Source organism: Macadamia integrifolia, chromosome 8 (assembly GCF_013358625.1).
Source record: "Macadamia integrifolia cultivar HAES 741 chromosome 8, SCU_Mint_v3, whole genome shotgun sequence".
NCBI lineage: Eukaryota > Viridiplantae > Streptophyta > Magnoliopsida > Proteales > Proteaceae > Macadamia > Macadamia integrifolia.
In genome coordinates, this window is record NC_056564.1 from 4,884,336 (window position 1) to 4,949,977 (window position 65,642).

Consider the following 65,642-nt stretch of genomic DNA (forward strand, 5'->3'; position numbering starts at 1 on the left):
TCTAGTATTAAATTATGTGTAGGATAAGCCATATAAGAGAAACTATAAAACGGGGTATTGCGTACATATGGATGTGTTTACTTACAATTAAATGTTCAAATATATTTAGAGATGCTTCATTAGGTTGCCCTGAAATTTCAGGCCAAAATATGACTATTTGATCACCGAAATGGCCAACCAAAATTCACAACAGAAATACACCAAATTTCAATCGAATTTAGACTGAAACCCGAAATTTCAGTCCCCGGTCGAAACCAAAACTCTGAACGTTGCTTTAAAATCGAATGTGAAGCTATAAGGAAATCATACTCTACAAGTCTACAACTGAAATGCTAATCAGTTTCTCATATTCGAGCCATAGAGAATTATGATTGAAATACTATACAACTAATACTTCATCCAGAGTAATAAGTGGTTCATGGTGTGGCTCAAAAGAGCATTTTCCATAGACACTTTATTTTAATTCTCATCATATCTGCTTCAGAGATATTATTTCCTTTTTCTTTTCTTGGAGCTTAAGGTGTGGAGCACTTGAGAAAAGTCATATTATACTATTATAGTCAATAAATCAATTGGAGATTATACATTGGGGTGCAGCTCAGAAGCCCAACTTTAGAAAGGAAATCATCCAAGCAGAGCCTAGAGCAACCCAAGGTCAAATTTACTTAACACAATATTTCCCACTATCTCCGGAAAATCATCAAATACTCAGCTAAAAGTGGATGGTTATTTTGCGTTCCATTGTAGCTTTAGATGTTTGGACCTAGGGAGGATCGAAATGGGAGGTCATAAAGCCATGTGTAAGCATGTAGGGAGTAACAAAAGAGTTATCCAGCTCTCAGAATATGATGCCAAATGTTATGATTTGGCATTTTATCTTACAGAGTTACAGTATTATGGATTGTTGGGTGGAAATTTTTTTCTTTTTTTTTCGTTTGGGTGCTACTTTATGTGACATCCCAGCTATCAAAAGATGGAAGTAGCTTAAAGGCCTCAGATATACATTATGAAGACGGGCTCAGCCAGATTTAGGCAACAGAAATACTAAGGCGGCATCCCTGAACAAAGAGACTTTAGAGAAACGGAAGTTTCAGCGTAAGGTGAAAAAAATGCATGGTGTTCTGCATGAATCTAAATTTGAAGATAACATCCAAATAAAGAACAGAAGACCAAAGAAGAAGGATAACTTACTTTAGTGTAGTTCTTCTTTTCTACCCCATAGCCCTTAACATACAAGTATCCCATCCCGTTGTAAGCAGAGAAGTGCTGTTGTTTGGATGCCAGAGTGAGCCACTCCAGCGCCTTGGTGTAGTTCCTCTCAACTCCAGCTCCCCTTGCATATATCTCTCCAAGAAGCTCCATGGACCTGGGCTCCCCCTTCTCCACAGCCTTCAAGAACCATGACAATGCCTTGGTATGGTCACGCCTCACTCCTCTTAATCCAAAGTAGTAGATAAATCCAATTTTGTACATGGCCGCAGCATTACCCTTAAGCGCCTGATACTCTGTGATTTGGAAGTCCTCATCTTCCTCCCCTCGTAACTTCCGCAATGCCTCCTTGTTTTCCTCAGCTCCATTATGTAATCTAACGTGTTCAATCACAGGGGAGTCTCTGGAAATCAAGAAACTCGAAACCGCTGCTTCCGCTAATTCAGCGTAAAGATTCACAGCCTCCTCATACATCTGCAACCAAGCAGAAAGAGTTAATCTAACCGCAACAAAAAGGGGAAAAATCTCTCTCCTGATAATTAGGGTTTCATACATCCTGTCTGAAGTAAATGTATGCGAGGGCCATTTTAGACTGCATGTTACCACCTACGGCGGCAAAGTGGTGATACACAAAAGCCCTGGCTCCATCCTGCTCTCTCAATCGTCCTGTTCCATACAGAAATCCTAAAGCCGACTGCGCATAAGGGAATCCACCAACCGCAACTGCCCCGATCTCCGAAGCGGCTTCCTCCATTAATCTCGGATCACCAGAGCTTACAGAGGATACCATTTTGTGGATGCCAGAGTAATACAGGTCTTCGTTCTCGCTCTTCGATGTGGAACCAGCCACAGAATCAGGCTCAAAGATGGGACGCCACGAACCAGGATCAAGCTCATCTTCGGACTTGTTATCGGAATCCCTGAACTCGTCCCACTCAGATGATTCATCGTTGGATAACTCGTCTTCAGCGGAAGAAGGAGGATTCTCTTTAAGGTCATCTTTAGAGAGAACGAGGACGTAAGGGCGAGCAGTTACAGAGAAAAAGAAGAGAGCGATTAAGAAAAGAACGAACAGTCGTGTAATCGGTCTTTGTGTGTAGCAATGCATCGTTCTTCGATCTGTACTAGATCTTCGTAAACGCTAGAATTTGGGAGGGGAAGAAGAGAATTGGGAATGAATATAATGGTTCGGATATATTAGTGTTTCTGTCTTCTGAATTGACAATCTCGATGTTGAAGGATTTGTCGTTGTTACGGTTGTGGATCTTGTGGGAGGTCCGACCGGAGTCACTAGACCGTTTAAGGTTCAGCCATTGTGGTACCGAAGCTTACCGTTTTTTTTTTCTTTTTGTTGAAAACTTATAGTGATTAGTGACATTGTTATAGCTTCCACCTCTCAAAATAATAATTCCTTTAATATACGTCATGCTTTTGATCCTTCCACGTCAACAGGTAAGGTATTTCAGAAGCTCAAAGAACAATAAAATAACACCCTCTCAATACGCATCCGATGGCTGAAAGGACTTGAAGGTGAGATTCTGATTCTCTCTAGTTCCTCAAGAGTGTCCAGCTCAAATCAAACAGCTGGCAGCACCCAAGAATATACCCCTAGCTGTTAGATGTGCCTGGGTACACTTAAGAGGATCTAATTCTTTGAGGGTGTGCGTCCGTGTGTTGGGGTGTATAGCTGGATCCTACCACTTGTCGTCTCCAATGGCACTAGAGAGAATCTGATTCCAAAAATCACTACCTAGTGGTGTAGCCACTGCTCCAGTGCAGGAGACAATGAAAGCACAAACAATCGGATATTGAGTTCACATGGGTGGAGCGGTAATTTTGTGTGTCAACGAGGGTTGTGCTTGTTGTAGGATTTAACCGAACACCTTACGACACAAGCTGACGAGAGCCATGAACCACCTGTGTCCCCATTCCGGAAGGTACCCCTCTCTTTCAAGAGGATTCGCGGCATGTCAAGCCATAGTAAGGCTCCACTGTATGTGTAGGCCCCGTCAATTCCTTAGAGTTTTATTCTTGCGAACATACTCCCCAGGCAAGATGTGATACCCTACTTTTTTAAAACCCAGTCTAATTACACGGTTGACCCGGTTTAATCATACATGATCCAAACCGGAGAGGGTTAAGGCGGGTTCCTTATGGACCATGATGGCAAGGGTAATTTTGAACACCGGTTGGCCGGACAAGTCCGAGTCAGTGCTAGAGGAGACGAGTGTACCCAAGTCGTGTACATGCACATATCATAATGCCATGTAAGGATAAAGCAGGTATGTAGTCGTATCCTAAAGCGTATACGTATAATATACATTATGCCGAGAGTGAGATTTGTGCCGAGAGTCGAATTCCATCAAAATCCCACTTGTTGACCAATTTTCGGCCCTCGGGTGGGCGGTCACAGGTGGGCGCATCCGCCCACCTGAGTGACCCACCCATGTGTTACTAATGGTTTTTCGGAAGTATAAATAGCTATTATTATGTTTTTCATATCTCATTTATTACACTGAATAGTTGATGAGAAAAGTTAAGAGGAGAGAGAAAAGAATGGAGAAAAGAGAACGAAGAAGAAGAAAGGGGAAGGAAGAGGAAGAAAAAATGAATTTAAGCGGCGCCAAGGTTTGATCTTCCCATTCCGAAACCGGGAGAGTGATCTCTAACACGAGATCTACGTTTAGAGGTGAGCAAAGGCTATGTTCTTAAACTTTCGCCAAACCCAAGTAAAACCCTTGATTTGGGTAGAGTTTCTTGAGGTCTTGTAGATTCCCCTTGAGATGATGAATCTAAGGTTTAATAGATATGTTATGTGTTGATTTTGAAGGATTTGAAGAAGTTTTTCCATGGTTGGAGGAGCATTGGTGATTTGAAGTGATTTTAGAGTTTTTGAAAGAGTTATTGAGCAAAGAAGGTAAGATGGCTTCCATTCCTTAAATCTAACCTAGATCTAGGTTAGAACCATCTTATGAGACCATGAATGTGTGGAGAATGGGTTTGGAAAAGCTCCATTTGATTCCGCAAAGATTGGGGAAGGTTTCGGGGAAAATAGCATTTTCCCGCCAAGACCGGTGGGCCAAATGGCCCACCTGAGGGCACCCACCTGAGAGGACAGGGCCTCGGGGCCAACCAACACCGACGGGCCAACTGGTTGGTCAACCTGCCCACCAGTCCTAGCAGGCCCTCGGCCTCCACCGGTGGGCCCTTATCGACGGGCGGACCTGCCTGCCGGTCATGACTGGTGGGTCAAGACAGGTGGGCTGTCCGACCCACCGGAGAGGCTCCCATCATGATTTTTACCTCTGAATGGACCCAAAATGGATGTGCGACCTTCTTTTAGGATTCTAAACATGATTTTATCATCAAATATTATTAGTTTTGACCCCAAAGTGGTGAAATGCTAACCCCATTCACTTATGATAGGTTCACCAAAACTTACGCTTCTCGTACTGGATCTCACCCGTACTGGGCGTGAGTCTTTGTACACTACAGGTAAGTGGGGAGAGGACGTTTGGCCTTATTTTAAGGCTTGTTTGGCATTTATTAAATTGTATTTAGACTAGCCATGTCATCATGCAAATTATATGTAGCTTAGCCATCCTCATATTTTTATGCTATGCATGTTGTGTTTATTTTCTCAATGTCAATTGGTGATGTGCTTATGTGATGAATGTTGACATCATTGTGCATAATGCATTAATAGACTAGATGTCGTAGTCGGCTTGGAAACGAGTGCATTGGTGGCCTGTGGAATGAGACGCGGAGGCACTATGCAATCGTACTATGTCATATAAGAGCATGCGGTGTAGGATTATCATCTTCCCGTGCTACGACCCTTCCCAACAAGGGTTGAGGTGTTGGGTTATCATTTGGGGGGAAGCAGTGGTCGCGGTTGTTGGGTCACTGTGACGGTTAGACATACGCCCGGCTGGTCCTTAGGACAGTCGACAACCCTAGTGGTATATTCAAGAAGGCCAATCGTGCTGCTTTTAAATTGTTGGAATCAGCACCTTTATTTCCTGTCATTTACTTTTATATTGAGAGGCGGTGGTTGGCATGCTTTACTATTTCGAGTACTCACGGTGGGCCCTTTCCGACAGCCCTATGGGTGTATCGCGGGATAGAGTTCGCGGCTCGTATCCGGAGTATACGCACACTGTGGTTGTAGTAGCACTAAACCTAAGACTTAGTAATATTGTTTAGGTGGATGTGATTAAAAATGAATTGCATAGCATATAGTGCATATGGTTGTGATTGTTGTGTGGACTGTTGTGTGGTCCTCCTTTTCACTTACTGAGCTAGTGAGCTCATCCCACGTGTGTACCTCTTTTAGACGATTTTGCAGGTCACCAGCCTGAGTGGAATTCTCCGAGGAGGATTGGTGGGTCCCCAAGGACTATATTGCACGTGCGAGGGTTGTGCTGTGGGACCACAACAGTGACTCCATACAGGGTTATTTTTTTATTCTTTTGATGATCCCTTTTGTGTACTTGATATGTAAATTGTATTCTTCTTGTGTAAATATCATGCTTGCGGGCCCACATGTACTTAACTATGTACTACAATTTGGGTATCAAGTATAATGAGGATATTTATAGGTAATTTAAGTCTTCCACTGAACTGTTGAACATTTTCTTAGTCGTGTATATTCTGTGGTTGGATACTGTATCAGATGATCCTAGCAGGTTTGGGTTAACCGGAGTTAACCCTGTCACCGGTCCGATTCTGTGTGAACCAGGTGTGACAACGGTGGTATCAGAGCGTAATGCTCTATTCACTCACAACATACCATATAGACCCCATAGAATCTATAATAGGAAATGGGATTGGGTAAATGTAAAAACTTTAAGGAGTTAAAAGCCAAAGGAATGAAGTAATAATAATAGTTGCATTTAGTCAACGCATTTCATGGCATGTATGAGAGAAAGTTACTTGGAAACAATAAAAGATTAGTTAATTGATGTCATAACCCATCGAGTACGAATTTAACGAAATTTCGGTAGCATAACGGCGCAAAACGAGATTTCCAAAAATTTTTGATACAAACACCTGATAAACAACATATATATAGATCAATGATCATAATTAACAAATGACACCACAATTAAACTACACAAGTTATCAAACATACAAAAAAAAAAAAACTAGCACAAGCCACCAACAAAACATAACGCCCCACAAGTAAGTCCAATGACAGATAAAGTACAAAGAATGAGAAAAGAAAGAAATATATAATAAGATCAGCAACACGGAAATAGGTGAGAAGCTGGTGTAGACGGACGAGCTAAGCCCTCAAAGATCATCGTCATCGTCCAATACTATTACTCCGTTCCTCTGAGGTCTCGAGTTAACGTTGAGTCGATGGTCGTAGTAGTCAAACCTCAAGTTCACCAGTTGTACATCCCTCCGAAGTTGGGAAAAATCTGCTGAAATGGCATTGGCCGTTGTATCCAAGTCCTGGCCCAATCTGAGGAAGGAACTCTCTAAGGTAGCCTGCCTCTCTAGGATGTTTTCCTCCCTAGAAGCACTCTCATCCAGTCTTCTTAGCAACTGATCTTGCCCATCTTTCAAGGCCCTCATAGCAGACATCATGCCCTCAAAATCATAGGCACCACTCTCAGGTGGTGGGGCTCTGTACTATGGGCCTGCAGTTCTCGTGAAGCCCGGATCAGCACCTCTCGAGTCAAGAGGCTCCTCATCGAGGATATCCTCGTCCATAAAATCCTCCTCCTCACACCAAGGAACATAGTCCTCATCCTCTTCACTAGACTCCTCCTCCATGGGAATGTCCTCCCTATGGGCAGTCCTCCTATCCCTGCCTCTCTGAGCCCCTGCTCTCTGAGGTACATCCATGAGAGTGTGGAGACCCATCCTTAATAGATTCCCTCTATCAAACTTATCTGCTAGAATCTTTCCCTCCTCATCACTCAGATCCACCCCAAAGAACTCAAAGATCCTAGTGAGGATCCTACCATATGAAAACCCTCCATCCTCGGGGTGTGAGGTATGGTGCTCCATCGTCTTGAGGATGACGTAAGGCAAGCACTAGTGCTCGGCACCTCCCTCTAAGGCCGTATAAATGCAGAAGGCTGCCATGAGCCCACCTGGTTCCGGTGACCTCCTCTGGGGAGCAAGTTGAACTAGACCAAACGGGCAAACACATGAACCTTTGGGTAAAATGACGTCTCGGAATCCAGACGCTCCCTGCTGCTAGAGATTGTCTCATTGATGTGGTCCTGCGTCTCCAAACTCAAGAATGGGCCCACGGGCTTACTCCTTGGAGGACTGTAGAAATGTTGTCCAACTGAGGAGATGTCTAAGATGCTAGCCAGGGTATCCACAGTCAACTGAATGTCCACCCCCTTCACCATGTTGGTTATCGCATACTCTCCATACTGGTAAGAGACCTCCAAGTTGGAGTAGAATCTACGAACCAGTTGCTCATAGCGCGGATGGTCTATGTGGAGGATAGACTGCCAACCCAGAGCTGTGAACCTCTTCTGAAGCTGAACCTTGTGGAAGTCGCCAACTACCACAGTCTTCTCCATCATAATAGACCTCTTCAGGAAGGCCTTCCAGTTGGTTGCTGCCTCTGAACAGCGGAAGAGTTCCTCATCATAGTCGGAAGGATCAATAGGGGCAGGTCCAGGTCACCTTGTGCGAGGGGCTGGGGAACTAGTCCCAACACTTTTTCGTTTGGAAGCGGTGGTCTTACGCCAAGCGGAAGAGGATGCGGGTTCCTTGCCTTTGCGAGAAGACATCTTGGCAAGAAAAGAGGAGAAAAAATGGTGAGTAAGGAAGAGGAATAACAAAGGGAATAAATAGAATGGGTGACCAATAACAGGAAGCCCCAAAACCCAAGTCTTGCAAATCAAAAATGTGACAAGCGAGGAATGATAGAAAGTCTATGGATGGAATGCATGGCCAGTGACAAGATAGAAATTATGACAAAACAGAAAGCATGGCAAAATAGAAATGTGACAAAATGTGACAAGTGAGGAATGATAGCAAGTCTATGGATGAAATGCATGGCCAGTGACAAGATAGAAATTATGGCAAAACAGAAATGTGACAAAAGGCATATAAAGCATGGCAAGTAAGGAATGATAGAAAAAAAAAAACCCCAATTCTCAATGTGCAAGGTCAATCTAAGAAAAATGAAAAGTCTCACAATAGAGTAAAGCTTGAAGCTTACATGTTCATGGATGAAATGCCATCATTCTACAATCTAGAATATGCAAAAACATCTACTATTATGATATTGAGGTGAAAGGAATCCACAAGTATGAAGGGATGGAAAGAGAATCAAAGAAACCCAACACAAAGAGATGGATTTTTATGGGAAGAGATGGGATTTCAAGCATACATGACTTTCCATGATCTCTACAACATTTCAAGTACAAATCAAACATAAGGAATTGCATTGAGTAGTTAGTTGGGGAGAAAAGGGTGGAGAAAGAAGAAAGCCCCAAATGAGAGACAATTTAGGGCACGGTTGGGTTTTCTCTCATAAATGGAGAAGTAAAGCCTAAAACTAGAAATAAATCACGAAGAAAATACCACATTCACATGAAATCACTGTTCTATGGAAAGAAACACGGAAAAGAATCAAGATTGAGGATTACACATGGATTCTACCTCCAAAGCACACGTTCTAAGAAGAAAAAATGGGGAAGAGACTTACTTGAGAGTAGAGGAGTTGAATCTTCCTAAAACCGTCGGATCGTTGAGTGAGATCGCGAGTGGAAGCATCAAGGAGCTCTCAAAAATCGCCTGAGAGAGAGAGGGAGGAAGAAATGGGAGAAACATATGAAACAGGGCTTAAAAGCCCTGTTCACATTTCCACCTCGGGTCGGACCGACGGGCCGACCGGTGGGCCAACCTGCCTGCCGGTGACAGCCCGCCGATTGAAAAAAAAAAAGTGGGGGTATTATTATTATTATTATTATTATTATTATTATTATTCTTATAATAATATACCTGTGAAAAAAAAAAGGGGGGGTGTGTGGATAGCACCAAATGGTCGAGTGGGACCATCATCCGACTTGTTGAAGCACTAGCATCGTATTTTCAGGATTAATCTATGGCTAGTTGCAAAACCTTCATACACTATAATACCCTGTGCGTTGGCATATGATTATGTGCCGATATAAATTCTAAGGTGCTTAACCAATGTTGTGTATGGTATGTTCCAGGTGCAAGGATACGATGGTACGTACTAGATTCGGTACCAATGCACGAGGTACCTTGCGTGGTCCTCGTCCGGTCGGTCGACCATCGAATCCCAGGAAGTCCCGCTCTGTGGGGCAAACCCCACTTCCACAACCCCCAGAGACCTTTGGTCAGGGTGTGGCACAAGGGGACCCACCTATGACTACACTTCCGAACCCTCCACCGGTCATTACTCCGGGGGATGTTACTACCATAATCCAGCAGTCACAACAGGCTTTCCTACAACAAATGCTTCAGCAGCAGCAAGCATTTATGGCTGCTATACATCAACAGCTAGACCTTTCACAAACGGGTCAACCTCCCCATATACTTACTCCACAGGACCCGCCTGTAGGGTCTGGTACGGGGCCACAAGTGGGAGGTACACCTCCAATTCTGCCATTCAGGGTTCCTCCATATGTGGTGCCCCCTCCATACCCTTACTATCCGGCATATGCTCCCAATTACCCACCGACGAATAATACGTCAAAGGTAGTGGAGTCATTCAAGAGGAACTTACCACCTGTATTCTCTAAGGTGGGAAGTGACCCACTAGAGCCGGACCAGTGGATTCAAGAGCTGGAGAAGATATTTGAGATGATTGAGTGCACTGAGGCACAGAAACTTATTTGTGTGGGGTTGCAACTCAAAAGGGAGGCCAACTCTTGGTGGCAAGCCTCTAAGCCCATATTGTTGGCCGCACATCCGGAACCCACCTGGGAACAGTTCAAGGAGTTGTTCTTGGGAAATCATTACCCACGTAGTTTCAGAGATCGTAAGGAGATGGAATTTATGGCCTTAACTCAAGGGAGTAAGACTATCCTTGAGTATCAGCAGCAGTTTGAGAGCTTGTTCCATTTTTCCCCTAAGCATATGAGGTCAGCTGAAGAAAAGGCTGCAAGATTTCTGAAGGGGTTAAAGGCATCCATTGAGTCAGTACTTGAGGTCTTAGATTTGACAGACTATGGCCAGATTGTGTAGAAGGCTAAGACCATGGAAGATAAGCAGAAGGGAGAATAGTCCCTCACACTTGGATTGTGGAAGACGTCAAATCCATTTATGGACATGGGCAACTCCTCTAAGGCATACCGTGGGTCGTACAATTCTGGGCCTATATATAGACAGCCCTATAGGCCATCTGGCTACCCTCCTCGACCAGCTAGTGGTTCGAGCTCTACATCTTTTCACCCGAACACTAGTACGGTGCCTACAGGCCCAAGGCCGCCCCGACCTCCATCTATAGTGGGTCAAGTGTAGAGGGGGCCCGCCCTAGTTTCGGCGTCATAGATCCGTTGCTTTAACTGCCATTCCTATGGGCACTATGCTAAAGACTGTCGGGTCAGACCAGCCTTGCCCTCCAGTCAGCCCTCTGTATACCGACCTCCCTTAACTCGGGGGAATCAACCACAGGGAAGGATGTATGCCCTATCAGCTGAGGAAGCTAAGGCCAGCACGGAGGTGGTAGCAGGTACATTTTAAATTTAAGAAATTCTTTATGTTATCTATTGATGACCTGCTGTACTTAAATGCATTGTTACACTAGGTGTCCTATCTATATCGGGCATACCAGCCTATGTCTTATTCGATTCAGGAGCTACACATTCATTCGTATCTAAGAAATTTGCTAAGAAACTTGGTATGCCACCTAAGACCTTAGACCATGGGATGATTGTTAGTATGCCTACTGATAAAGTTACACAGTTTGTATGGACCGTGCCCAGTGGAAATCAGTGGGAAGAAATTAGATGCACAACTCATTAAGTTCAATATGCAGAATTTTGACGTTATACTGGGCATGGATTGGTTATCGGCCCATCGGGCTAATGTGATGTGTGCTGAAAAATTAATCAGGGTGACAGATGAGGAAGGAAAAGAATTGGTATACCGAGCAGATAAAATGAAACGGGTGAGAAAGGTCCTCGTCTCTGCCCTTCAAGCGGTAAAGTTGTTGGAAAGTGGATGTCAGGGTTATTTAGCATCTGTACTTGATGTGGATGCAAATGTTGCACCTCTAGAAGAGGTAAAAGTGGTTAAAGAATTTTCCGACATCTTTCCAGATGATCTGATGCATCTACCGCCTGATAGAGAGTTGGAGTTTGCTATAGACTTGATTCCTGGAGCAGCTCCAGTGTCTAAAGCTCCATACAGGACGGCACTAGCCGAATTGAAGGAGTTGCAGATGCAGTTGCAAGAATTATTGGAGAAGGGGTTTATTCGCCCAAGTGTTTCACCTTGAGGTGCCCTAGTATTGTTTGTCAAAAAGAAGGATGGCAGCTTGCGTATGTGCATCGATTACCGGGAATTGAATAAGCTAACCATTAAGAACCGGTATCCATTGCCACGCATTGATGACCAATTTGACCAACTACAAGGTGCAAGGGTATTTTCAAAGATAGACCTTAAATCAGGCTATTATCAGCTCAAGATAAAGAGCGGCGATATACCCAAGACAGCATTCAGGACTCAGTATGGGCACTATGAGTTCCTAGTGTTATCTTTTGGGTTAACCAATGCACCGGCAGCATCCATGGATTTAATGAATCGAGTATTTCGCGATGTCCTCGATAAATGGATAATTATTTTTATTGATGACATCTTGATCTACTCTAAGACAGAAGAGGAGCACACTCAACATTTGAGAATGGTGTTACAGAGGTTGAGAGAACAATAATTGTTTGCCAAATACAGCAAATGTGAATTTTGGCTTGAGCAAGTTGCATTCCTAGGACACGTAGTGTCTAAGGCCGGAATCAAGGTGGATCCTGATAAGGTGAAATCAGTAGTAGAATGGGAAAGCCCTAAAAATGTCACTGAAATTACAAGCTTCTAGGGTTTAGCTGGGTACTACCGGCGCTTCATTGAGAATTTTGCTCGGATCTCAGCACCAATGACTAAGTTAAACAAAAAGGGTGTGAAATTTGAATGGGTAGAGGAATGTGAGAAGAGTTTTCAGGAATTGAAGAAAAAATTGGTGTCACAGGTGGAATGACAGTTTATACTGATGCTTCTAAGGTGGGGTTGGGTTGTGTTCTCATGCAACACGGTAAGGTGATAGCGTATGCATCCCGACAACTAAAGGAATATGAGAAGAACTACCCCACTCATGACTTGGAACTAGTTGCAGTCATTTTTACCCTAAAGATTTGGCGACATTATTTGTATGGGGAGAAGTGCGAAATATACAGTGACCACAAGAGCCTTAAGTACTTTTTCACCCAAAGAGATTTGAACATGAGGCAGAGGAGATGGCTTGAACTCATGAAGGATTATGACTGTGACATTCAGTGTCATCCTGGCAAGGCTAATGTTGTGGTAGATGCGTTGAGTCGGAAGGCACAGACTGTGTCACTCTCATGCATAGCAGTCAGCCCACCACTCATACAAGAGGCGACGCTAATGGATGAAGCTCTCTTATATGAAGGAGCAACCTTAGAGTTTGAACGTCAACCAGAAAACCTTAAATGGTTGACTGTATTCTTGGCGGCTCTACAGGTGCATCCGACTATTAGGCAAGAGGTGATAATGAAACAACCTTTGGATCCTGAATTGCAGCGGATCAGAGTTAAGGTTCAAGATCAAACGATGAACGACCCTAATTTTGTTTTAGCCAGTGATGGGACATTGATGTTTCGAGGCAGATTGTGTGTACCCAATGATTTGGATATACAAGACAAGATAGTGCGAGAAGCACACAGCTCTGAGTACTCACTTCACCCAGGAAGTACAAAGATACATAAAGACCTCAAACAAAATTACTGGTGGCCAAGCATGAAAATCACAATAGCCCTATATGTAGCGACTTGTCTTACATGCCAGAAAGTAAAAGCTGAGAGGCATCGACCTTATGGTACTCTTCAACCACTCCCAGTACCAGACTAGAAATGGGATAGGATTATAATGGACTTTGTCACCAGGCTACCATGTACACCTAAGGGGATGGATACGACATGGGTGATAGTTGATCGGCTTACTAAGACTGCTCACTTCATACCCATCAAGACCAAGTTCTCTATGGTCAGGTTAGCACAACTTTATATGGATAATATAGTGCGCTTGCATGGAGTGCTAGTGAGCATTGTGTCAGATAGGGACCCAAGGTTCACTTCCAGATTTTGGAAAAGCTTCCAGCGTGCCTTGGGATCACAATTGAATTTGAGTACTGCTTTCCACCCATAGATTGATGGTCAGTCGGAGCGAACCATACAGATATTGGAAGACATGCTCAGGGCATGTGCAATGGAAATGTGTGGTAGTTGGGAAGAATATATACCCCTTATGGAGTTTGCCTATAACAACAGTTACCAAGCTACAATTGGGATGGCTCCCTATGAGGCATTATATGGTAGGAAGTGTAGGACTCCTCTGTATTGGAATGAGGTAGGCGAACGTCGAATGTTAGGACCTGAAATGATACAGATGACTTGTGACAAGGTCGATGTTATTCGGGAAAGGATTAAAGCAGTCAGTCACGTCAAAAGAGCTATGCAGACAACCGCAGGAAAGACATTGAGTTTCAGGCAGGAGAAAAGGTGTTCCTCAAGATCTCTCCTACTAAAGAGTTGCAAAGATTCCATAGAAATGGTAAGTTGAGCCTGAGATACATTGGCCCATTTGAGATCTTAGCTCAGGTCGGCTCAGTAGCCTACATGCTTGCTCTGCCACCTTCACTCGGGAATGCTCATAACGTATTTCATGTATCCATGCTGAAGCGATACGTTCATGATCCATCTCATGTATTACCCGTGGAACCAGAATATCTAGAAGCTGATATGACCTATACAGAGCAGCCAACTGAAATCTTGGACTGAAAGGTGAAAACCCTTCGCAACCGCTCCATTTCCTTCGTAAAGGTGTGATGGGCTAATCATTCACTTGAAGAAGCATCTTGGGAGAAAGAGGATGAAATCCAAGCCAAGTACCCTCATCTTTTTGAACCAGGTACGCCAATTTCAAGGACAAAATTTTCAGAAAGGGGGGGTAAATGTGATACCCTACTTTTTTAAAACCCGGTCTAATTACACGGTTGACCCGGTTTAACCATGCAGGACCCGAACCAAAGAGGGTTAAGGTGGGTTCCTTATGGACCATGATGGCAAGGGTAACTTTGAACACCGATTGGCCGGACAAGTCCGAGTCAGTGCCAGAGGAGACGGGTGTACCCAAGCCGTGTACATGCACATATCATAAGTCCATATACGGATAAAGTAGGTATGTAGTCATATCCTAAAGTATATACGTATAATATACCTTATGCCGAGAGTGAGATTTGTGCCGAGAGTCGAATTCCATCAAAATCTCACTTGTTGGCCAATTTTCGGCCCTCAGGTGGGCGGTCACAGGTGGGCATATCCGCCCACCTGAGTGACCCACCCATGTGTTACTAATGGTTTTCCGGAAATATAAATAGCTATTATTATGTTTTTCATATCTCATTTATTACACTGAATAGTTGGTGAGAAAAAGTTAAGAGGAGAGAGAAAAGAAGGGAGAAAAGAGAATGAAGAAGAAGAAAGGGGAAGGAAGAGGAAGAAGAAATGGATTTAAGCGACGTCAATGTTTGATCTTCCCATTTTGACGTCGGGGAGAGTGATCTCCAACACGAGATCTACGTTTAGAGGTGAGCAAAGGTTATGTTCTTAAACTTTCACCAAACCCAAGTAAAACCCTTGATTTGGGTAGAGTTTCTTGAGGTCTTGTAGATTCCCCTTGAGATGATGAATCTAAGGTTTAATAGATGGGTTATGTGTTGATTTTGAAGGATTTGAAGAAGTGTTTCCACGGTTGGAGGAGCATTGGTGATTTGAAGTGATTTTGGGGTTTTTAAAAGAGTTCTTGAGCAAAGAAGGTAAGATGGCTTCCATTCCTTAAATCTAACCTAGATCTAGGTTAGAACCATCCTATGAGACCTTGAATGTGTGGAGAATGGGTTTGGAAAAGCCCCATTTGATTCTCCAAAGGTTGAGAAAGGTTTCAGGGAAAATGGCATTTTCCCGCCAAGACCGGTGGGCCAAATGGCTCGCCTGAGGGCACCCACCTGAGAGGACAGGGCCTCGGGGCCAACCGACGAGCTCTACCGATGGGCCGACTGACAGGCCAACCTACCCATCGGTCCTAGTAGGCCCTCGACCTCCATCGGTGGACCAACCTGCCCTCCGATCATGATCGGTGGGTCAAGATAGGTGGGCTGTCCGACCCACCCTAGAGGCTCCCATCATGATTTTTACGTCCGAATGGACCCAAAACGGACGTGTGACCTTCTTTTAGGATTTTAAACATGATTATCATCAAATATTATCAGTTTTGACCCCAAAGTGGTGAAATGCTAACCCCATTCACTTATGATAGGTTCACCAAAACTTACGCTTCTCCCACCTGATCTCACCCGTACCGGGCGTGAGTCTTTGTACACTACAGGTAAGTGGGGAGAGGACATTTGGCATTATTTTAAGGCTTGTTTGGCATTCATTAAATTGTATTTAGACTAGCCATGTCATTATGCAAATTATATGTAGCTTAGCCATCCTCATATTTTTATGCCATACGTGTTGTGTTTATTTTCTCAATGTCAAATGGTGATGTGCTTATGTGATGAATGTTGACATCATTATGCATAATGCATTAATAGACTAGATGTTGTAGTCGGCTTGGAAACGAGTGCATTGGTGGCCCGTGGAATGGGACGCGGAGGCACTATGCAATTGTACTATATCATATAGGAGCATGCGGTGTAGGATTATCATCTTCCCGTGCTACGACCCTTCCCAACAGGGGTTGAGGTGTTGGGTTACCATTTGGGGTGAAGCAGTGATCGCGGTTGTCGGGTCACTGTGGCGGTTAGACATACGCCCGACTAGTCATTAGGACAGTCGGCAATCCTGGTGGTATATTCAAGAGGGCCAATCGTACTACTTTTAAATTGCTGGAGTCAGCACCTTTATTTTCTATCATTTAATTTTATGTTGAGAGTTGGTGGTCGGCATGCTTTACTTTTCTGAGTACTCACGGTGGACCTTCTCCGACAGCCCTATGGGCGTATCACGGGATGGAGTTCGCGGCTCGTACCCGGAGTATATGCCACTATGGTTGTAGTAGCACTAAACCCAAGACTTAGTAATATTGTTTAGGTGGATGTGATTAAAAATGAATTGCATAGCATATAGTGTTGTAACCCGACAGTCACTAAAGGAGGGGGTGAATCAGTGAGTCCAATTCCGATCCCCAAAAAACTTGTCTGATGTCTGGTCAAGAAAAACCTTATATACCTGTCCCTGTTTACACACAGTCATATGCACACTCAGCCTCTTGTAGGCACTTCCAAGTATGCACACCCATTCCACATTCCACGCACTTCAATATCAAATGCAAACAACAAACACCCACAACACAGGGTTTTTACGAGGTTCGGCAATTTGCCTACATCCCCGGAGTAGTGCCTGTAAAGGCTTCGTACCTACTCAATACACTACTTTTGACTGCACCCACACCCAATTTTCTCAAGCCGAAGCTGAGATGGCACTCGTAGTGCCGATACAATGTGTAGCACCCACGGGAGCACCCACTCCCGGTGCTTAGCACCCACTAAGCACACAATAAATAATACAATTAAATTGAGTTTATATCAATGCCCTACAGTCAAGCTCTGCCTAGCATATGCATCCACAACTAGCTAGCATGCTTACAGTTCATCCACAACTAACCTAGCATGTATACATTCATCCACAACTAACCCTAACATACATACATACATGTAATGTAAAATCCAAGGTTAGAGAATCTCACAACCGATTGCCTGGGATGACTGGAAACTTGTACTGACAAGTTTGGTGCTCACACCTTCTCTCTCCTTGGCTTCTTGCTCTTCAAAGTAAACACATCCTTGTTTTCTTCTCTTCTTCCTTGGCTTTGAGTTAATGTACCATTAACACACTTCAACCACCTCTTTTACCTCCTTTAATGGCCTAAGAACATTTATCATCAAGAATGTATGTTCATTCAAGGACCAACAAAGAGGGGGAAGCTTCTCCTACCAAAACCGTAGCCTTCTTTCACTCAAAACCCATTTTTCTTTCTTCCATGATGTAGGGCTTGAAAAAACAAAGAAGTTGCAACTTGGTTCACCCAAATCCGACTTAAAATGAGAGAGATATGACCTTTTGAAGTTGGAGCAATGAGATAGCCTGAAATGGAATCTTCGTAGGGGTGGCGTAGGCTATACCGGCGGCACACGCAACAGGGGCGAAATCTGACCGTAGATCTCATATAAAAGATCTTATAATCTAAGCCGTTCGATTAAACCAACGGACAACAGATCCAAACCGTTAGATTTGAATCTCGATGACGTCATTATGACGTAGGCGCTGACATCGTCAGAAGTGTTGTCGATCTATGATTGGTTGCTTTTCCGGATTTTAAGGGAGCTTGTCTCCCACTCACAAAAGTGAATGGGATTATTGACCGTTGGATCCGAATCCACCATGTTGGCTTTAATATGATTTCATGAGATCATTAAGATTGGAATCTTCTTTATATCTTCTATACACGCGCGAAACACACTAACATACTTTGATAAGGTGTAGCGCCAGTGTATCAAGAGTTATGTATCTAACCAATCAAATCCTACGCGCAAGCATCTATCTCGTCCATATCACACCAAAATCTCAGCAGCCTTTGGATGGGCATCAAGCCTTCGTGGTCGAATCTTGACCATCCATTTCACTTCCCTTTACTCCTCTTTATTACAATCAAGCCCCTGCCTCTATATGTTTCAGTGCTTAAAGACCCCTTTCAACTCAGACCTTCAAAATCTTTAAATTACACAAAAGCCCTTCAAATTTAAAAAAATAAATTCTGAAAAATCCACCCAACACCGAGAGCAACTGATGGATTTTCGGTTTGGATTTTCGAACCGACTTTACGGAAACACTTATAACTTTTTCATATGATATCCGATCGATATGAAACAAAGTGCGTTGGAATTGTAACTAGATGCTCTACGACTTTTCAGAAGACTCAATCATCTGAATCATCCATGTAAAAAGACCAAAATGCCCCTACACCTTTCCAATGACGTATCTTTCTCATACGGAATCGGAATGCGATGAAATCAGAACCGTTGGAAAGATTGTATTTTTGTCGTATTGTTACATGTAGAACACTTACTTTAAAAAATTCATCTTCAATGCCGAAACTACCCTCGACTGCCACAAATGCCGTAACTTCTTCATACGGTATCGGAATGTGACGAAATCAAATGCACTGGACTAGGTAAATTACAATCTATCTTTTTTATGAAGAACCGATCTTCCAAAAATGTCATTTTCACTACCGAAAATGTCCTCGATCGTAAATAGGTTAATTTTGCCAGTTTTGACCCAGAAACCCGCACCACCTATTAATGATGTGTTAAACCACTCCATGCATACCAAGCTGCTCTGTTATCTCATCGGTGACACTGGACACTGCCATGTCATCATTTTCATCCATGTCACCCAAACTGGCCACGTCATCACTGCCACGTGGCTGAGTTGCCAACAAGGACAACCATAAACAACATATAGTGCATATGGTTGTGATTATTGTGTGGACTGTTGTGTGGTCCTCCTTTTCACTTACTGAGCTAGTGAGCTCACCCCACGTGTGTACCTCTTTTAGACGATTTTACAGGTCACCAGCCTGAGGATCAAGGGTCGGGCCCTACAGTGGAATTCCTCGAGGAGGATTAGTGGGTCCCCAAGGACTATATTGCACGTGCGAGGGTTGTGCTGTGGGACCACAATAGTGACTCCATACATGGTTACTTTTTTATTCTTTTGATGATCCCTTTTGTGTACTTGATATGTAAATTGTATTCTTTTGTGTAAATATCATGCCTGCGGGCCCACATGTACTTAATTATGTACTACAATTTGGGTATCAAGTCTAATGAGGATATTTATAGGTAATTTAAGTCTTCCGCTGAACTGTTGAACATTTTCTTAGTTGTGTGTATGCTGTGGTTGGATACTGTATCAGATGATCCTAGCAGGTTTGGGTTAACCGGAGTTAACCCTGTCACCAGTCCGGTTCTGTGTGAACGGGGTGTGACACAAGATACTTAATGTGTTAGCTACAGCGCTGCATAGGTTGATATGCACATCGCTTAATATCAATCGTTTATGGCTCTCCCCAGGCGAGATACTTAACATGTTAGTTACAGATCTGCAAAGGTTGATATGCACATTGCCTAGTATTCATCATTTACGGTTAGGACTATTGATGTATCTAATCCATGTACATGGGCGTAGGTGCAAAAGCCATGCTACCAGATAACTTTCTTTTTCCCAAAACTAAAATAAGGATGGGCTATGGCCTGGTTCTTTTTCCCAACTTGATTTGACTCCTGGTCATGCATGAGTCCGAACAAGGTTCATTGTGGAGGTTTTATGCCACAACCAAAAATTACACAATTTAGAATCTTTGGCATTGAACCTACAGTTCAAATATAAGGTTTTTCAGAGCTAGGTCGGAATGAACAAAATTGACTAATTAATCCCGATTCTGATTATTGCCAATTTATGTAATCTATTTAAAAATTGACCATGAATGAATGTGTCCTAATTCACAACCATAAAAGGGGCTCCCTTGACTGCCCCCTTATTATTCTGATACATAATCGGATGATGTGGTGATTTTGATGATTCAATATTGGATAGTGTTCAATGTTTGGAATGATTATGTATCAAAATTTAAATTCAAATTCAAATTTAATCAAGGGGCAAAATTTTCTATCCGAAAGTAGCCTCTTTGCTATAGACACAAGGAGCGCACAATTATCATTGTGTCCCTCCTGTGGGGTGTGCCCCTGCATTTGGGCCCACGTGCTACTCTCGGATAGAAAACACTTGCCGTTTAATTAAATACCCTCCTATATATGTCTATTGGATTTGAGTCACTTAAATCAATTATCGATTTGATCATATGAGTTAATGAGAAAGAATATAGTTTTTCTTTTTTGAGAAGAAAGAATATAGTTAATGGAACAAAGAAGCGTATACCTATGCCAATACACAACAGGTGTGAAAAAGACTACGCTACCCTACACTGAAGATGCTCATGCACATCCTCTCATTGGGCATGGGCACTGATGTATACATGCACTATTGGGTAGTATTCTATTACCCATAGTTAATATAGTAAATCAAACTACAATATACTTTTAGTAATTCAGGACACAATATTTGCCTCACCTGCAAACATCCAAAGTATAATATGCTCTTCTAAGTAATATACACAATTTTGTCAAGTCATAATACAAATTAACTAACAATTTGAGTAATCGAATCCTAATTGCTCATGTATTAGCTTAACTTTTATGGCCAATGTTTTTTGTTTGTTAGAGGCCCCTGTGCCTATACACAGGGGCGTGCACCTCTAGGAGGATACAATGGTCATTGTGTATCCCCTGTGTCTGTAGCATAAGGGTTCCCGCTACTGCGAGGCCTGAGAGGGGCAAGTTGTATGCAACCTTACTCCCTACTTTGCAGAAGAGGCTGTTTCCAGGTTTTGAACCTGTATCAACATGTTGCAATAGTGCAACTTAACTATTGTGCCACAAGCTCACCCACTACATATCCCATATCTCTTTACCAAAAAATAATAATAATAAAATAAAATAAAAATATTCCATATCCCCCATACCACGAATACCAACTTAAAATTTGTGAATTTAACCATATCATTAGAAAACATTATAAACTTACCTAACAGGACCTCATAAAACTTTGTGCATAAATGTAATGAATTAAAAAAAAAATAAAAAATAAAAAAAGAAATGCAAATACAATTTCATTATTAAAATGTTTTAGTTTATTGTATGATGTCTTGTTGTTGTTGAAATCGTTTGAAAATAGGTACATGTATATGATGGCTAGATCATCTAAAGTTAAGGGGGAAAACATGATATGGTGTCATTAGTTGTATACTAATCTATAATTGGTTTATAAGTAATATATGCTATATTTCAATAAAATTTTGACTTGTCATTTTATCTTATTCAATTCATACTATCACTAAAATCACTTGCCTAAATCAATTATCGATTCCTCATTTTATAAATAATCAAATGAAAATTTGATAGAGTCAATTAAGTGCATCATATTATGACCAACTTGTTAAAAATTAGCAATGCAGCAGAACAACGATTTATAAAAGAAAGCAAAAGAAAACAAAAGAATATCATACACACAAAGAATAGATAGATTAAAATGGTTCACCCTAGGTGGGCTACAGTCATGGCCAAGCTATAACAAAATCTTTCACGATTTTGGTGAAGCTGTTACAAAACCCTCACACCGCACCTCCTTATTACAAGATAACACCCTATATATGGCTCTTATGCATTACATAGAGAAATCCTAATCCCATAAATTACCGTTGTTATTTAGGAAAAATCATCGGTACTTTTTTGATTAAACTGAAATTAGACTTTACCAATAGCACGACCTACAATGACAAACGACATAATATTTTCCTTTGTCACAAGCATTTCAAACACTTTAGATGATACAAATCACACGTAGCCAATTTCATGAATATACCAACTTCACATCATGAATTCAATTTAATCATTAAAAAAATAGATATAATGTAAACTTAACTAATCAGCCTCCGAAACTTTATAAATAAATCTAAGGTAAAATGTTCCCGTGCACTGTGAATGGTGTTGTCCTTCTCATAAGAGAGGGTCAAAATGACTAAAAGCCCCGTTATTTGACACTTCACAATTTGTTCCTGCCCCTTATGCCAACGTGCATGAAACCCTCCTAAAAAAATTAAAATAGTTTTTTTAAATGAAGAATACAAATACAAATACATATTATTACAAGCCAACTTGAAAAGTGTCAGATTTAATTCACAAAATCATCTAAGAAAGCTTAAAGAAAATAAAAAGAAACCAAGCAAACAACAACAGTGGTATAGGTTTTTTTTTTTTTTTTTTTTGAACAACTGTGTTATAGTTTCCTCTCTATCTATATCCAATTATTAAAAATTGATGCTTATTATTATTGGAAACAAGTACCATTCAAGAAACAATTGAACAGCCATGTCTCACACTCTCAGCCTTAGATTGGAAGGACAGCTATCGCATCAATCTTATAATTGTTTTCCTTTGGGGGCATAGAGTAATTATCCTTCCTAAATGGTCACTTAAAATGTGTTATCGTGGAATTCATTATATTTTTCAAAACAATTCAAATAAGATCATTTCATATAAATAAGAGAGATAAAGAAGAAAAGGGGAGAACCCATTAGGGCGTTGTTTAGATGTTCTCAATCGTGTCGTTGCTCAATATATCTCACCGTTCACTACAAACCCCTTAAGACGCTATTTAGATGTTCTCAATCGTTTCATTGCTCACTACATCTCACTGCCCACTACAGAAGAGGTAAAATTGAGGTTCGAGACGAGCCACTAAGTCTATAGACCCAGTAGTAGAAAAATCTTCGTCTTTATCGGATCTGCTCAATCCGGGCCCACCCGATTGCCTGAATCGCCGCCCACTTCAGAAGGAAGGAGAAGAAGCCACACAAGACGTCCATGCACCACTTTAACCTCCCCTCCAACCGATATTTATCAAAACTGCCATCCTCCCTTTGACTTTTGGAGGAGTCGTCGATTCATGGAATGATATTGAATGGATAATATTTGTATTTAGACTTTTACCACAGGTCAAAGTCATTAACCATTTACTTAGAGAGCTAATGACAAAGTTATGATTACAGTGAGATTTGAAACCGTTGGATTGGATAGACCAGTAGACCCTATACATATGGACTCCAATCCAGTGACTTTAAGATGTTGTGAAAGTAATCCTAAAATAGTTAAAGATACCAATCTGACGGTTTTGAGGTAAGGAACACAAATCTGAAATGTCCTTCTAATGAGAAATCTTTAGAAAAGTACTGTTGTACAAGATAACCACAAAATTAGAGATTCCAAATCAGATTTGGTAGTCTCGTAATTTCTTAGAAAAGAGTGGTCAAATAATTTATAAGGACAAAAATTAAATCCACCTGTCCGACGACAAAGCCCCTCTTCTTTCTGCCTCTTCTTAAGCCCACCCCCTCTTTGTCTCCTCACAATCTCACTCTTCTTTCCTCAAGCGCCTCTCACTTCTCTGTTCCGTGTCTCTGGTTTTGTGTGTGATCCCTCGAAGAGGAGAACGAGGAGAATCGAGACAAAAGAAGAGAGAGAAAGAGAAGAATAGGGTTAAAAAAGTGTGAAAAAACGAAACCCGAGAGAGGTTGAGAGAGATATATAATCTCGAAACCATGGACGAGAAGGCCATCTCTTTCGAATCAGGTCTTCACGGTGAGGAAGAAAACAATGCCAGCAACAGCAACAGCAACAGCAACAGCAACAGCGACCATGGCTGGCAGAAGGTAACCTATGTAAAACGCCAAAGAAAGAACTCGGGGAAGAATACAGATGCAGGTACCGATCTCGGGAATTTCCGTATGAATGGATCCGCCGGTGGCGACAAGTCGAACGTTTTTCAGTCTCTAGAGAAAAAATCTGAAGAACGCCGCAGGGTCCTAGAAGCTCAGAAGGCCACTGCTGCTGCTGCGGCCGCGGTTGTTCCCAGATCGAAACATTATTCCGATGATGATGGTGACGATAGCGATGTTGAAGTCTCTGGTGGTGTTGAGAATGGGACTGCGGAGGCTAAGAAGCCGAAGCAGAAGAAGCCCAAGAAACCTAAGGTTACCGTGGCCGAGGCTGCTTCCAAGATAGATGCTTCTCATCTCAACGCTTACCTCATTGATGTTTCGGTAAGTTCTTAATTCTCTTCAGTTTTTTTTTTTTTGGGGGGGGGGGGTTCCAATCCGGTCGCCCTCGCCCCCGGATGTTTAGATTGAATATGTTTGTAATTCAAAAAGATTTATTTGTTTTTCCTTTTGCCTCCCTTGTGTAGGCATCGTACGAATCGCAGCGAGATGTCCAGCTAATGCGGTTTGCTGATTACTTCGCTCGCGCCTTCTCTGCGGTGAGCGCTGCCCAGTTCCCGTGGACAAAGATTTTCAAGGAGTCTCCGGTTGCAAAGATCGTTGATGTAAGTTGTTTTTTTCTTCCCTGTATACGACGACTAGCTAAAGTAATAGGATAGAAGAAATTCTGGCCAAATTGGAGGTATTGTGTCCGTCTTTGCGTGCTTCTTGTGTATTTTATGGCTGGGTGGTTTTTATCATATGCACTTCATGGGCCTTCAGGCTGTATAGGATAGAAGAAATTCTGGGCAAATTGGAGGTTTTGTGTCCATCTTTGCGTGCTTCTTGTGTATTTTATGGCTGAGTGGTTTTAATCATATGCACTTCATGGGTCTTCAGGCTGTGGCAGCAATGCCAAGTGCTTTAATGCAGGATCTTGTTCTACAGCACCAAGTGCAACACCGAGAAATAATGTAAAAGTTTTCCGCACTTGCTAAACTGTCTTAACTCTATGTTTCATATTGGCTTGTGTTTTATTTTTTCTTTTGATTGCTCTTGCAATTTTCAATCTTGATGTTACCTCCAGTTCTAGTTAATATTTATTTTGTTTATTTGTAATCTGCATATCTTTGTCTTTATTTCTTTGGTTTTGCATTCATTCTCAAATCTATTTTGCAACGACCTGGATTGTCATATTGTTATACACTAATTCATGACCGTCTCTCAACATGCCCATTTTCTTATCTTGGTTTAATTGGTGTTGCGTCCTATTTTTCTTTCACAATATGCCATCTAGGTCTGGTTTAGAGAGCATAGCATGTTAATGCTCCCACATACTGTGACTCTCTCTCTCTCTCTCTCACACACACACACACACACACACACACACACACACACTCGATATTTAGATGCTTAACGGTTCTAGATCCCCATGTTTTTAGTTAAGTATGAAAATTCATACTTGACAGGAATCAGGAACTGATGCCTAGCTTTTGGATTCAACTACTATAAACTATCATTATCTGGATTCTACTGCAGCTTATTATTTTTGTTGCTTGCCTTTTGTTTTATGGATGCTATGTGTGGTATTTTCAGAAACTGTTTACTCACTTTCTATACTCAACTAACTAATTTATTTTTGACAGATACCCCTTTCTCACATTTCTGAGGCTGTTTATAAGACATCGACTGACTGGATCATCCATCAGCCTTCTGATGCTCTTGTTAGGTTTGTTTTATGGTCACTGGATAGCATTCTAGCTGACCTAGCAATTCATCAAGGTCCTGCTAAGGGCTCCAAGAAGGTAGCTCATCAGGCTCCATCTAAGGCTCAGGTAAAATTTTGCATTATATGATGTTTTCTATATATATATATATATATATATATTCCATCTACATTATTATTGACAATCATTTTTAATTTATGAATGCTTATAACCTGTATAGCTTTATAGGGTCCTACCTTCCGTATTCGTGAAAGAAATCATGTGAGGTCATTTTGAAAGTGAAAGAAGGATCAAAGAGCTTTAAAAGTAGGGGGAAAAACTGCATAGGTCCAATGTAGTTAGAGGGGAAAATTTTTGGAAGTGAAATCCTTCTCCCTTATTGGTCATCTTCCTTTCCTTTTGATATCTAACCCACTGGAATTAAGCTGTGACCTAAAACAAGGCAAAATTGGTGTGAGCTGGTACTGAGACTTGCAAAAACCAGCATATATCTCTTGAGGTTCCTCACAGCATTTAAAGACACCTGTTTGATTTCTTAGTTTTTTCCAGGTTAACAACAGACTTGTCCATCACTTATGAAATCATCGAGGTGGGATTCTTTAGATTCTCTCACAATGTACCCATTGATCTAGTATGTGGGATATATACGTATATAATGCTTGTCCTTCTTTTGTTGGCAAACTGTGGCAAGCAATGGTTTTAAGTTTTGTTGGCCGGATAATTCTCGGCCAACATTAAACCAGATTGCATTGGACGATCCTAATGAAGGATTGGTCAATCTTATGAAACATAAGACATATATTGGTGCTGGTGATCCTTAAAACCATGGAGGCAAGTGTGACATTGTGCAGAAAGGATGTATTGCCTCAGTCATATTGGAAAACTAGATCTTATGTGCGCTATCTTCCTATTTGTCCATTAAAATATAACAGAGTATGCTTCTACGGCTGCTTATTGGTTCCCCCCTTCTTCTGGTGCTTCAACTTTAATTAATATATATGTTCTTCTGGTTTTGGAATCATTTAGTTTGATAAAGAATCACATTTTTGTTTGTTACAGTTTTGCCGGAGGAATTACCATTTACATTTTGTAGTGCTAAGTATTGTTAGTTCCTGTAGAAGTCTTACCTTGTCATTTCTTTCATACATTTTCTCATTTGTATAGAGAATAAGTAAAGAAAGAGCTGCAAATCATGACTACTATAGGGAATCAGGTATACTTTTTAGATTTTATGTCTCCCAATTGTCGTCACCTGATGTAGTTTTTTTTTTTAACATCAAGTTTTGTCTTCCCAGTGAGGGCATAAGCATGAGCTAGTTTTAAAATTAAAATATGCACAAAATATTTGATCTAAATCAGTTTGTATCTGGAACTTGTATTTCAAATCTTTTCAAGCCTTAATCTGACCTTCCCATAGGACTACAAACATCCTGCACCTGCATCAGTTGATGGAAAAGATTGATCTATGTTGATAATCTGGAAAAACAAAGCTCCATCTTTTGTTTAGGAGAGAAACACTCTATTTTCAATAGTTTCAAAGGCTTAGTATCGGCTAGGTCTGGGTCATCTTTGAGGATTTTTTTTCCTCTTTAAAAATCTAGGCAATAGTCAATCAAAACCCTGGAGGATGGGGCAATTGAAAAATTAGGTCGACTTTTCTGTTATCTAGATATATTGAAAGCGTTTTTTAGGAATGCATTTGTTGGATGTGACCCGAATTTTAGTTGAACAGAAATACTTGGAATTACCTTGAGTTGAGCTTGAGATATCCAAATCTTTCAGCAGAGTATGCCTTCTTGAAAAAGATTTTCGGTGTGATAATATGGTAATCGAATTATTACATTTCATTGCCTCAGATAAGGTTACTTCTCCCTAATTTTAATTCACTCAAACATACCTATCACTGGACAACGTACCTTTCATAATCCTATGTTGTTATGTTATTATTATTCATGTAAATGTTATGTACATATTAATTTTGTATAAATAAGTACATGACTTCAAGCTACACAGGCATGTACTATTCAGACAAGGACCACATTTATGTACTGGAGCTGGGCTTTTAGTCAGGCGTAGCTGAGGCCAATGTGGGGCCCTAAATGTTTGACACTAAACCCATGGTTCTGTGTTTAGAGAAGGGTTTTTATTTATTGTTATTCCAAACAATTTGTGATGTGGGGCAACAGCGATACATCATTATGGTTAATGACAATGGTAATCTCTTTGTGTGTGTAGAAAAAAGCTAGTTGAATGGCTGTCTTAAATTTGCATAAATCCCTTGAGCCATCTGTGTCTTTGTCTTCCTTTAATTTTTTTTCCCCCTTTCTGGAGAGCATGTGCTTACATAATCTTTTGCTGCCCTACCATGAAATGGTTTACCTGTGGTGACTTGTAATTGGTTTATTTTAAATTGCAGGTTGCCATTTTTGTGGGTTTAGCAATGGTATTGCGCCGAAAACCTGACGTGTTAATCAGTATATTGCCAACCTTGATGGAAAATTCTAAATATCAAGGACAAGATAAGCTTCCAGTCATCATCTGGGTAATTGCTCAGGTGAGGTTAGATTATTGATTTATTGAATACATCTTTGAAAATCGAAGAAAAACAAATAATTTTTACTTTGTATGATTATTATGAAATCTGGCTTGTGTAGGCCTCCCAAGGAGACCTGGTTGTAGGCATGTATTCGTGGGTCCATATTCTCTTGCCTATGGTCAGTGGCAAGTCAAGTTGTAATCCGCTGTCCAGGGACTTGATTTTGCAGTTAGTGGAGAGGTTGGGACACGGACATTTCAATAAATTTCTAACCTTTCATGTGTAATCTTCTATTAGATTTCTATGTTATTTATTTATTTTTGCTACAGAATTTTGTCTTTGCCAAAAGCTCGGACTATTTTACTGAATGGTGTTGCAAGAAAGGGGGAGCGTTTGGTGCCACCTTCAGCTCTTGAGCAGTTGATGCGAGTTACTTTTCCTGCTCCATCAGCTCGAGTCAAGGTGGGTATTATTAGGGTGTTGACCTTGGGTATGTCTTAAAAATCCAATGTGATGCTTACTGTTATACAGTCGGGGTCCTAGGCAGTCTTCTCAATGTTGCTTTTGTGCAGGCTACCGAAAGGTTTGACGCAATATATCCTTCTCTGAAAGAACTTGCTATTTCTGGTGTCTCTGGAAGTAAAGCCATGAAGCAAGTTTCGCAGCAGCTATTGAGCTTTGTAGTTCAAGCAGTGGGTGAAAGTGAGTCTAGTCATGAAATGGTCCCACCCCCTCCTTTTTCAAATGTTCTTGTAGCCTTCTTAGCTTATGTCATACATCAGAGCATGACGATTGATATAAGAAACCACTTTGCAGGCATCCCAGAATTGTCCAAAGAAGCAACTGGCATTTTCATCTGGTGTTTGACTGAAAATCCTGATTGTTACAAGCAATGGGTAGGGATTCTAATATTTCTGTTTGTAACTTTACATGTAGAAAACATTATTTTTCTCTTTTTTATCAAGATATCAGAAGTTTGACCTTTATTTGGCATAACTAATGATTGGGTACAGGACAAACTTTACCTGGATAATATTGAAGCCAGTGTTCTTGTGTTGAGAAGGCTGACTAATGAATGGAAGCTGCATTCTGTTAAACACTCCTCTCTTGACCCTCTGAAGGTGACTCTCAAGAGCTTCAGACAAAAGGTGAATTAGTGTTTTGATAATTTACACTTGACTCATCATCATGGTTGCATATTTATTCTCTTTCACATCAGAGGATACTTTATTGATGGTTATATTGTAGATTTAGGTTAAAGTACTTCTTTAAGTTGATTCTTTTCATCTTGATTGTCTTGTATATAGAATGAGAAAGAATTGGCTAGTGGAATTGATGGTCATGCTCAGGCATCGATCAGGGAGGCAGACAAGTACTGTAAGGTGTTACTGGGAAGACTATCACGTGGGAATGCATGCTTGAAAAGCACGTTGTTTGCAGCCATCGTATTGGCCGTTGGTGCCATTGTCGTGTCACCAGACATGTTGTCCTGGGACTGGAAGAAATTATCTGTGATGTTCAACTCCCTACTATCCTTCTGAGCATACTTTAGGAGAGTTATTGGTCACTGATGGTGCACCAACCGCAAGTCCGGCTCTTATAAAATGTAAGAAAGCTTGCCCATAAGGAAGGGGCAGAGGATGAGGTATTTATTGTAACCTTTGCAAAGTCTCAATGGGTTAGTGAAACTAGAGTTAGGGGAAAGAGAGTCAAATGCAGTATGGAAGGTACTAATTGGCTCCCAAAGAGGAAAAGAAAATTGGTGAATCTGTTTAGTTGGTTCAAGTCATTCAGGATTAATTTGAATTTTTCTGTTTCATTTCATATTTGTTAGATTAATATAGTGGTTTGTTTTAAGTTATCCAGTCTTTTAGTCACTAGTTACTAGACTCTGAAAAGGAAAATATCTTCTTTGGATGACAGGTCTCGTTTCTTGCAATGTCATCAAATTTACTTGCTTCTTGGGGTGTAGTTAAATTTTATTTGATATAATTTTGATTCTAAGGAGTGCAGGAGATATGAGAACACAAGGGTCTCATTTGATTTATCGTTTTGTTATGTGAATCTCTCCCTCACATTATGATCAGAGAAATTCTTGAAGAAGTTGTATATACTCAGAGAGCATGTCTAATCCTACTTTAAAACATTGGATTCATAAGTTTTTCAAGATTATAGTGAACCTTACTGAAAGCTGAAACACCAGCTAAAACACCTTTGGCGAATGACATCTTTAAGATCTTCCAACATTATCTGAGTCACATTTAATCTCTCCATCATACCAAGCCATTTAGAAACTCTCTGTTGGATGCATCGTTCGAGGCAACCGCCAGTTTTTAAAAACTCTGTTCGACGAAATTTTTAAAGTGGTAATCAGTGAGAATCAGGAATAGAAACCGGTTGATTCTGACTCTGATTCGTAGGACTGTGGTTTAACCAAATTATTTAGATTTGTAGACGAGAAAAATGAATTTGATTAAGTAGAATTTTCTCATGGTTGCCAAAGTATTATCTGGAAAGGAGGAGAGAGGAAGACCGGTGGCGGGGGGGGGGGGGGGGTTAAAGTAAATTGTTCTGTACACGAACTCTGTGGCTTTGATCGTTCTCCCATTAGAACCTTCTCAACCACTCCACTATCACAGAAAGGTTCCACTTCATCTTTCGTCAACTTTTCAAATGATTCAGACAACTGAGACAAGGAAGGATTATGGAATGCTTTTTTTTTCTTTGGGTTAATTAGAATTATGGAATTGGTTAACCGTGGGCTGAAGAGAGAGAGAGCGAGATGAACTGCTGACTCTCAACTAAATCACAACAGTGCCTAACCTTGTTCCACGTTACTTCGGTGTTTGTTTAAAGTTCTTTCAAAGTGAAAATCTCAGTTGATTTTACTCAAATTTTTGGCTATTTTCAACTTCACTTCTAAACAAATGGAGCCTTAGGAAATGAACTTGAGTTTTTCCCAGGATAAGAATCAAGTTTGACACTGATAAACAGCGGTCTTCCCTTTTCTCTGGGGTTTTAGACAGAACAGGTCTCATTGAAGTGTTGCCATTTGCCAACTAGTGTGTTGTATTTCCTTCACCAGCAAGAAATATGGAACCAAATTTAAGCTGAAAATAAGTTGTTTAGAATTTTGTTTAATAAAAAGTTAAAAAGAGGGCAGCAGAGGAAATATTTGGTGTTCATTAACAGATCAATTATGCATACGAGATGCAAAAAAGACTTGTATCACCCTTACGGAAAATTTCAGGAGCTTCTGTACATGTCCTTATATAATGAATGCTTCTCAGGTTGAGTAGAACTTTTTCCTCACATTGATTTTGGATCATTAAATGAAGTGTCTTGAGGGGTAGACCAAGGATACTTCATGGATGGATCTTGTGGAAGTCGCCTGAAGTTGATAAATGGTGCCCAAAGCAGCACACTACAAAGTCAGGGGGAAAGGAAACAACACCTATTAAGCTTAAACAAAGAAATTCACACACATAGAGAGAGAGAGAGAGAGAGAGAGAGAGAGAGAGAGAGAGAGAGACAGAGAGAGAGAGAGAGAGTTTATCTCAGAATCCTTCAAGCCCATTGATGAGTGTTGAAACAGTATAAAAGACACCCAATGGAATGCTGAACCATTGGCAAGTTTTCCCAGGAAATACATGAGTTTTGGTTTTATTGTCACTGATCATGTCTGTTGAATGTGGCTACTGCTTCTGCAACCTAGAATTTCAGTAGCTTCATTTGCCCTAAAGAAAGCCTCAATCTGCCATTATCACATTAATTTCTTCAATATATTTCCTTTAATTCTTGGTTTTTGATGTTGAAATCAAGAAATGAACTAATTTACCCTTTACTCTGTTATCAGATAACTAGCCTCTGGTTTTTGTAAGAATTTCCACTCATGTCATATTCTGAGCTTTGTAAAGACTTCTGCTTGTAGGTAAAAGAAATAGGGGGCTAGCGAGGATTGAGGACTGCAATAAGCCAAAAACCTTGCCGGTAGGAATTTCTACTCACCTCTATATTCTATAATACGTTTTCTACAGTGTCTATAATACATTAAAGTGAGAAAATAGAGAAAAAATGGATTTCAGAATGTGTTCTAGACACAATCTATTCCAAAAATGCATTAAAAATACAGCCTATTAAGTTTGTCTCGAATTCTTGACCCGTTTTGCAGATTGACCCGATCCGACATATTTTGGTGGCAATCCGAATAGGAAGTTTTCTGAGATCTGTGATGGAAGCAAAAGGGTTGAGTAGATATGGGGGGTGTGGCCAATATGGTTCGACCGGATTGACCGCGACCCGATGAGTCAACCTGCGACTTGGAGTATATAATGTACTGTTGTCTTATTGAGAAAGTCATTGTCTTTTGAAGGTTTTTCGAACTAGGGTTTCAAGGCGAGTTTTTTCGCCGCTGCTTGGGTGTAACCTCTCTTCTGCATAATGAAACATCTTTTTCTTCACCCGAGGACGTAGCACACCACACCAGTGTGTGAACCTCATTAAATCTCTATGTTGTGAGGATCTATTATCTGTTTATTTTTGTATTTTTTTGGTGTTTGCTCTAACACAGCCTAAGTCTCAGTTTGGAATTGAAAAACCATAGATGTCCAATTTGTTGTATCAATGAGAGGCAGAAGGCATATCCATGGTTGGTTCAAGTATCTGGTGCAGGGCAGTTCTTGAGTAAATGTAAGGAAAGAAGAGGAGACACTTACCCTGGAAAGAACAAGAAGACTGACAAGAACTGCAAATACATCTCTAAGAGGTTCCGCTTGTACCATCTGAGCCGAAGCCAATTCATGATGATTGGCTGTATTCAAAAATTAATAAAACTGTGAACATAAACCACCAAAAACATTCAGATTGAGAAGCAAACTAAGAAATAACCATGAACTGAAATTCTCTTACCGGCACGATAAGGAAGTAACCAAATGCAATTATTCCTATTTGTAACAGTACCCATATAAGATCTTCCTCATTATTGACTCCAGTTACTGCAAATGCCGGCTGATCGATCTATTTGAATTGAAACTCAATTATAATCTTGAGCCAAGGAAAAAAGAAGAATAGAATCAAACAGAGAGAGAGAGAAAGTGTTGTTGTTCTCTTACAGTAGCCAAAAGAGCTCCAATTTGGATTGCTAAACCAGATTTATGGAGGTTTGAGGAGTTAATCTGCTTCTCGCAAATGCTACATTGTACCTGTGGTTGGATAGAAATTTCAAAAAGGGTTTTTGAAGTTAATGATTTTGGTTGATTGTTGAGGAGATAGAAGGAGTGATAGAAATGATCGAAACCCGCAAAAAGGAAAAAAAACCTTCTTGTGCTTCTTCTTGTCCTTGGATTGGCATATGATGGAGAGAGAAGGCTGTCTGCAATTTGAAGAGAAGCAGACAGGGAATACTGTGGGAGTTGGGAAGCTCAAAGAATAGTTCATTTTAGAGCGCTCTCTCTCTCTCTCTCTCTCTCTCTCTCTCTCTTCCTTATCGTTTTGGAATATATGTTTTATGGTCCTTAAAGTAGATAAATTTTGAGAGCGGACACGTGGCATCGCCAAGTCTTCCCTTCTCGTTACTATTTTATCCTTCCCCACAGGGTTGAACTCTCTCAATTTGGAAAAATATAGTCACTAATTGGTAGGGAATGCCTTTTCTTGTGTTTTTTGGAAGGATGTATCTTACTTATGTTTGTATCTATCTAAGGAATTTTGTATTAGAAAAGCAATCCCTATCGATAATAGATTCAGAAAACTAAATTATCTGATTTGATTCATAGTTGGAAAACCAACTTTTAACCAGGAAGACTCACTCAAGTGGAGTCAAATTTTGAGATTCTTGGTCAAGAGTCACGAAGACTAGCCCTGTGTTAAAAAAAAAAAAAAGACTCGAAATGAATCAAGACGATTCTACATTGACTCGATTTTTTGATCGAGTCTTGAAAAACCTACTGAATCTGGTCATTATATCAAAAGACACTTAAAAAAAAAAATCAAATAAAATCTCTTTACAATCCCAAATCCCAAACTCCTAACTTAGTAACTTCTCCTACTCTTTTTCTTTTACCAAAAGGAGCTTGGGACCCAAGAAACTTCCCGTATTCATAAATCCAAAATTCTTATTTTATTAGAAGTTGGATTATTGGAAGATATAATTTATATTTTCTAATCCTTAACCCTAACCTAATGTTTTAATCAAGCGAAAGACTCTTGCCTACAACCCTCGAATTATTGACATGTAATTTTCTTTTTCTGCCTTTTTCATATTTTTCTGTATTTTTATGATTTATTTATATATTTATTGCATTTAAATATATATAAAATAGAAAAAACAAGACTTAACATGATTGGATCAACCAGGTCGACTTGCTAGGTTTTTTACCAGACGAGTTGGGTCGAAAAACCTGGTTTTCCAACAATGATTTGATTATAAAATTATGATTAAATATTAATATATAATATTATACTTCTCTTATTAGTTCATAACATAGTGCATTTAATTAAACAGGAAATTAAATGAAAGAAAAGATTAATGAGGATATCTATGTAATTTCAAGTATGATCCTTCAAATCAATCCTAGTTGAATTTTCATCCTTTTTCTCAACATAGATGGCTAAGAATATAAATGGATGGTAACAAATCTATGTATGATTGGTGTTTGTATCAAAACTATTTGAATCCTTTCACAAGCTAAACGCAAGCCGCTAAGTGCTCAAGCAAGCGGAGGGTGGTCTACGATCAGCTAGCTCAGTTATTACTTAGTTAAATGTAGATCTTGATAGTGTATATCCAATTTGTGAAATTTTGTATCCAAAGAGAGAGAGAGAGAGAGAGGGGGGACGCACCCTTAGTGTGTCCAAAAATTTAGGGAAAAGATTCTCTGAGCCGTTAGGACAGGGTGCATTTGCACTTTCATTTTCTAAATTTATCTTTCTCACATAAAATGACCTTTTTGGCCTTTAAATGTACGATACCGTTTTGTCGCTTCTCATTGGTGCACTCCTCTACAATGCTTGCTCATTGAACCATTATGCACAAATTCCACCCCTTTGTTTTAATGAAAAATTCATTTTCATTTCACATGTGCAGTCCAAAAGTGTGAGACAATCAAAATTCATGACAATGACACAATGGTAATTGATAAATTTATTTTAAATTATTCTATAAATATTTTTTTATAAATTCTTGAGAATATGACCAAGGTAATCAAATGCATGTTACATATCTTAATTACACTTATGGACGTGTCATTCAAGCTATTCAAAAAAAGAGCTTCTTACAAATATCTTTTATATTTTGGAAAGGTAAAGCCTCATATATCTACCGTGTGGTAGATTCGATAAAACCCGACTTATGCAAATTTCCAATTCTCACATAAAATTTTGACCTGGACAAAATTTGCCAAGTGACGAAATAGATTCTTAGATTTATAATGCATCATCAGGAGGGTATTATGGTCATTCTTTTATTTTTTTGGCCTGAAAATGAAAATTGCATCTTTCTGGCCCAATGTGTGGTGGACCAACGACCAGGTGCTTGCTGCACCAGTTTTTTTTTTTTTTTTTCATTTTAAGCGTTTTCCCGAACCTTACAAAGTTTGTGGAAATTACGAAAACTAAAATCCACCAGTCACCCTGCTTCCCTCTCCGCTCTGCGCTCCCCCTTTGTTTGGTTGCTGATCGTTAATGGCTTCAACTAGTCTACCTGGATTCAAGTTCAAGTACCCAAGCCTGCAACAACACCAACAGCAATTCTCAATCCGAACAAGAGGAGGAAGAAGAAAGCACCCAACTCCCTCCATCTTCACCTTCTCTCATCATCCTCAGCTTCGTCTCGTCCACAATCCCAAGCCCCGCTTTTCTCATCTCCTACTCAGTCGTGCCAGTAGCGAAGGATTTGGTTCCATTGAAGCCAACCCGCAACCGTCCCCATCTTCCGTAAGTTCAAGCTCTCCTTTTCTTCACTTCCTTTTGATTTATGTTAATAATTCAATGCACCAATATCCAAACACGAAGAGATTTACACGATTTTCGCCCCACAATTTATGTTTATATCAGCGTTTCATCTTGAGAAAAGATGTTATATATTTCTTCTTCTTCGTAAGTAGAAGATGTAGTTAAGAAAGATGCAGTAAGACATTTGGGGCAGATTTTTATTTATTTCTTTTATAACAATGTGAATTGTGATCAAACCTGGTTCATCGAGAATGATTCTAATTAATTAATTATTTGTTTATGCCAAATTAAATACCCCTAATCATGCAGTTCCTATTTCTAATTTTTAGTATCATTGAAATGGCACTAATTATTTATAGTCTGGGACCTGTTCCTGTTCAATATGTGGTTCTACATTATGTGCTCATTTTACCTAATTAAACTGCAAACCTTGAGAAATCAATGATATCAACAAGACTACTTTCATATTGTAACTTGAGGAACTGTATAGGTTTAGTTAATGCAACGATTATTATTATTTTTTTAAATGAAAGAAATGAAATTTTAATCTCTTTATTTCTCCCACCTGTTCATTGCATATGCTGGGGATATCTTATTTATACTGGTTGACCTCATAATTTTTCATTTTTTCTTCAATGCTGTCATTTTTTTGTCTGAACAAGAAAAATTTAATTACAGGAAACCGATGCAGTTAAAACAAGCACTTCTAGTTCTGGAGATGGGTATTTGTCTTTGTTTGTTCGGATGCTTGGGCTAGACAATGATCCTCTTGACAGAGAGCAGGCAATACTTGCTCTGTGGAAATATGCTCAAGGGGGAAAAGATTGTATTGATAAAATCATGCAATTCCGTGGTTGCATCAATCTTACGATTAACCTTCTAAAATCAGATTCCAGTTCTGCATGTGAAGCAGCTGCAGGCCTTTTACGGACTGTATCTTCAGTTAATACATACAGAGACTCAGTAGCTGAAAGCGGAGCTATTGAAGAAATAACTGGTCTTCTGAGTCGACCTTCTCTGACAGCAGAGGTATGCATAAATATCTCATTCTCGGAACTTTATCTAGGCATAAATTTTAAACCAAGTTACTCCGTGAATATTTTTCTGCAGGTAAAGGAACAAAGTATATGCACTTTGTGGAATTTATCAGTTGATGAGGAGCTTAGAGTGAAAATTGCAGACTCTGATCTCTTGCCAGCACTCATTAAGTTCCTGGATGATGAAGAAATGAAGGTGAAGGAGGCAGCGGGAGGTGTATTGGCGAATTTATCTTTGACACACTCTACTCACAGCATCATGGTTGAAGCAGGAGTTATTCCAAAGCTGGTGAGTCTACGTTACATTTCTTAAGTTCTTGCATGGATTAAATGTTCAAATTGTGTGCTGGTGTGGCCTACCCAAAAGCTGAACTGACTTACTGAGTGTTTGCAAGTTAATCTGACATCCTCTTAAGGAAATTCACTCCAGAGGGTCAAAAAGAAAAATCCAGACATTGTGCTTTGTGGGAACTAAACAGTGTAAGCAACAGTTTATCCTTGGTTATCATACCAAAAAAAACAATAGTCATCATAGCATCCTGAGTCCTGAGAAGGAAATTGTGCGGCCAAACTGCTGCAATTGGACACATCCACTGTAAGATTGCAAATCTGTCCATCATAGATGGATCTTGCGTAGGGCCTTCATGCCCAGTCTTGCATTGAGATTGCAAATCTGTCCAGCATAGATGGTGCTTGCCTAGGGCCATCCTACACAGTCTTATCCTTATGCAATTTCCCAAGCCAATTTATAAGTCTGGGTCACTTATAAGTTGCAATGTGTTCCATAACAAGAGCATCAGGACCCACTATTTTATGGATCCTAGTCTCTTATGATTTTCTAATCACACATTATTGGCCATCATAGCATCCTTGAAAGTCAAGGAAGTAGTCCTCCATACAGTTATAGCCAATTTGTCCATAAGGGTGTCAAATGGGACGGTTCCTTACCGGTTCCGGTCCCAAGGGGGCCAATCCAAGAACTGTTCCGTTTACTAATGGTCCCAAAACTAGGATCCGGTCCTGTTTAATAATGATTCTGGTTCCTTAACAATTTTTAGCATTCAGAGTCTCAAACAGTCAAATATGTATAAAACTCCCAAGCATAGAAATAAATTTTCCAAGCATACAACTAATTGAATATATATTACTACGCATAAAATAATCAAACATCAATTCTTAAGCATACTACCATTCAACTAAGTTAATGGCTCAATCCTCATTAGTATTTAGTAATAACAATTAAAAAAGTAACTGATAACACTTATTTTTTCTTTGTGATTACAATCTTAGTTTTTCTTTGTAAATACAATAAAACTCTTATATTAGTTATGACACTAACCTTAAATAAGTAATTTGGGCATGTTAAACGGGTCCTAGTGGTTCTTGTTCTATCATGTTCATTATTGGGCTTTCACTTCTGAATATGGTTGTCAAGGCGTTGCCAACGCGTCACCTAGGCGACAACTAGGCGTCCAGGCGGTTTGCCTGGGGCTTAGGCGACAATTGCATTGTTGCACTGCATGTCGCCTTGCGTTTTTACCCTTATTTATGCCAAATATCATTTAAGTAAATGGTTCATTTACTTAAGATATTATTCATAAATAAGCAAATACCCCCTATTTGAATCAAATAAAAATAGTTTAAAAATCAAATTCCAAAAGGATAAAAAGTCAACCCCCCAGTCCAAGAACAAAAATTGGATTTTGGTTATAGGGGCGATTTTCAAGTTTTAAATGCTGGGGTTTTTTTCAATTATGAAAATTTTATAAATTCTATCATGTTAAAACATTGCTAAAAACCAAAAGTCCAGTAAAATAATCTTTTGTTTTGATATCCATAAAATTATTTTGATTCAGTCGATTTTAACAGCATTCACGCACTTAAAATTAAGTTTGACCGGAGCATAAATTTGTCATTACAATTCAGATTTAAGTAATCTTAGACTTGTTAGAAAGTTGGTTTTATGTTATCACTAATACAAAAAGTCTCATGTAAAAATAAAATCATTTGACCAATTAAACTTACTATAGAACAAAAGCATTTGTCTAAATATTGATTTTTTATAACTTAATGTTAATTTTTTATGATGTAATATGGCTAATTGTTGATTTTTAATGACTTGATGTTGCTTAATCTTTATTTTTTATGATACAAGGTATATATAGCTTACTAAATAATGTTAGAAAATAGAGAAAATAAAATATAACACTTGGTTGCCTTATTCGCCTTAAGGCGGGCACCTTCTCACCTAAGCGCTTAGACAACCCTCCACCGCCTTGGTTCACCTTGGCGCTGTGACAACTATGCTTCTGGACTAGCCTAGAGCCGGTCCATCTCATTTAATGATCGGTCCCAAAACCAGCTCCCAGAACAGTCCCATTTAGTAATGGGATAGATAGGCTTTGGGTTCTAGTTGGACGGTTTGTGGTTCCAGACCCGATTGACACCCTTATTTGTCCAGCATAGCTAGGTGTGCTGGGGTTATTGTAACCATGGCCCTTTTCCTTAGGCCAAAGCCCAAGCATGTTACTATTAGATGGGTCCTAGACTAGGAGATTGACTAAATAACATGCAGCAGCTTGGATGAAGAAACAATTGGTCCTGTCTCTAATGGGTATTGTTTCAATCTTTGTTCCTTAATTGATAAATTTTTATTTATCCTATGAGAGGGAGGGGAAGGGATGTGGTGCAAAGGTAGAGAGAAAAGTTGGAAAGATACAGATTCTAATGAAATATATGTCTGTATGACTAAATTTTAGTTTCATAGAGAGATTGGAAATTTGAAATTACTAAAATTTGAGTGCGGGCCGAGTTAGATTTGGAAGTCTTAACTTAAGAGCTTAAAAGAGAGCTGTAGTTTTGTCGGAAATTAGCATTAAGTGACTGTAGATGACATGATGAAAAGAGTCTCAATATTTTTTTCTCAGAGTTGAGACATATTGGCCATGCATCCTATTGAAGGATTTCGGTTATTCTCTTGAATACTAGCTTTGGTGTATTTCTTGAAATTCCACTGAATACAACAAGGTTTTGTTTTAGTTTATCTTGATGAAAAGATTTTTCATCATCAGGATTTATGATGCAGGTCAAGTAGATAGATCTTTTGGTGGTGAGGAGCAGGATGAGAGAGTAGAGAGATAAAACGAGGGAGGGGAGAGAAAGGAGATAAATATGAGAGGCAACAACATCGATATAACTATATCAACTACATCTCATTCATCAAATCGTGCCTAGGGTGTGGCAACCCTCTTTATTTATAATAATGAAGAAACATTACATGATTTGAAACTCTTCATAACTAAGGTAGAGTTATCAAAGTAGAAACTAGAAGCTTACAGAAATGGCAACTAGAATCTTATAGATTAAGGTGACTAAATAAAGAAGCCACAAAATACAACCGTGATTTCAACAAGTAGCCGGAAGATCACAACAGAATATTTTCCACACAAATCTCCTCTATATCTTGGAATCTCAAAAGAATATTAGAAACTCTTCATAACTAAGGTAGAGTTATCAAAGTAGAAACTGGAAGCTTACAGAAATGGCAACCAGAATCTTATAAGGTGACTAAATAAAGAAGCTGCAAAATACAACCGCGATTTCAACAAGTAGCTGGAAGATCTCAACAGAATATTTTCCATGCAAATTTCCTCTATATCTTGGAATCTCTGGTCGATCTCCTCTATATATCCTCTATATATGCTGGTCAAACCTCAACGATGCACGTTTATACCAATGGACCCCACTACTTATACTAAATTAAAAGATTAAATTCGTGCACCCCCCTTGAACCTAAAATTTGGGCCTCATAATTGTGCCCATTACTAATTATAACATTTAAAAGAAAAGCCTATAACTAAGTACTATCAAAACATGTCCTCATGTTGCACTGAAATTGCATTATTCCCTTCAATTAAAATAAAAAACTTGCCCTCAAGTTACGTAGAACGAGAGAATCTTCATTGCACAATCAACATTCAGCCTTCTTATCCCAACGAAATCAACAATTGACCACGATCTAAGAGTATGAAATCTATGACAAGAAGTTCATTGTCAAAGATGCAACTTGGAAGCACAAAATCGCTTGGAACCACTTTATGCTCCTCCACAAGTTGATCTTCGATGGCCAATGGTGTCACCTCGTCCTTCATCATTGGTGGCTCATGTTCTTTTTCTTCCACCCACTGTTCAACTTGGAAGATTACATACAATCAGTTGTGACCAGAGGCTGGTTCTTAAATTCCTTGCATTGTTGTTGCGTCTCATTGAGATTCGCTTCAACCTTTTGCACGTTCTTTTGTATAAGTCAAATCTGTTGGCGGATAGCAAAAAAGAGGATAGGATCCATGGTATCTATGACCTGGTTTTGGCTCTGATACCAAGTTGATGCAGATCAAGTAGATAGATCTATTGGTGGTGAGCAGAAGGGATAGTAGAGTATAACTAAATTTGATTCATCAAGTCGTGCCTCGGGTGTAGCAGCCTTCTTTTTTATAAAAATGAAGCAATAATACATAATGAGAAACTCTTCATAACTAATGAAGAGTTATCAAAATAGAAAGTAGAAGCTTACAAGAAATAGAAACTAGAATCTTATAGACTAAGGTAATTCAATAAGTAACAAAGAAGCCACAAAATAAAACCCACAATCCCAAAAGTAGCTGGAAGATCTCAACATAATATTTCCCATGCAAGCCCCCTCTAGTTCTAGGAAGATTTCAACTGTTATTCTGATCGATGTCCTCTAGATATCGTCATATATGCTGGTCAAGCCCCAATTAACCTACTTTTGAGGAGACCAGAAATCTCCAGCTATAGATAAGATCAGGATCTAGGACTCCTTGGATCCAATGAGCCCCACTACTAATATTAACTTAAAATATTAAATTAGTGCACCCCCCTGGTCCCTAAAAGTTAGGCCTTACAATCGAGTCAATTACGAATAAAAACATTCAAAACAGAAGCTCACAACCAAGTTCTATCAAAACATGCCCTAATGTTGCTCTGAAACTGCATTAATTTAGCCTGAATGTAATTCCACACAGCAAAAGTAATTTCTGGATGTGATGCAAAGTTTTATTTTCTCCCCTTGTCCACACCTTTTGAACTTTTCAACAACAACAACAACAACAAAAAAGTCAGCCTTATCCCAACTTAATGGGGTCAGTTACAAGGATCCAAGCAAAACAAAGTAGGAAAAACTGAGGTCCAAACAGAAAAGGAGAAGTAAATAAGAACAAGGAAATGATAAAGAGAAATGGAAGAGATGAAAGTTTAAAGTATCCTTATTGATCAACTTAAAATTTTCCCCTGCCGTGGTATTATTCTTTTTCTCTCTCTTTCTCTTCAGTAAGAATACTGAAATGTCTATTGGATTTCTGGATGAATATTCATTGGAGGTTTGAGATAAGGTATATCACAGTGGTGCTTTTTTTATTTCGTAGGGGTGATGGCAGTCTGCATTAATGTTTTCTTCTCAAAGGCTCATTTTTAACAATGGATTGAATAAGTGTGTTCTCTAAGAAGCATGGTAATGGCTTACTTTGCATGGAGCCTTATCTGTACAAAGCTAGAGCTTTAGTCAAACACCCTCAAGATCTGCAGCCACTTATCTGCAACAGTAATGTAGAAGTAGGTTTAAAGAAACTACCCCCCAATATATTAAACCCCCAAACAAGAAAAATAGGACACAACAACTAACTTGATAATAACCGAAAATAGGACCAGGAAACAAGGGAATAAAACCGGCAAATAAACCCCCAAGGATACAATAGCAATGTAGTAGCAAAACCAGCACAAAACCCAACCCGATAGGAGAGAGAAGGACATGCGATAGGGCTGGAGAGAGAGAGGTGCGGCTGGGTCTGTGGGGCTCCAATTGAGCTGCAAACTTAGTCGATTGTAGGGCCCAAGTAGGGTACAAAACCCCCAAATATGAAGAGCTTCTGACGGCTAGTTTGAGAGATCTTTACTTTCTTGATTTCAGACCCTAGGAGAGAGAAATCTCCAAGAACTCTAGGACAGCAGATAGCACCAGGACAGCAGATAGCAGCTTTGGGGGGCTCCAAGAGAGGATCGAGTGGTCCTCTTGGGGATCAGAACCAGACCCTAACAGGCCTTGCAGAACAGATCTCAGACTTGGTCAGTAGGGGAGATCGATTGCTTCAATAAGGGAAACTTCTTGACGGTCGAACTTAGCAATCCAAGTATGAACATGTTTGATTTCTCTGGAATTGTTAGTTGCAGCAAACAGTGAACAGAAATAGAACATTGAATGCAGAAAATAAAAAGGGAGACAAGAGAATTTGGGGGAAGGGGTTGCTATCTCAGCCCGGACTCCTCGCCCATAGCTATCTCGGCTGTTCTAAGCAATTGACTGCAATAATTCTTTATTCAAATCTGAGAATTTAGAGTACATTAGCTCCTCTATATATAGAGGGCAGATTAACAGTCATATCCTAACTAGGATTTAGTCTCCAAGTAGGACTAGACATTACATAATAGGAGTTGGACTCCAAATAGGACTAGGCGAGAACTCCATGCAGTAAGTAATTGCTAGTCACTTAACTAATAGGGAAACCTAAACTGACTAAAAAACTGAAATAACAAAGGAAATAGACTCAAAATAGGACTCTGACTAAACTAATGAATTAAATCCCGTTTTCCTACTTTCTACCTATATTTTAGGCCCATTAAAGTGGCCCATTACAAAGAAAACTCATGGGATCAAAGGCCCAACACATACATGACCCAACCTAAGGCTTATTTGCAATAAAATAAGCCCATTAAGTGACTTATATACATCAAACAGGCTCTCTCTATTGGTAATATGGGTAAATGGATTGCTTTATTCCTGCACATGAGCATAACAGAAAAATATCTCAACGAATACAATGTGTTTATTGAACAGGTCAAACCCAATTTGTCTTCCAGGTAGCACAACATGACACAAATACACAATACAACTCGAAATGACACAAAATTGTATGGAACTAATAAACAGGAATTATAAAGTTGTTAGATGCTTCAAGTTCGGTTCTAATTGGTTTAACCTCAAAAAGTGTATTTACTGAGTGTACATTTCTTGTCAACCTGAAGTTGACATGAATCCAGAAGTATCCATGCCAAACACGGTTGTGGCTGGTTATGTTCTAGTTAAGTTAGCTAGTCATGTTGGATGTAGCCACCCTTTAAATGGTGATAGGTTGTAGGTGGTTAATTTTATACCTAAATCTGGTTATTATAGATAGCTTCATCCTCTGCTTTTGTGACCCTAGGAGTTCCATTTCTTTATTTGATCAGCATCATTTTGGGGATAATTTTTGTTGAGTCATCAATGAACAGACCTTTTCAATACTTGATTATAAGATACTTGAAATTCCTTTTTCTAATGATCATGAAGACTTGACTGCAGGCAAATCTCTTAAGAACTGATATGGAAGGATCCAAAATCATTAAAAAAGAGGCAAAAAATGTATTATTGGAACTTGCAAAGGATGAATACTACAGAATTCTTATCATGGAGGAAGGTTTGGTTCTAGTACCTATGATTGGTACAGCTGCCTATAAGTCCTTTAGGCCAGTTTCACATTCATGGCCTTCTTTACCGGATGGCACAGAGATTGAATCAAGTTCTTCAGGTCCTTCCAGATATGGTGCCTCTGAGCTTCTCATAGGATTAAATATTCATGACAAAAACATTGACTTAGAGGAAGCGAAAAAGAATGCAATAGTTGGAAGAACACATCAGCAATTTCTTGCACGCATCGGGGCCATAGAGCTGGAGGAAGGTAGAAAACCTCAGCCAGAGTCTTTGATAAATCAGAAACATACACTTTTGCCATGGGTGGATGGTGTTGCTCGCTTAGTTTTGATTCTTGGACTTGAAGATGCATCTGCCATTTCAAGAGCAGCACAGTCAATTGCTGATGCATCTATCAATGAGCACATGCGTATCTCTTTCAAGGAAGCGGGAGCTATTAAGCATCTTGTTGGGCTACTTGATCATAGATGTGAGTCTGTTAGATTGGCTGCAACTCATGCCTTGGAGCGGCTCTCTATCAGGTCCGTCATTTTGTTAATTTGTCTTAGATACTTGTTTCCATGTATATGAGTACTTTTCTGTGCCGATTAGGGGTGCCACATTTATATATATATATATATATATATATGTATATATATTGTCGTTTATTCTATTTGATTGAGTTCCTCAGCCTCTTATAAAAATTTCTATCTATTTCTTGCTGCAGCAATTATCTTTGTCATGCTATTGAAGCAGAAGATGTCATACATCCTTTGATGAATAATCTGAAATGCACAGATACATCAGAAAGCCTGATAGAAAAGGTCTTTCAGTTGTGTAAATTTGGAGATTTTTCTGGGAACGCCATTTTAATTTGGCTTGGTTGTACTGACAGCTGAATTTCTGGAAATGCAGACTCTGAATATTCTTTCTCGGATTTTAGACCCTGGTAAAGAAATGAAATCAAAGGTCGGTCAGTTCTTGATTTATTTTCATTCAAATATTGTTTTTAATTTGCTTTGACTTACTTCTTGTTATTTAATTCTTCCAGTTTTTCAATGGACCGGTGAATGGGGTAGATAAGTCATCAAATACATCAAGTATCAATTCTACTGCAGGATTCATTGGAAAGCAAGATGACACACCATTACCTGCTAGGTTTGTTACTTGAAATTTATTAGCCATTTTATTTCATTGAGATGATGGTGATGATCAGATTTTCTCCTCATTGTTGCAATAGGCATCATTTTCATTATGACCTTGTCATTATCAATGTCATCATGACCATCGTTGATGCAGATAAATCACATAAATGAACTTATTTTAGTGGAAATAAACTTTGAGTTGTTTGTGTTTGGCTTTTGTGCCAAGGGGTTTTCATTGTAATTGATCTATAGTATGGGGTAGGAGCTAGGGCCTAGGATATAAGATTAGTCAAGTAGCTCCAAATTTGTGGGGTCATTTGAGTCCTTTTTAGGAAACAGCCTCTCCACGAAGCAGGTGGTAACGCTGCATACATCTGCCCCTCCCCAGACCCTGCAGTAGTGGGAGGCTCGTGCACTAAGATTTTTTTTTTTTTTAAAATGTTGGAACTTAGTAGTCAGCTTATTGGACTCCTAGAATTATTAGGAATTTGAGTCTAAATTTCATTCTAAGTCTGTGTTCTTTTTTTAGAGTCCTTGTTTGAGTTGGAATGTCCAATACTATTCCGATTTTACCATTTCAAGTAGAATTTTGAATTCCAAATCAGTTTGAGGTGTGTTAGAGAATTAGTTTATGAAATCTATATATAGTTGTAGTGGCTTATGGGCTTACACATGAATTTATGAGTTATATTATGGAAGTTTTCTTCAAATACTGTGGATTCAGTTCTGTTTTTCTAAGTGGATTCGTGGGTGATGTAGATCAAAGGATGAAGAAGAGGACAAAAATAAAAATCCGGAAAATACTGTTCACAAACTTTACCACTTTGATGTAACGTTATTCACCTAAGCAAATAACCCCAACAATTGTTCACGCTCCGTCCCAAACAAAGTTTAAGGTTTAAGATCTGAACTCCAAGGAAAACTACTCAGATTTAAAAAACAGGCTGAAAGAAAGAAAAATTGAGAACTCACAAACTGAGGCTCATGCTTGTGAACAATATTTTCTGGATTTTTATTTTGTTCTCTTCTTCATGCTTTGGCCTACATCACCGCCCCGGGGTTTTTGGGGGGAGAGGGGTGGGGGGTTGGTAGAGAGTCCAAAACCACAGCAGGTGGATTTCTGCATTATTATATCATCTCTTCTTCTTTCTATCTTAATCCCTAACAAGCTATAGAATTTCTTCAAATTCCACAGGTCTGTTCTACTTTTAGGATAGACCACTCGACCGGGTTTCTAGACCATTCTGATTATCTTGTTCTGTGGTCTATATTCTCTGTTTTTTGATTCTGTTATGTACTAATCTCTTGCTGGTTTTTTCTGGTTCGGGATTAGTATATATTAATCAACTTCTCTGCCTTCATATTTATTATCATTTGTCCCTTTATGAGATATACCTCATTGGAAGCAGAGAGAATAAAGTTTTGGGAAGAGGAAGACAGTGTTGTTGCAATGAGTGTACAACTGTGGACTATTGTTTCCTTGTTTTTCTGTTCAATCGCTTAAAAAGAAAATGAGTGAAACAAGCTTATAAATTCATGAGCACCTCTGCTAGCCAAATGTGGGTTTCAGAGAAGAAGAATCCTGACCTTTGATAGAAAATGGAATTGGTGGACATGTCCTTCGCTGGTATATCCAGCTGTGACTCAGTGGGTAAGCTTGCTTTCAGCGCTTCCATATACCACATTTGGATGGAGTGTAACATCAGGTGATGGACCCCTAAATTCAGATCAATTCAGCGGATTTGAGACAGTATCTCCTTCGACATTAGAAGCAAACTTTTGGATGATTCCAGTTGCCACTCAGTGCCTTGATACCTCAAGGAACATGCTTATTGTTGAATCTTGGGACCTTCCCTTCTCATTGTACCGTGACCCAATTCCCTCCTAGCTGAGGCCCTGTCTTTGTATTTGTTTTTAGTTTCTTTCGTTTCTTTCTTCCCTGACAATTCAGGGGAGATCATTTATTCCTTCATTTTTTTATTAATATAATTTCTTGTTCATCCCAACAACAATATATATATATATATATATATATTAGCACCTTAAATATCACTGTGGACATTGATGGGTTTGCTTGACCTCACTTTGAGTGAAGCTGAGTTAAGGCAGACCATAGATAAAAATTGGAGTTTCACTACCAGAGAAGATGATGTTGGAATCTCATTGATCTAATTATGACATGTTAATGAAGTGTTGCATTTGGGAATCTGGAAAGATGGGATGTGGCCATGCCAATATGTTTAAATACATAGTAGACTATAATTATTGTCAAAGACTAATAACATGGAATTGGATTAAACACTGGTGAAATGTTATGGAATGTATCTCATATGTGTATGTAATGGGCAGACATAAATATGACTATGTTATCTCTACTAAATAGAGGTCTCTTTATGGCATAAATTTAACATATTTTAGATTTGGGTCATCTGATTGTGTCCTTTGTGGTGTACTGGGGATTTTAACCTGACTTCATTTCCCCTTGCATATTCATGTTAGCATCTCGACTTAGGGGTAAATTCAGTCATAAAGCAAAGCATGGAATTCCATGCCCTTGAATGACCTTGAAGTGTCATACCCTTCACTATTGTCTTCCATGGGAACATCTATCTGGATACCAACAAATGCAGTTGAATTCCCCTTTGGTGATTTTCTCGACCTACATAGAGGTGGCAGCAGGGAGACTTAGATTCAACAAGATGCCTTCAATCTCTTGGGTTCTGTCTACTTTCTTCCATCTGTAATTTTATCACTGCTAGAAGAGAAGGTGAAAAAGGTGGTAATAAAGACCAAGGACTGGACGAATAACCACTACTCCCATAATTCGAATCACAAAATGAGCAGGTATTGAATGTGGTTTGGTTTGAGCATTTGGAGTGTATGGCAGTGAATTAATGGTGGATGGCTGGAGGGATGGACAGATCGATGAGTTCCTGATAGTTAATGGGTTTTCTTAAATGGTTGAGGTAGAAAGAAGTTGAAAATTGGGGAACAACCCAAGCACTAAATAGAAGTTGTAAAGTATTGTGATGTCAGAATCATATCTATCTGGCATTTCTAACATTAGAAAATTACAGACTTGTAGCTATCAATCCTGCTGTAAGCTGAGCCTGTTTGAAGGCTTCTATATGCCACCTCATTACAATCCTAAACTTCCAATTTTGGAATGACAATGATTCAGAATTTATTGTTGTCAGGCTACTCAAGGAGATGGTTGAATTTTCAAACAGAGGCCAGCAGGCAAAAAAGCCTCTAATCTCCCCATGGAAAAACAGATAAAATGAGATTAATAAACTGTGGAGTGGCTGACAGGGAGAAGAGGTACTCATTTTACAGTTATGACCATGTGCAAACTTGGAGGTTACTTGTAATTTTAAACAATTAAAAAATGCAAAGATGAATTTAGAGAATTTACCCTTCAAGAAAAAAATTTCACTAAGAGAAGCTGGCAAGTAATAGAGGTTACAATGCATGTGTCACCAGCGGTGGTTACAACCAGACAATTTTTTTTTAATCAATGTATGCGAGTAAAGAAAATAAAAGACTTCAGGCAATGTAGTGGTGTTGCACCTTCAATTTGCAGGACAGATAGTCAAATAAGATTTCTAACAATACCAAAATTAAGTTTTCAGGGTCTTTGTTCTTCACTTTTTGTTTTGTAGAGATCCCTGTGCTATTCACTGCAACATATGTCAAAGGCTGAATTAATTTGCTACTGCACCAACATGACTCGTTAAAATGTTTAATGCATATATGGTGCAGTTAATGTAGGCACATAAGTGGAACCAAATAAGCCGTAGTCTTTTTGGTTTTTGCTTGCTGCCAACATCAGGAATCCAATTCTAATTGTTGATCATGATATTGGCTGATTGTTATCTTCACTAGGTTTCTGCTCTTCATTAACTTTATTCATTGGTAAAAGCATATTTGAGATGTGAGTTTCTGGTATATCAAAACATTGACAAAATGCACTTCTTGCAAACCTGCTTAGGGGTAACATATTGGACTCTTGCTTCATTATTCGCCTCATTCAGATTCTGAAGACTTCGCCACCAAATTTGCAAAGAAAAGCTGCTTCTATCCTTGAGTATGTAGCAATTACTGAACCATGCATGGATTCCATGATTGCAGCAGACATTGTATCTGGGTTAAATGCTGTTTTTCGACCCGCACTTTTGGATGGTAGGGATATTATCTACTCTCATCTAAGACTTGAAATTTGTTACTGTCTGCTCCTGAATTTCTTTCATTTGAGAAGGCTTTCTCTTACATCGTCCAAAATAAAAGTCTTCCAATTTTATTTTTTATTGCTTTTATTTATATAACATATATCATTGAATTAGAATAGATTAATTGTCTAGCTAAGAAAGATAACAAATGGGAAAAAAGAAAAGAAAGGATTTTTTTTTTCATCTTTGTATTTATCTCAAGTAAAACTAGACTAGGATTGTGGGTCTTGTGATTGTGGACCATATTTTCACTTTCAGGTTAAAAGGGATGTTCCAGTTGTAGCATCATGGGCAAGTACAAAAAGGTTTTTTAGAAATGGTTGCCTAATGAGCATAACAAGTATGCAAAAATTTATGCACTGAGCAATTTATATTAAACACTATTTTCAGTTAGTTTGGTGTATCTTTGTGGTCATAGCCAGAGAAGAGTTGGAGTTGCTAAAATAGTCATGTCTAAACAGTAGCATTTATTCTCCTGTATTAATGATCTTGTCCATGGTTCAAAATTTCGGTGGTTTCAATCGAAATATACTGAAATTTTTCATTTTTGACCTGGGTTGAAACTAAAGGACTGTCAACCGTGCAAGCATGCATTATTCCGACTGAAACTTTCAATTTTTGGTTGAAATCTTGACATGTTAGCATTTCGGTTTTGTTTTGCCGAAATGCTACAAAGCAATGTTTCAAATACAAAATTCCAATCGAAATGGGTCACTATTTTGACCCATTTCAGCCGAAGTGCCGAACCTTGCAAGCCTTGATTTCAAACACTTGGATTTCTATTTTATTGCCATTCCACTTGCAAATCTTGGTGGAACAATGTGTTGAAAGCTTTTACAAGTCATCTACAATGAACATTTGGTGGACATGAGTTAGATTTCTTGAAGTTTCACAGTTTGGTATATCTTTTTCCCTCAAGTAATTTTTTTGCAAAAAATAAGGTAAATATGTGTTGTGGTTAGTATTCAATGTTTTATATGTTAGATAGCATAATCTGGCCTTGACTTCACGGAGTCGGATTCAACTTTACGTTTTAAATTTTCTGGTTTAAAAAATTGATTTTGTTGCAACACATTTTTTGAAAAAATAAGGTTAATCCTCAGTGATTGGAACTCAAATTGATATGTGATAGACACCATTGGCCAATCTAAGGCCTCATGATATCGCTCTTTGTATCGAGAGAGAGAGAGAGAGAAAAGAAAACACATTTTAAAAGTTTAAAAATTCGAAGCATTTATGAAAAATCACTCCAAAGAGTTCAAAGCCTGCAAATACAAGGTTGAGGACTTGGGAAGGAGCATGACTACGTTCTTCAAGATGGATTGAGAATGTAAAAACGGGTCTAGACTTTTTTCCTGCTTTTATCTTTTACTTTTATAATGAGAAATGAAAAACTGTTCCAACCAATACATTTTGGGCCTAAAATGAGAAATGAAAAGTTATACCAAGCACTTCCTTGATTTCAGTTTTTGGGGATTGCAGGACAGGACCAAGCTCTCATGTTGCTAGGTAGTACTTGGATGCCTTGTAGTGTAATTTCATCATTTACCCGTTTAGAAGATGAACAAGACAGACATTTCAATTCCATATTCTATTTTTTCCAAAAACTGAAGAATTTCCTTAATTGATATTTTTGCAGGCATGGAAGATGATATAGACAGTCAGCCGCCAGAGCTAGGTGGCGTAGAAGCTGAAGAAGCTGGTCTTGCAATAACTGCAGCATCCAGGTTGCTAACTAAGTTGCTAGACTTTGAACCGTTTCTTCATGCCATCAATTCAATGCATACCACAAGGTTGCTGCGCAAAGTACTGAAGTCAAACATCCCTCTTCGCAATAAAGACTGGATTGCTGCTTGCCTCGTTAAACTTGAGTCTTTATCTGGTACCATTGTAGATCCTGAGAACCCAATCAACATGGACGTAACTCTTTATCAGACAATTCCAAGACTAATCGAACAGATCGGGAATTCATTCTCTCCAGAAGCACGAGAAGCTGCTGTTGTTGAACTTAATAGAATAATTTCTTTAGGAGTGGTAGATTGCACTCGGACTGTTGCTGCTAAGGGAGGGATATTCCCTTTAGTGAAGATCATTGAACAGGGAAATGGAAGGGCTGTTGAAGCCAGCCTAGCAATACTGTATAACCTCAGCATGGACAGTGAGAATCATTTGGCCATCATAGCTGCCGGAGCTCTTCCAGCCTTGAGACGCATTGTGCTCTCACAAGGGCCACAGTGGATGCAAGCCCTTCATATTCTGAGAACTTTGCCAACATGATGAAATGTGCATAGGACAGAAGTTAAAATGGTTTTGGCTGTTGGTGAGCACCATATCTTGGAGAGTACCACCGCATGGTTTTGGTTCCATCATGGATCTATTGTTTGATATCCCTTCTAACAGTGGTATTCAGTGTCTGGCCTTTGCACCATCATTTTGTAATTTCCCAGGCTATGTTCTGAACTCATTTTGATTCTCCTTAGAGCCAGGACAGATTTTGATCTGCAAAATAGAATATTTCAAGCAATGTGAATGTAATAGAAGAAATTTGATTCAGATAATTTCTCTAGTATGGGTACCCTTGCACATACATGTTTGGAAGTATATCAGTACACAGATGAGTGGTCGGTTAGCGGATTTGATCCTCTGATTCCATTGAGGAAGGATATTTTGGACCTTCATCAATAACAGGTGATAGTTAATGATTAAACTCGGCATTCCAGGAGTCCAATCATAGCATCAAGAACTCGATCCTTTGCTCAAAGTAGGGACTGATTGACACTAATCTCCAAATTAGCTTTATTAAGTAAAGCTTTATTATGAAAAAGACCAGACCTAATCCCTAACCTGCCTAAATTCTTAAAGGGTACAGATAGGACTCCAAGGCCAAAGATGAATAGATTTATGATTGCTCTCCTAACCCCACTTTTCAAAGTAAATGATTGATACCCATGTGGTGTTCACGTTCTTTAGTTACCCAAATAGTATCCTTCTGACGTGACGAGATATTCTCAACCCAAATGAGAAAAGAGCTCACAGGTCGTTACCAAAGTACTAAAAAATTAGAAAGAAATAGAACATAGAAAGGATCAGACTAGACTCTAGAGAGAGAAAGAAGCACATGAAAAAAAGAAAAAAGAAGAAGTTTTTAAGTAATTTTCTCTATTAAGACAAATCCAACAAATCACTCCACAAACACGCCGCTGTTATCGCTCACTTTTTCTTGAGCCATCAGATGACCTCGCACCCTTTTTTCACGCCACAAACAACGCATCCTCGGTGCTTGATTGATCCTTCAATCTCTATAAAATGTAAATCTATGGTGTGAGTAAAGAGTGAGCAAGAGAGTGATTCTCTAAATTTCTAAGAGAAGCAAATCAGTCAGAGGCATGGCAGGTCGTCAATACAATTTGCACTTTCTGCTTCTGTTTGTGCTTATTTTAGTGTCATTCTCCAATTTTGCAGAGGTATAATGAGACATTCTTCATTCCTTTTTTCTCTTACATTTTGCCTGGTGGGTGAACGAACAAATAAAGTTCTCATCTTGATTCTTCCATCTTCCTTTCTTCTTTGTTTACAGTGTTACGGCCGTGCACAGCTACGTTCAACAGGTATGATGGGTTCCTGCAATTGAGCAAGTTTGTAGCTTTAAAACTTCAACTTTGAACCGATAGATGGATTTAATGAGCTAATGAAACTTGGGTTTACAGATTGCAAGCCAAAGTGTACATATCGTTGCTCAGCTACATCACATAAGAAGCCATGCATGTTCTTCTGCCTCAAATGCTGCTCCAAATGTCTGTGTGTTCCTCCTGGTACTTATGGTAACAAGCAGACCTGCCCTTGCTACAACAACTGGAAGACCAAGGAAGGAGGACCCAAGTGCCCATGAAGCTACATTATAGGGTTACTCATTAAAGGCCTAGTTTTATGTATTTCTTCTAGCCAATTGCCATTGCCATTGTCATTGCTCTTAGGACTGAGCTCAGCGAGAGGACCTGAGTAGGTCAACTGACCTCTACCCAGCTCAGCTCATCCATATAATTTTGATATTATAATCTAAATGAGTAACATCCAAGATTAATATTTCTGTCTCACCAAATTGATCTTCTAAGGTATGCTTACTGATCAGATTGAATCATACTCTGTTTATATCAGCTAATGAATTTCAGAAGCAATTTCATGAAACAAATTATTGAATCTACAAAATTGGGAGATAAAATTTTCATTTCCAACATAAATGGGGAAAAAAATTTGCATCAATCAAAAGAGTTCATCAACCAAATCTGTACCAGAAAACTCATCTATTCAGGATAGCTCAAGGCAGCTGAGATTTAGTTTTCCCTGTAACAATATTAAACTGGAAATCCCAGTTGATGAGCTGGACTACATCACACTACTACCAAGCGAGCCATGTCAATATCAGGAAATGCGAGCGTTCTTGAGAGATGGACACACGACCAGACCAGCAGAGGTCCTCATGGGATGCAACCCCTGACCCTCATCAACCACAAGAGCCGCAATGCAAGACTCATTGGTCTTGAGACGAGGCTGAACCGTTTCCCAAACCTTCTTCTTCTGAATCTGATTAGCTGACGAAGGATCACCCTGACCTTCCTTCTCCTCTTCCGTTCCAAACCAGATTCTCTCACCAGGGACCGAACCCTCAGGAGGCAAGAGCAGCTCAACGTTCTCATGCGATGCATCAGAAGCAGCGAGAAGCATTCCACTCGACTTGATCCCACGCATGTTCCTGGGCTTCAGATTGGCAAGAACGATAACTTGTAAGCCCTGAATGTGATCCAAAGGGATGTAATTGACGAGACCACTACATATGGTTCTAGGTTCAGGCTCTCCAACGTCTACCTCTTCAACATAGAGTGAATCTGCTTCTGGGTGTCTCCAGGCTTTGAGAATTCGTCCAACCCTGATGTCCAACGCATCTACCAAGCTCTTTATGGGTTCCGATTGAGGGATGGATGGTTCTGAAGGTGGAGGATCCGCAGAAGAATCTGGTTTTGGAGGGGAAGTGGTGAGATTGAAATCTGCATCTGAAGCTTTCAGTGATGAACGGAAGAAGCATCGGTTAGAGAAGATTAGAGGAGGAGGGAATGATTTTCTGAGGAGGAGATTACCAAAGAAGGAGGGCGCGGTGAGGGTGGATTGATATGGGCAGAAAGATTTGCTGGATAGAAGAAGAGCTCCGCATTTCAGAGCGGCAGCCATCGCCCTCGCACCCAGAATCTAATTATCCTCTATTTTATAACAATCCAATTTAGCCTAAATTGTAGAACAAAAACATATTTAACATTCTAATGTAAAACCCATATCCTTTTCTTTGGCTACCTTGAGTAACGAATTATTTAGCATTCAATGGTAAACCTTTTTTCATTTCACATTTTTCGATAAAACCTTTTTTTTTTTTTTTAAAGATGGGTAACGCGCAATGAAGAGTTAAACTCATAACCTCTTAATTATGAGTTGGTTTGTACTAACTCAGTTACCTCTTAGGCTTTCTTCAATTAAACATTTAGCACAAATCATGGATTAATTCAAAATATAAAACCTTAGAAAAATGTTTTATGTCTAAGATCTTTTCTTTGTCTATCTTTCTTCTTCCCACGATGAAATATCATCTTGGCTCCTTCTTGTAGTATGAAGAGTGTTTAGGCCGTGCTTTCGAACATAAAACATTTTCCTTTTTACGTCTGCAAATTTTATTATATTCAAATCCTTGGGCGAAACCTTGACTTGAACAAGCTTGATTATTGGAAGCAAAAAAATACCAAGTAATTTTTTTTTTTTTTGGGTGAATTTACTCGGCAAGCCTTCTAAGCTCTAACGCACGAAGCTGTATTTGAAAGATGTAAATTACAGAGAAAAAAAATTGATATTTCATAGGTCCCAAACTTCTAATATATAAAAAAAAAAAGAGGAGAGAGACACATAAATCAACCATTGCATGATGAGAAAAATCATATTGTTGCAATAATTGATTTATGTGCCTATGTTTCTCCCCAAATTCAAATTTGTCTCTATTTATTAACAACCAAACATAGCCTATAATGTTCTTAAAATAAATGTTTTTGCCATGGTTGTTGAGAATTTTGAGATTGAAAAATCAGTAATTATATTCTACCAAAAAAAAAAAAAAAAAAATCAATAGTTGTAGTTGAAAAGATTTTGAAGCTTTTTGTTAACAACTAAACATGACAATAGTTATGTGCCTATGTCTCTCCTCAAATTCAAATTTGTCTCCATTTATTAACAACCAAACATACCCTATAATGTTCTTAAAAAAATATATTTGCCATGGTTGTTGAGAATTTTAAGATTGAAAAATCAGTAATTGTATTCTACCAAAAAAATAAAAAATCAATAGTTGTAGTTGAAAAGATTTTGAAGCTGAACATGACAATATAACTGCATTTGTTTTCATCTAAAGCGGTATCATGAAGGCTCCATTGGTGGAAAGAACAAGGAAAAGGTAGGAAAGTGAAATTAAAATTAAGGGGAAAGAAACCTAAAAGGCGGCGTGACCTTTGTGCCCAGAGGGGACCATGGGGGGAAGGAGGGGGGAAATGATCGACCCCCTCATGAAAGGTGGAAATTCCAACCCTGTTGATTTTTTCACACGTACTCCCATCAGACTCTGGTTGGGAATAGACAAAAATCCCACTCTTGTTGGTTCTCATTTGAACCTTGATATAAGCTTTAGTCCATTGTTTGCATATACGCAAGATTTATTTTAGTTCCTTGCCCAATTTTATTTACTCATTTTTTTCCTGGTTTTCTATTTTTGTAAATTCCAAAAGTGAAGGAGCTTAGCAAAGGGGGTTTGCTTGTTTTCATCTCTCAAAAAGAGTTGGTGCTTAATGAAGAGATACAAGCATTGAAGTTGGTTTCCTTCTAGAAGCACGTTGCTGGGTCATTGGAGTAGGGCTGCCAGGAGTCGATTGGGTCGTTTACCTGTTGTCTTTGTTAGCCAACAGTGCAATATTAAACTCTTCAATCCTTTTTTTTTTTTTTATACCCAGAGACTGGAGCAGAATAGAATATTAGGAAGAATTAAATGACCACCACAGTAGGAAAAGGAGCTGCAACCCTTATAGGAGTTGACAGTTCCTAGTCTGTCTTCTCAAGATCCATTTGCCCTGTATACTATCCCGGCTCCTCCGGTAGTTGCTTCTCAAAGATCTTTTCCCTTGGAAGAATTGAAGGCATTACAACGGCAGCAGCGTAATCTGAACCCCAGGCAACAACATCAGCATCAAAAACACCCTACAACAAACCCCATGGTTAAACCCTCTCCTCCACAGTTTCAACCATATCCTATGGCTGTTACCTATCCCACACCCACACCACCTATTCCTACTTATCCATCACCTTCACCCTCACCTTCTCCTCCTCGAACCAAGCCCAAATATCCTCCTATAGGTGCCATAACCCCTTCTGGTGATGATGTCCTCACAGACCTTCTCACCACCTTAGCTCTCCATGATCCAACCCCTGTTCCTTCTTTCATGAACACAGGCCAAGATCCACCTGCTCCCTATCCCGTACCTCCTACTGTCGATGAGATGGATGGTGATCAGGATGACCCCATGGTCCATAATCCTGACCCTATGGTCCATAATCCTGACCCTGCACCACAGCCTCCTCCAACATATGCTCCATTTTCTAACCAAGACCCTAAACAGTTCTTTACCCTAGATGATGTCCCTGTCGCTAAATGGGCATCCAAGTTTGCTGATTTTCATGCCTGGATTAATGCTGAACTCCTACAAGAAGGTGCTACATCAGTCAGTGTTCTGACTAAGTTTGTTGCACGTCTACAAGGAAAACTCAAGGAATGGTATTTAGCTCTTGGTGGATACAGACAATTACAACTTGTTCAACTTCCTGAAGGCCAGTTCATCACAGTCTTATATCAAGAGTTTCTTGGTCCTGTCTCGAATGATATTACAGAAGCTCGTGAAGAGTTTTTACAGTTAAAGTGTTGCTCTCTAGCTCGTCCAGATCTCGACAAACACTTTGTTCGAATGACAGACAGGTTCCATAAGATTGGCGGCCTTGATGATGAAAACCTAAAGCAGATCTTCTTGAACTCACTTCCAGATCCTCTTGGTGCTGATACACTGCAGTTTTTACGCAATCAAAATATTGCCTTGGCATCTTGCAGCATCGGCTCCTTATACAGCTTTGCTCTCACAGCCCTTGACAAACTTTGCAATGTCAAGAAAATCTGGAAAGAATTACAGTCTAAATCTGATAAAGTGTCTTCTGCCTGTGACACTTCCTGGATGAAGATTAAGTGCAAAGGTTCTGATCACTCTTGTGATTGTCCTACAAAGAAGCCTTTCCATCATAAGCGGTTCTTTCACTCCTCCAGAAAGCACAAGAAACGGTTTCCTTTTAAGCCTTCTCGGTTTAAACGGTTTAAGCCTCAGTGGAAATTCCTTCGGAAAAAATAATTTCGTGGGAAATCCAAGAATACTTCTTGCTTCATTTGTGGAAAAGATGGACATTTTGCAAAAAATTGTCCTAACAGAAGTAAGAAAGACAAGGTGCTTCATATGCTTGCCTCTCTCCATCATGATGACCTACAAGATGCTGACCTTGAATCCCTGTATTCTTTAGATGCAGAACCAACTGATCTCTCCCTCTTTGCTATTGACTATCCTGATGAGGTTGATCCCCAACACCTCACTGACTCAGACCCAGAGTCTTCCCTTTCCGAGTCCGAGGAATCAGATCCCCTCTACCAGGTTATCCCTTTCATCTCCCCTAGACAAAATCCACTACCTCTTCCCTGTCAGTCTATCACCCTACCACATGCGACAGTAACCCTTATTCCCGAACCCTATGCTAAACCAGTCCGTCTGATAGCCTTTCTTGACACAGGTGCTGCAACAACTATTTTGTCCCCCAAAGTCCTTCCAAACCATTTCTGGAAACCTCAAGACCCTCCCCTTCATTTTTTAGCTGCTAATGGTGAAACTTTCTATATCACCTTAGTTACTAAAAAACCCATTAAAATCCAACTTCTTCCAACCCTTTCCTTTTCCCATGTTATGTTAGGTTCCCACTGTCCCGGTAAAGACCTTATTATAGGTTTTGATGTTTTGAGTCATCTTCCCCTTAAATGGACACCCCAAGGTCTTGTATATAAACAACAACTTCTTCCTTGGTCCCCTTTTTCTAACATATTTCTTGCAGGTCCTATACTGTTTGATGAGTTTAAAGGCAAACTTCTGCAAACCTCCTGTGCAGAAACTCACACTGAATTTTTGACTAAGTGCTCTCATCCTCTCTGGCAGAATTCTAAGTTCTTCATCTCCTTACCTTTTAAGAAGAATGAAGATGTCAATCCAACAAAAGCCAGTCATCCTGGAATGCCCCCTGACCATTTGACACTTGCAGTACAAGAATTAACCCAACTACAAGCTCAAGGATTACTTGAATCCACTGTGTCTCCCTGGGCATGTCAGGTGTTCTATGAGAACAAAAGAACAGAACAGATCCGTGGAAAAATGAGAATGGTTATTAATTATCGGCCTCTGAACTTCTTCTTGGCTGATGATAAATTTCCATTACCAACTCGTCCGGCTCTGTTACTTCAGTTATCTTCAGCAACTGTCTTTTCCAAGTTCGACCTCAAAGCAGGATTTTGGCAACTAGGTATTATCCCTGCAGATAGACCAAAGACAGCTTTTTGTGTCCCTGGTTATCATTTACAATGGACAGTTATGCCATTTGGCTTGAAGACGGCTCCATCAATATTTCAGCGTGCCATGTTGCAGATCTTTGCTCCCATTCAAGATCATGCCCTGATTTATATTGATGATATTCTTCTGTTTTCATCCACACAGGTTGAACATCTAAGTCTTCTCCAACAGTTCCATCAGCTTGTTCAGGACTATGGAATCATGCTCTCCCCAAAGAAAATGCAGATTGGTGTTTCAACCATTGATTTTCTTGGAGTCACTATTACCAAAGGAACATATGAACTTCAACCACATATTGCTATTTCTCTACAGCAATTTCCTGATGGTCCTCTGACAAAACATCAGGTTCATCAATTCCTTGGTATAGTAAATTATATGACTGAGTTTCTTCCTCAACAGATCAGACACACTTCTGTTCTTCATCAACTCTTGAGAAAGAATGCTCCTCCCTGGTCATCTGAACACACAGCAGCTATTCATGCTTTAAAACAATTATCTACAAGACTTCCCTGTTTACAGATTCCTTCTGATGGGCGTAGAATTCTCCAAACAGATGCTAGTGATACGCACTGGGGTGCAGTTCTCCTTGAAGAAAACCCTAATTCTACAAGAACCGTCTGTGGTTATAAGAGTGGCTCATTCAAACCTTCTGAAGCTCATTACCATTCCACTTTTAAGGAAATTCTTGCAGTCCGCCGCGGCATTGAAAAATTTCAGTTCCATCTCATTGGACACCGGTTCCTCATTGAACTAGATATGTCAAGTTTCCCTCGGATGCTTGAATTCCGGCAACGGACACTTCCCAATGATCAACTTCTTCGATGGGCTCAATGGTTCTCAAAATGGTCCTTTGATATCAAACACATCAAAGGAAAAGAAAATGTTTTGGCAGATTTCCTATCCCGACCTATCTCTACCTTTTCTGTCATCCCACTCCTATTTCCTCTAACTCCCGGAGCCTCGTCTTCCTTCTCATCTTCACCACAGCCTCTACCCGGCCATAACCTCTGCTGTGCCATCCCTCCTCATCTTCCTCCTGAAATCCTTCATACCTTAACCTATAAGGCCATCCTTACCTACAGTAAGCTCACAGCCATCCAGCTCCTCAGAATAGCTCTTCGACAAGAGGGACTTTTCCTTGCTGGTTCTTCTTGCCACCCAGATTTCCCCTACCTTACAGTCTTTACCTTTAATTCCTTCCATGACCTACAGGAATTGCCCCTCATATATAAATGCATATTCTGGCATTTATGTACAACCTACTCCATAGCCATAAGCTTTCCCCTTCAAGCCATCCATTCCATGTGTTCTCGATGGTGTGACCCCATAAACCCTCACCAACCTAACCACCCTATTCTCCAGTTTCTACAACTCTTTGCTCCTATGGAAACCTGGTTAAACCTCTTTACCTCTCTTTATCCAGAAGATGATTCCCCCGATATACCCATGCTCCACAGCATTATTCTTTTCCATAGACCTCCTGCTATCCTACAAATTACTGACCCTCCACATACCCTACAGCCCTGCCATTACATTGAATATACAACAGACTATCATGTGTATGGAACAAAGCCCTATACTCTCTTCATCACTCGACGACAGCATCGATCAGAGTGGCAACAGTTTCTTCATACCATGTGCCAAGTCAATGATACTCAGCCCCATCAGGTTCCAGCCCCTCTTCTTCATACTGCTGACTCCGCTTGGGAACTCCATCAAAACGGTCGTCTTCCTTGTCCTCGTCTCATCCCTCTCATGGATGCCTATGACGATTGGCTCATCGATAAAGCTGCATTCTACCCATACAGCAGTTCGTCGGATCCAGACACTGATTGAGTATTGAGTATGTATTGAGTAGTAAGTTTGTTCGTAGGATTATGTATTGAGTATGTATGCCGACACTGTATTAAGTATGTAGGAGTATGTATGTATTGTATTGAGTATGTACGGAGTATGTATTGAGTATGTATTGAGTATGTATGCCGACACTCCCGTCATACGGTCCCATAAGCATGTGAAGTCCATGTGAAGGACACATGACTTGGGTCCCACATGTCCTCCTATCCTTTGTATTCCCTCGGCTATTTAAAGCCCCTAATGGAATGGAGAAGGGCAGAGCCCGTTTGTGACTTACACCACCGAGAAAAGAATGGTATCAGAGCCTTACCCCTCCCCCTTCTCCGGCTAAGGTCCGGTTTCCGGCGGCTGACCTCTCTCGGTTTGAACCTCTGCTAGTTAAAGGGATGTTCTAGGCCACGCCCTATTGCAGGTTACTTCGTGGAGAGCTAAGGTGGTGAGAAAGTCTGTGAGGACATCATCACCAGAAGGGGTTATGGCACCTATAGGAGGATATTTGGGCTTGGTTCGAGGAGGAGAAGGTGAGGGTGAAGGTGATGGATAAGTAGGAATAGGTGGTGTGGGTGCGGGATAGGTAACAGCCATAGGATATGGTTGAAACTGTGGAGGAGAGGGTTTAACCATGGGGTTTGATCTTAAAGGATATTTGATCTTAAAGGATATTTTAGAAAATACAAGATCTTAGAAGGGTATTTGTAAACATAAGTAGAAGTGAATTATTCCATTTCTTTCATTGCCAACACCCAAATAACAGCCAATTTTTTTCCACTTAGCACTATCACTAATATGCAACCACAATCCCAATTAGTAGACTCTGAAGTCTGAACCAAATATTTAGATTAATTGTTGATCATCTAATATAAATGCCAAAACCATCAGGAACAGCTAATGGAGGATGGGCTCCAAAAACTGCGGCGAAACTGGCAAGAATACTTACATTCAGAGGAGTTCCCCACCACTTCCAGGCATAGCCCTTGAAACCCATAGCTAATATCTTTCATTGACTTGCCACAAGTAACATCAATAGGAGATACAAGGCTTGGAACAAAACTTCTTGCTTGGAACTGTCTTGGAATCTCTCCAGGCACCTCAACACTCACAAATTGCATCTTCTCTAAACAATAGACAAGAAGATAGATAACAAAACATGGGGCTGCATCAAAACACAGGACATTAGCTTGTACAAGAGCATTTGACTACTCAACATACCCACGAGACCAAAATTACTATCCTTGAAAATAGACCATGTCACACCCATATTAATATGTCACACCCTTGGACTCGTTAATCTCTATGAACCATACACAAGTGACAAATGTTTCATCACTACTATGATGATGATGATACAAGGCCAAATAACCCTTGATATTTTTTTTGTTAACTAAGGTGTTCGGGCCAATTTATGCACATCTCGACTAATGCGCTGGGAGATTGGCGCAGTAATCCACCGCCATAATCTCCACTTAAATTGAAGATGCACAGATGAAGAATCAAACCTGGGATCGTGCGCCTATCAACACAATCCCCAATAAAGTATAAATGGAATATAGTGCCCCATTCATGAATACAATCCCGTCGGCCATACATTTGGTACCGATAAGGGATCTCTATCTCTCTCCATGAACTCTCACATAATGTAATAATCTCACACTTCAACATATCATTTTTATCATCTTCATGGTCATAGAGGAATTTATTTTCATAAATTTTTGGATCACCTTGTAATTGCCTTTGAAATCCACACCTAAAACAATTAGACTACCTTCATAGAAACCTTCATATACATAGGTATATGAGATGCAAATGGATTCTTGGGAAGATTAATTTCTTTGCTGCAACAAAATTCAGAATGGGGAGAAATATTCAGTATTAAAAAAACAATAAACTTCTAGATAAGACACTGCTTATATGTTTTATATATATATATATAGAGAGAGAGAGTGGAAAACCTACTATAACATGATAAAGGGAAAAAAAAAACCCACAATCTTTTGGGTTTATCCTGCGCTTGGAAGAAGAAGAAGTAGAAAAATGAATAAATATAGTGAGAGTTTGATTCTTTATCACCGTATTGACACGTTCACTAAAAAAAATTAAGAATAAAACATAAATAATAAAGTTCATGGAAATAACATAATATATTTAATGAAACAAAAGGCCACACGATACTCTCAAGTTCCAAACATTTGCATCATTGGCAATTTAATATGGAACACATTTGGAACAGACAGAAGATTGGAAACAAAAGGTGGGGTGCAACCGGCAAGAATCCATTAACTCACATAAGGAGGAGTAGCCCACCACTTCCATGCGTGGTCCTTGAAACCTATAGCTAGTCTTTTTCTTTGACTTTCCGCAAGCAATCTCAATAGGAGATACAAGGCTTGGAACAAAACTTCTTGCTTCCAATCGCATTGGAATTTCATGAGGCATCTGAGAATACATAATTTGCTTCTTCTCTAAACAATAGAAAAGAAAATGTGTAATTAACTCAAAATGCCAAACATCTACAAGTATGTAATTGTTCAGCATACCCATGAGATTGGAATCATTTTCACTTAAAATAGACCATGTCACACCCAGATCGAAATCCTTTTCACTGAAAATAGGCCATGTTGCACCCATACAATCACCTTGGTGCAACTTTTTTCCCTTGGACTTATTAATATTTATGAACCATGTCTTAGTGATAGATGATTCATCACCACAATGACCACGGCGAGGATGGAAGGCTAGGTAACCATTGATATTAGTTAGGCGTATAGCATGATAATTGGGAAACTCTATAAATAGAGGGAACTCTATAATGCTAAACTTCTCATCATCGAGATCTAACACAAGGGCAATTGGTTGCTTTGAACGATTAGTACAAATGGAATAGAGTGACCCATTCATGAATTGGCTGGACATTCGGTATAAATCGACTTGTAAAGGACCTTTACCTCTCTCCATGAACTTTCACCTAATGTAATAATCTCATACTTCAACACAACATTATCATCATAGTCATCATGGTCAATGTGTTTCCAATAATCTCACACTTCAACACAACATTATCATCATAGTCATAATGTGTTTCCAATAATCTCACACTTCAACAGAACATTATCATCTCAGAAGGTAGATGACGCTTAATTTCTTCCATTAGGGTCCTTCAGAAATAAAAAGATAAATTAAAATTATTTTCTAAAATATGAAGAGTATGTTAATAGTTGAAGAAAGAGATGTTGTATGAGATTCAATCTCAACCCCAGGGAGTGTAGTGTTTTTTCAATGGTTTCGGTGAAAGTTGAATGGTTCTCATTCAACCAACCCAGTATGACATGGTCCATACAATTGTGGAGTCAGTATGGAGCCAAAGGCTTGGATATCCATTATTATTATTGTCACACCCCGTTCACCCTGAACCGGAGCGGTGACCGAGTTAACACCGGTTAACCCAAACCTACCAGGATCATCAGACACTGTATTCCACCACAGCATACACACACTAACATCAACTCATCAAATCAGCGGAAGACTAAGTTTTACCTGTAATAATTCCCATATACCTGATACCCAAATGGCGATACCATAATTATATACATTTGGGCCCGAAGGCATGATATATATACACAAAAAGAATAAAGTTTGAATATCAATTATATACAGGAAATTATCAAAAACATCAGAGTACGCAGCCCGGTATCGGTATCAAGGCTGGAGCTCAGCTCGGCCTCAGAACCGCTGCCCCGCAACACAGCTCTCACACGCGCAGTCTACGCCGTGCTCAAACTCCTCAGGGGTCCACCAGTCCTCCTCAGGAAACTCGACTGTGGGACCCACCCCCTGCTCCTCAGGTGCATGACCTGCAAAATCATCTAAAAAGGGGTGTACACGTGGAATGAGCTCACTAGCTCAGTAAGTAAAGAGGTGGACCACACACAACAGTCCACACAATACAACACATCATATGCACTACATGTCATGCAATTCATTTTAAATTCACATACACCTAATCAACATTACTAAGTCTTTGGTTTTAG

General features: G+C 39.6%; 6 protein-coding genes across 7 annotated transcripts in view; 3 read left to right on the forward strand and 3 right to left on the reverse strand.

Moving 5' to 3' along the window:
* LOC122087122 (ERAD-associated E3 ubiquitin-protein ligase component HRD3A-like) overlaps nucleotides 1-2,424 on the reverse strand; it is a 9,037-nt gene extending 6,613 nt beyond the window's left edge. Inside the window, exons 1-2 of the mRNA XM_042656126.1 lie at nucleotides 1,763-2,424; nucleotides 1,192-1,683 (exon numbers count right to left, since the gene is read on the reverse strand). Of these exons, the coding sequence (XP_042512060.1) occupies nucleotides 1,192-1,683; nucleotides 1,763-2,317 (1,047 nt within the window). The 5' untranslated portion in view covers nucleotides 2,318-2,424. The remainder of the gene's footprint in view (nucleotides 1-1,191; nucleotides 1,684-1,762) is intronic.
* A 21,110-nt stretch (nucleotides 2,425-23,534) lies between these two features.
* On the forward strand, nucleotides 23,535-30,013 carry LOC122087670. Its single transcript, XM_042656867.1, has 10 exons — nucleotides 23,535-24,234; nucleotides 24,378-24,515; nucleotides 25,536-25,724; nucleotides 28,033-28,170; nucleotides 28,271-28,392; nucleotides 28,482-28,614; nucleotides 28,725-28,854; nucleotides 28,969-29,048; nucleotides 29,166-29,300; nucleotides 29,460-30,013. Exons 1-10 carry the CDS (start codon nucleotides 23,734-23,736, stop codon nucleotides 29,691-29,693), a joined length of 1,800 nt encoding a protein of 599 aa, XP_042512801.1. The 5' UTR covers nucleotides 23,535-23,733; the 3' UTR covers nucleotides 29,694-30,013.
* Nucleotides 30,014-31,256: 1,243 nt separating this feature from the next.
* On the reverse strand, nucleotides 31,257-33,633 carry LOC122086298 (NAD(P)H-quinone oxidoreductase subunit L, chloroplastic). 2 transcript variants are annotated; one of them, XM_042655050.1, is made up of 5 exons: nucleotides 33,469-33,633; nucleotides 33,264-33,353; nucleotides 33,061-33,168; nucleotides 32,868-32,962; nucleotides 31,257-31,543 (listed from the first exon to the last, which is right to left on the reverse strand). In XM_042655050.1, exons 1-5 carry the CDS (start codon nucleotides 33,586-33,588, stop codon nucleotides 31,462-31,464), a joined length of 495 nt encoding a protein of 164 aa, XP_042510984.1. In that variant the 5' UTR covers nucleotides 33,589-33,633; the 3' UTR covers nucleotides 31,257-31,461. The 2 variants fall into 2 exon arrangements, with proteins under 2 accessions (XP_042510984.1, XP_042510983.1); XM_042655049.1 differs by having other exon boundaries at nucleotides 31,257-31,576.
* A 2,120-nt stretch (nucleotides 33,634-35,753) lies between these two features.
* On the forward strand, nucleotides 35,754-52,593 carry LOC122085865. The gene is made up of 9 exons (XM_042654461.1): nucleotides 35,754-36,084; nucleotides 36,781-37,131; nucleotides 37,213-37,428; nucleotides 44,554-45,203; nucleotides 45,389-45,485; nucleotides 45,577-45,630; nucleotides 45,713-45,819; nucleotides 49,798-49,988; nucleotides 51,675-52,593. The coding sequence occupies exons 1-9, from the start codon at nucleotides 35,833-35,835 to the stop codon at nucleotides 52,310-52,312; spliced, it is 2,556 nt and encodes an 851-aa protein (XP_042510395.1). The 5' UTR covers nucleotides 35,754-35,832; the 3' UTR covers nucleotides 52,313-52,593.
* A 679-nt stretch (nucleotides 52,594-53,272) lies between these two features.
* On the forward strand, nucleotides 53,273-54,116 carry LOC122085867 (protein RSI-1). Its single transcript, XM_042654464.1, has 3 exons — nucleotides 53,273-53,499; nucleotides 53,613-53,643; nucleotides 53,743-54,116. Exons 1-3 carry the CDS (start codon nucleotides 53,422-53,424, stop codon nucleotides 53,922-53,924), a joined length of 291 nt encoding a protein of 96 aa, XP_042510398.1. The 5' UTR covers nucleotides 53,273-53,421; the 3' UTR covers nucleotides 53,925-54,116.
* A 125-nt stretch (nucleotides 54,117-54,241) lies between these two features.
* Nucleotides 54,242-55,284, reverse strand: LOC122085866 (tyrosine--tRNA ligase, cytoplasmic-like). Its single transcript, XM_042654462.1, has one exon. It carries the CDS (start codon nucleotides 55,256-55,258, stop codon nucleotides 54,455-54,457), a length of 804 nt encoding a protein of 267 aa, XP_042510396.1. The 5' UTR covers nucleotides 55,259-55,284; the 3' UTR covers nucleotides 54,242-54,454.
* Between the last annotated feature and the right edge of the window lie 10,358 nt (nucleotides 55,285-65,642).

Excerpts from the sequence above, each read along its gene's own strand:
- LOC122087670 (XM_042656867.1), top strand. The coding sequence starts at position 23,734 with ATGGACGAGAAGGCCATCTCTTTCGAATCAGGTCTTCACGGTGAGGAA. Across the intron at positions 24,235-24,377 it reads CTTACCTCATTGATGTTTCG|GCATCGTACGAATCGCAGCG; the intron begins GTAAGTTCTTAA and ends TCCCTTGTGTAG. Across the intron at positions 28,615-28,724 it reads CTCCATCAGCTCGAGTCAAG|GCTACCGAAAGGTTTGACGC; the intron begins GTGGGTATTATT and ends GCTTTTGTGCAG.
- LOC122086298 (XM_042655049.1), bottom strand. The coding sequence starts at position 33,588 with ATGAACTATTCTTTGAGCTTCCCAACTCCCACAGTATTCCCTGTCTGC. Across the intron at positions 33,169-33,263 it reads TTGGAGCTCTTTTGGCTACT|ATCGATCAGCCGGCATTTGC; the intron begins GTAAGAGAACAA and ends CAATTCAAATAG. Across the intron at positions 31,577-32,867 it reads GTCTTCTTGTTCTTTCCAGG|TGTGCTGCTTTGGGCACCAT; the intron begins GTAAGTGTCTCC and ends CTGACTTTGTAG.
- LOC122085865 (XM_042654461.1), top strand. The coding sequence starts at position 35,833 with ATGGCTTCAACTAGTCTACCTGGATTCAAGTTCAAGTACCCAAGCCTG. Across the intron at positions 45,204-45,388 it reads TTGGAGCGGCTCTCTATCAG|CAATTATCTTTGTCATGCTA; the intron begins GTCCGTCATTTT and ends TTCTTGCTGCAG. Across the intron at positions 45,486-45,576 it reads CAGAAAGCCTGATAGAAAAG|ACTCTGAATATTCTTTCTCG; the intron begins GTCTTTCAGTTG and ends CTGGAAATGCAG.
- LOC122085867 (XM_042654464.1), top strand. The coding sequence starts at position 53,422 with ATGGCAGGTCGTCAATACAATTTGCACTTTCTGCTTCTGTTTGTGCTT. Across the intron at positions 53,500-53,612 it reads CATTCTCCAATTTTGCAGAG|TGTTACGGCCGTGCACAGCT; the intron begins GTATAATGAGAC and ends CTTTGTTTACAG. Across the intron at positions 53,644-53,742 it reads TGCACAGCTACGTTCAACAG|ATTGCAAGCCAAAGTGTACA; the intron begins GTATGATGGGTT and ends TTGGGTTTACAG.
- LOC122085866 (XM_042654462.1), bottom strand. The coding sequence starts at position 55,258 with ATGGCTGCCGCTCTGAAATGCGGAGCTCTTCTTCTATCCAGCAAATCT.